This window comes from Peromyscus leucopus, chromosome X, assembly GCF_004664715.2.
Source record: "Peromyscus leucopus breed LL Stock chromosome X, UCI_PerLeu_2.1, whole genome shotgun sequence".
Lineage (NCBI taxonomy): Eukaryota > Metazoa > Chordata > Mammalia > Rodentia > Cricetidae > Peromyscus > Peromyscus leucopus.
The window spans coordinates 88,957,526-89,029,614 of record NC_051083.1 but is presented as its reverse complement, the minus strand read 5'-3'; the positions used below and the strand labels follow the sequence as shown (position 1 = coordinate 89,029,614).

The 72,089-nt window shown below is 41.7% G+C and overlaps 2 protein-coding genes, 1 long non-coding RNA gene and 1 pseudogene across 3 annotated transcripts; 2 read left to right on the top strand and 2 right to left on the bottom strand.

Annotated features, from left to right (window-relative positions):
- Positions 1-17,559: 17,559 nt before the first annotated feature.
- On the bottom strand, positions 17,560-20,256 carry Armcx5 (armadillo repeat containing X-linked 5). Its single transcript, XM_037198860.1, has 2 exons — positions 20,174-20,256; positions 17,560-19,851 (listed from the first exon to the last, which is right to left on the bottom strand). The coding sequence occupies exon 2, from the start codon at positions 19,590-19,592 to the stop codon at positions 17,886-17,888; it is 1,707 nt and encodes a 568-aa protein (XP_037054755.1). The 5' UTR covers positions 19,593-19,851; positions 20,174-20,256; the 3' UTR covers positions 17,560-17,885.
- A 13,775-nt stretch (positions 20,257-34,031) lies between these two features.
- On the bottom strand, positions 34,032-53,178 carry LOC114683862 (nuclear RNA export factor 2-like). Its single transcript, XM_037199158.1, has 21 exons — positions 53,009-53,178; positions 44,611-44,794; positions 44,262-44,394; positions 43,631-43,714; positions 43,417-43,521; positions 43,220-43,300; positions 43,027-43,096; positions 42,800-42,888; positions 42,575-42,682; positions 42,297-42,406; positions 40,746-40,782; positions 40,346-40,408; positions 40,208-40,263; positions 39,964-40,071; positions 39,782-39,840; positions 39,571-39,686; positions 39,245-39,287; positions 38,617-38,689; positions 38,060-38,203; positions 34,357-34,414; positions 34,032-34,229 (listed from the first exon to the last, which is right to left on the bottom strand). The coding sequence occupies exons 1-21, from the start codon at positions 53,010-53,012 to the stop codon at positions 34,218-34,220; spliced, it is 1,737 nt and encodes a 578-aa protein (XP_037055053.1). The 5' UTR covers positions 53,013-53,178; the 3' UTR covers positions 34,032-34,217.
- On the top strand, positions 45,321-45,841 carry LOC114683869 (annotated as a pseudogene).
- A 1,704-nt stretch (positions 53,179-54,882) lies between the features above and the next one.
- On the top strand, positions 54,883-63,778 carry LOC119086680. The gene is made up of 3 exons (XR_005090026.1): positions 54,883-55,229; positions 58,860-58,973; positions 63,351-63,778. It is a non-coding gene; the product is annotated as an uncharacterized LOC119086680 (long non-coding RNA).
- The last annotated feature ends 8,311 nt before the right edge of the window (positions 63,779-72,089 follow it).

Genomic DNA, 72,089 nt, shown 5'->3' with positions numbered 1-72,089 from the left:
TTCAAAAGGGTTTGCCTAAGCTACATAGCAAATTTGAGGCTCACCTGGGCTACATGAGATTCAGTCTCAAAAAACAAACAAAAAAAAAAAAAACCTTACTATAAAGCTATGGTAATTAAACACTCAATATTGGCATAAAAACTAACTCAATATGGATCAACAACTGAAATATAAATGATCAAACTATAAAACTCTTAAAAGAAAATATAGATGTAAACCCTTGTGACTTAGATTTGGCAATAAACTCCTAGATATGATGCCCAATCATCTACTGATTGATTAAAAACATAGGTGAATTTGAGTCAACACTGAAACCTTCAGGGGGCTGAGAAATGGCTCAGTGGATAAAGGTGCTTGCTGCTAAGCCTGATGGACCAACTTTGGGGACCCACTTTGATCCCTAGGACATACACAGTGGAAGGAGAGAATTGACCAAGGTGTCTTCTGACCTCCATCTGTGAGTGTACTGTGGTATGCAGGGCTTATATCTAGGGTATACAAAGAACTCCTACAGTGCAACAACAACAAAGACAAAAATCCACATCAATGGACAGAGAATCTAAACCAGGGGATAGTAGTTCATGTCTGTGATCTTGGCAGTTGGGAAGTGACGGCAGGAGAACCAGAAGTTCAAAGTCACCCCTAGCTTCATAGTGAATTCAAAGCCAGCCCTAAGTATAAAAGATCCCTATTTCAAAAAAAATAACCCAAAAGATCTTTATTATAAAGACATTTATATGAAAATAGCCAATATGGACACAAAGATGTTCAACATCATTAATAGTTAGAGAAATTCAAATTAGAACCACATTGAGATTCTACCACATAACTAAGGGGATGGTTATCAAAAATTAATGGATAGATGCAGAGCAAAATGGCCACTGAGATCCTCCAGTGCTCCTCCCAAGCCAATCAAATGGGACAGCTATTCATGAACAAACCTCTCACAAGAGCTAAGGAAGTCAATTTGGAGACCACAGTGTGATTTTAGTATAATAATTAGAGAAGCACTAAAGAATATAGGAAAAAACACACACACAGAGGAATATGTGTGAGGAAGGGAGGGTAAGAGAGGGAGGGAGGAGGAAGGGAAGGGAGGGAGAGAGAGAGAAAGCAACCTTATGATTTGTGATAGGAGAGGGAATTATGCCCAGGCCTTAGACTTGAATCCCAGTATCAGACTCTTCAACATGAAATCAAGAGGGCAGACAGAGACCACCAGACTTGTGATCAAGCCAGTACTTGTAGAATGAGTTTCCGAACCCTCCTTAGCCATCTGTATAAGAGAGAGCCTGGCCCCCAAAATTCGTCAGCCAACATTGGACAGCTCAATAAGAAGCAAGACTCTATCCTCTGTAGAATATGTTAGAAAAATGAGTACACATCTTTACCTTGGAGTCCAATACTGAGCCCAGACCAATGAGACCATGCACTCGGCAGATCCCAAAGGCCACCCTCCCTAGGTATACACTCACACATGGAGCCTCTAGGCAAACTTGGGCATCAGAGTCCTTTATGCTCAGGTAGAACAGACTTGGACTTCATCCTGCATTAAAGACAACCACAGCATGGACCTGGAGTGCATACCTGAGACTGTGCAGGTCTTGCAGCTGTGAGACTGGGGTATATCTCAGGTTAGCATCAGCCTAGGCAACCAAGAAAACATTTCCACCACCCTTCCTCTAACCTTGAGTGACAGCAATGGGGACTATTTCTCCCAGAAAAGCAATCCAAGTATTTTGACTTGTAATTCAGTGGTGTGTTGGGGAAACCTAACACTTGACAAATCTTTACAATTCGTATTCCTAAACCAGAGGCCCTATATACAACTTGGTGTTAGATAGAGACTTGTGGCCCACCAATTATATTTCTGCTCTAATAAACATAACCTATGGCTGATTACAGTATTCAAGGACCAGTTTGCCCCAGCAGTAAGCAACCCATACAACAGCATGGATCTGAGTCCTATTCCTATGGTGTGTAGATCTGAATGCACTGTGGGCTGTGGGTGAGACTAAGCAATGTAACACTGGTGGCCATGGGACCTCCAATTGCATTCCTTCCCTAGCCCCAGAGAGCACAACAGGGAGAAAGTAATTTTCCCATGAGGAGACAAATAGGGAGCTGAGTGCCAAGTCACTGTAGTTAGATAGGGATGGTCCTTGCAGAGTAATCATGCTCTAATCAGGGCAGAATCCCCTGGTGCTTGAACACAGGGTAATGATAGTGAACAAGCCAACTGTGTCTACCCTGGCTCCTGACAGAGCCTTGTGGGGGCAGACTGTTAATTTTAGGCAACAATCCAACAACTACATATTTAGGACAAATTTGAGCTTGGGTCACCCTTTAGTGTAAAAACACTAAAAACAGCCTGGGGCTCAGCACTATAATATGCTGAAATAGTGTAAGTGGCTACAGACTCAGAGAAAATAAACAGCCGGCTTAGGATATCTACAAAAAATTTAAATAAAGCCAAATTATGAAGACAAAAATAAACACCCAATCTTTTAATGTACAAATATCATCATAGGCTAACAAGGACGTGTTCGGCTGAACCGACTGTGATTGCATATGATTTTCTTCTGTCTTTTGTACACTTTTCTTACAACACACATGCTAACTTGCAGTGTGTTTGTGTGCGTGCGTGAGTGTGTGTGTGTGTGTGTGTGTGTGTGTGTGTGTGTGTGTGTGTACATGCACATGCGTGCCCTTTTTAAAACTTGGAAAAAAAGAACTTTCAGAAAACTGTGACCTCACTTAATGGTTAAAGACAAGATGCCAAAACCAACTATAGAGCAAACAAACACTATCTGCAGTCTCAGATGGAGAATTCAAAAGAGCTTTTTTAAGGAAACTCAATGACAGAAAGAAAAAACACAGAAACATGTGGATACTCCAGTGAAAAACTTAAGAGATAGAAGTAATCCAGAATTGGCAAAGAGAAATTCTTGAATTGCAAAATACAGTTAAAGAAATTAAAAAACAGAAAGAAGGCATCAATAGCAGCACAACTTAAACAGAAGGAAGAATTAGTGAGCTTGAAGACATGCTACTTGAAAATACACAGTTGGAATAAAAGGGTAGAGAAGAAAAATAATGAAGAGGAATGAAAGCGATGCTGGAATGATGTAAGATGTAAGACATCTTAAAAAGCTATTTATTTGGAATAATGATACAATAAATAGATATAAGTTTAATTCAAAGGAACAAGAACAGAAACTTCCCATACCTACATGGAAGAAACAACATCACTTACAGGAAAGTTAAAGGATACTATCCAGGTTTAACTCTATTAATCCTCTATTAATACATCTCAAATCAAGCTCACAAGTGAAAGATAAAGATTCTCAATGCTGAAGGCAAAATAAACAACACATAGAGGTGTACCAATTTGTCTAGCAGTACACTTTAGAAGAAACCATACATGTAAGCAGATGATGACAACACATTTTTAAAATTTTATTTATTTATTACTTATAAATACTCCGTCTGCATGTATACCTGCATGCCAGAAGAGGGCATCTATCCTCACTTTAGATAACTGTGAGCCACCAAATGGTTGCTGGGAATTGAACTCAGGGCCACTGGAAGAGCAGCCAGTGCTCTTAACTGCTGAGCTATCTCTCCAGCCCCTGGCAACAGATTTTTATAGTACTGAAAAACTGTCAACAACTGTCAACCAGAAATACTAGCCTGGCTAACCTATCCTTTGAAATAAGAGATCAAAGGTATGTCCAGACAAACAAAAGTTGAAAAAATGTATTTCCATCAGACCCACCACATAAGAAATGCTACAGAAATTTCTTCAAACTGGACAGAAAAAAACAAAAACAAAAACAAAAAAAAACAACAACTAGTTGCTATGGATATCGATCTATATAAATAAAAACACTGATTGGCCAGTAGCCAGACAGGAAGTATAGGCAGGACTAACAGAGAGGAGAATTGAGGGAACAGGAAGGCAGAGGAAGACACGGCCTGGAGCCGATGCCAGGACAAAGAAGATGTAAGGTACTAATAAGACACGAGCCATGTGGCAAAGTATAGATTAATAGAAATGGGCTAAATATAAGCGTAAGAGCTAGACAATGATAGGCCTGAGCTAATGGCCAAGCAGTTTAAATAATGTAAGAGTCTCTGTGTTTATTTTATAAGTGAGCTCCTGGACTGGTGGGACTTGATGGGAGCTGGAGAGAGATTCTCCAGCTACAACTAGTAATGAGCAAAAAGAAAAGATGGGCAGTTATAAAACACAATGCTTCCTTATGATTAGGTGTAAGGCCTACTCTATAGGAGGGAATCTATGCCTGGTATGCTAAGTCCAATTAACAACCCATACTTGAGGCAGTCACATGTCCAAGGTAGGACCTTACTACTGTTATTTAACTAAATTGATACAGAATCAAATTACCTTCTAAATATGTAGTGCTTATACCTAGAGTCAAAAATACTCTCAGCCTTAATCACAAAGGTCTCTTTGCAGAGTAAGTGACAGTTTAGAGCTCAGTCCTAAATAAAACACCTACACTATACCCTCGAAGGCTCAGGGAAGGTTTTAGAAGGTGGGTTGAACAGTAGAAAGAAACTGAAGATAAGGTAAAGGACTATGAAATGTCATCCTCCAGGCTCAAAGCAACCATTGCAATCATGAATGTAAAATAACTGTCCAAAAACAAACAAAACAACAAACCCCCCAACACACACACACACACACACACACACACACACACACACACACACACACACGAGTGTCGCTTAGTGATAGACTACTGGCCTACCAAGAGTAACACCCTGAGTTCAAGCCTAAGCACTGCGAAAAGTTTTTAGGAACTAAAATCATAAGGAGTATCTTTTCTAATCATATTTAGTAAAATTAAAAATCAATGTCAAGAAAAACTTTAGAAACTATACAAATATACAGAAATTTCAGAACACAAGGTCAAACAAGATTTCAAGAAAGAAATTAAAAATACTTCTTGAAATAAATAAAAATGAAGATAATGATGTCTATGAGATATAGAAAAGGCAGTATTAAGAGGGAGGGCTGTAGTAACCAAAGCCAATAAAATACAGAAAAATACTATAAAATATCAGAAAGAATGCAAATACGCAACTAACAACTCACTTTAACTAGATGATAAATAATAAGTCAAACTCCAAATTACCACAAGGAAGCAACAAAGCATAAATAAATGAAATAAGGATTAAAGTGAAATAGAGTTAGCGCCTGAAAAATAAAACAACAGCTGGTGTGGGGTGGCTCAGAGGTTGGGAAGACTGGCTGCTGCTCTTCCAGAGGTCCTGAGTTCAATTCCCAGCAACCACAGGGTGGCTCATAACCATCAACGAGATCTGGTGCCCTCTTCTGGCCTGCAGGCACACATGCAGGCAAAACACTGTACACATAAAAAATAAATAAACCTTTTTTTTTTTTTAAAAAAAAAAAAAGAAAGAAAACAAAACAAAATGAACCAAACCTTAGGTAGACTAAGGAAGAGAACTTTCAAATACAATCAAAAACGAAAGGAAAAGCATTATAACTCACACCACAAAAATACAATGAATCATTAAAATTATTAGGAAAAAATATATGTCAACAAATTTGATAACCTAGAATAAATGGACCAATTTGTAGACATGTACACCTTTGCAAGATGGAATCATGAAAAATAGAACAGAATGTATTAGTAGAGACTGAATTACTAACAAACAGGATCAGATGGTTGCACTGCTGCCTTCTGTGAAACAATTCAAGAACTCATATCAGTTCACCTTGTTATTTCAAAAAGCAGCAGCAGAAGAAGGGATTGTTGCAAAGACATTATTGCAACAGGCCCCCAGACCTTATCACAACTGACTCCATGATGGAAGTACCATTCAGCCTATAAAACTCAGCACAAAACAAAAGACCTAATCCATTGAATCCATAGTTCTGGGAAAGTCTCTAAATGTACTAATCTTGCTTTTTGGCTTCTGTAGTTTGACTTCTGGATAACTGTTCTTGTTAACGGAAGTATATCAACCCAGAATATTTTTTTCTGCTTAAAAGCTCACCCTGAGAAAGACTTGGTGTTACACTGGAATCCTGAACACCTAGTGTATTTGCTGGCTGGCTAATAAAGACTTTCTATTAGCTTAAAACACAGTCTTCTCTGATAGAAACTTTCCAACATTTCTGGAGGTTTCACCAGGGACAAGACCTCAAGATATCAGGGGTCTCAGAGCCTCTCAGAGTAAGCAAGAAAGTGGTGGACAAAGGGCTCCTAGGGTATGTATAACCAGGGCCCCAGGATACCCTTTGACCAATCACTACCTAACAACTTGGAGAAGTCTGACACCTTCACTCCAAAAGGAAACAAATTAGAAAGTTGACTGGTCTGCCACCTCTGGAGGTGGCCACCCAGGTTATCTTTATTGTGTCTAAGTGTGTGTGTGCATGCGTACGTGCATGTCTATGTGTTTCTGTCAGTTTTGGTCTCTTGTATTGACCAGTAGCTTCCTCTGATGTGAGATCCCCACCTTGCTTAAGGCTTGTACCTCTTGTTTGGGATCTGACTCCTTTTGGCTCTGCCAGGTCATCCAAGGAACACTCCTATACATACAAAAGAAAAAAAAAGAAGCCCAAACCTCACAACTCTGCCTGTCCACTCCTCACACCTTCACTTGTTTCATTGCCTTCACCTGTTCATGATCCTGGGTCAACCCTGGTCAGTCCCAGTCCCTGTGTGGAGTCAGAGAGAAGCTGAGCCTCTCACCCAGGGCACCCTGTCATCTAGGCAGAATGCATCATACAAGGGGGGTTAAGTAGTTCCCTGACGTGTGCATTCCCTCTACTCCCCTGCCTAAGCAGTCCCAGGGAAGGGGGAAAGAGAAAGCCCCACTTCCTCTTTCATGATTTATGTCTTCTTTTGAACCAATAATCTGTATAATTATAAAACTCAAAACCCACCATTCTCTGAAAAAAGTAGAAAAACTGCCCTCGGCTTAGCAGGGGCAATCACTGGACAATGCAGTCTGGATAGAATGGATTTTCCCTTCTGTCCAACACTAACCAAGGAGACTTTATACAATTTTGCTGCCTTATTAGAAGAATTAAATTCAGTAAGTTGCTAAAAAGATTTCCTTTGTCACCCAGTCAGTTCCAGATATTAGAAAAGAGTTATAAAAATTTAAAGGTATGAGTAGGTAGGTTGTAGTGTCTGGAGATAGCTCAAAGGGTTTTTAACAACAGAGAACTGATTGGGACCAGACCTTTTGCAAAACTGGAAGTCACCACCACCTTCTCTGGTGATGAGACACAGTTACTTTTAGATACCCGGCAAAAGTTTGGTGACTCACTTGCTTTTAGAAGAATATTTCTTAGCTGAAAGTTCTGCCTCTGATTTTAAAAAAGATAGAGTTAAACTATCTCTCAGTATACAACAAAGATTTCTGGGAGTATGAGCAGAAACCAACCTCCCAAGACTGGCCAATACCAAGTTCCTATAATTGTTCAGCTAACCAGTTCATCTACTCCCAGCCAGATTACGCAATGCCCAATGATCCTGGAAACAAAAAGAGAACTTGCAGTCCATACTGCCTGGCTTGGAGAGTCAGGCATCCTTGTGCCCTGCCAGTCACCTTGGAATACGCCTCTCCTGCTGGGACCTCTGATTCTCATGAGTATGATTCCTCCAGAGAAATGTGTACCCTGTCTTAGACCAGAAAAATGCATTCTTCAGCCTCCCATTGGCAGAGGTGAGTCAATTCATCAAGACTTTTATATGGACAGACCCTGAGGGAGGTTACACTGGGCAGTGTACCTGAACTTTGTTGCCCCAAGAATTTAAAGACATTAAATGTTGATTTCCTTCCCTTCCATCAGAGGTTTCTGGGGACCATACTCTTACAATATGTAAATGACTTCCTCCTACCCTCTAAAAGTAAAATAAATTCTAGAAGGGCCATTGAGGACTGCTGCAAGAGTTACAGACCTCGGGCTACAGAATTTTGGTTAAGAAAGCCCAACTTTGAGCCGAGCAGTGGTGGCGCACGCCTTTAATCCCAGCACTCGGGAGGCAGAGCCAGGCAGATCCCTGTGAGTTCGAGGCCAGCCTGGGCTACCAAGTGAGTTCCAGGAAAGGCGCAAAGCTACACAGAGAAACCCTATCTCGGAAAAAAAAAAAAAAAGCCCAACTTTGTCCATCAGAGACTACCTATTTTGGCTACCAGCTGAGTGGAGGCTAAAGGAGTCTGTCTCAAGAGTAGGACTGCTGCCATCCTTCAGATCCCAACTCCAAAGACTAAGAGACAAGTCTGAGAGTTCCTAGATATAGATGGGTTTTGCTGCCTTTGGATACTAGAGTTTGCAGAAATAGCAAGGCCTCTATACACCAGCATAAGCTGGCCACTGATCTCCTAATCTGGACTGAGACTAAATAAAAGGCTTTGAGTCTTTAAAAACAGCTCTGACTTCGGCTCCAGCCCTAGCACTTCCAGATGTCTCCAGACCTTTATTTTCATCTGTTTGTTCATAAAACAAAAGACATTTGCCAGGTGATGGTGGCGCACGCCTTTAATCCCACACTTGGGGATGGGAGGCAGAGCCAGGCAGATCTCTGTGAGTTTGAGGCCACCCTGGCCTACAGAGTGAGTTCCAGGACAGCCACCAAAACTACACAGAGAAACCCTGTCTTGAAAAAAACCAAAAACAAAAGACATTACACAAACACACAAAGTTTTTTTTTGAGGGGGGCATTGTTTCAAGATAGGGTTTCTCTGTGTATCCCTGGCTGTCCTAGAATTCATTCTGTAGATCAGGCTGGCCTCGAACTCAGAGATCCACCTGACTCTGCCTTCCAAGTGCTAGGATTAAAGGCATGTGCAACCAATGCCTAGAATAAAAAGGGGTTTTAACTCAAACTTTGGGGCCATGGAAATACCGTGGGACATACCTGTTCAAACAATTGAACCCTGCAGCCACAGGATGGCCTACCTATCTAAGAGTTGGGGTGGCTACTGCTAGTCTAATGAAAAAAAAAACAAACAAGTTAACTATAGATCAAATTTTATACCCACAGCACCCCAAGACAAGGTTGAAGCCCTCCTCTGAGGAACACCAATGTTGGCTGTCTAATGCCTGCGTGCCCAGTTGCAGGCCCTATTCCTGGACCATCCTCCAGTCAGATGAGATAAACTCACCGCCATCAATCCTGCTACGCTCTTGCATGATGACGACCTGCAGGTGCTCATCCATGGCCATCACAAGATGAAAGATGAAACCAGGTAGCTGGAAGCTGCACTAGTTACTTTAACTGGAACGCTTTGGGCCCACGCCAGGTTCCTCAGCTCAGAGAGCAGAACTGATCGATCTAACCCAGGCTCTGAGATGGGGAAAAGGGAAGTTCACCACCATTCACACGGACAGTCGCTGTGCCTTTACTACTGTGCATGTCCATGGTGTGACAGAGAAAGAGGGCCTCTGACCAGTGGGGAAGAGGACATTAAAAACAAATGAAACAAAAAAATCTTGACCCTTCTAAAGTCTATTTGGCTTCCCCTACAATGCTCCACTTTGAGGACATCAAAAAGGTGACTACCCTGAGGCAAGACGTAACTTGACCACTGTCCTGGCTTCCTGACAAATGGCCCTAAGACCAGTGGGGCCTGTTGTATTCTGACGACATACCCTGACCTGGTTGCCGGAGATTCCATGGTATAACCAAGAAGAAATAGAAGATGAAATGGAAAGCTTGAACCCATAGATGGAGGACACCAGAAGGAAAGATCATTCTCCCAGAAACAACTGGTAGGACTCTGGGAACTGACCTTCACCAGGATACTCATCTGGGGTCCACTATGTTCCTCAGACAAAGGTATGTTATACTTAGACTGGACAGTCTAGCACAGGATGTCTCAGCTAGATACCAGGTTTGTGTTCAAGTAAATTCAAAACAGAGAGCCTTTACCCAGGAAGGGGTCTGAATGAGAGACCAACACCCCAGCAATCTCTGGGAAAACTGACTTCACCAAGATCCAGCCTGTCAGGGGAGGATACAAGCACATGTTAGTTTTTATAGATACCTTTTCCAAATGGATACAATCATTGCCCACCTAGACTGAAACTGTTCAAATAGTAGCTTAAAAAGTTCCTCCAAGAACTTGTCCCCCAGTGGGCCTCCCCCTAGCAATGGGGTCTGACAATGGCCTGCCTTTTATAGCCAAAACCTCTCAATTAATAGCTAAAGCTTTAGGGATAGATTGAAAACTTGACTGGGCATACAGACCACAGAGTTCTAGACAACTAAAAAGGGATAAATGGGATATTAAAAGAAACTCTAATAAAACTCACATTAGAGTCCAGTGAAAGGTGGATAGGCCTCCTTCCTTTGCTTTGCTTTAGACCTGCTACACCCTGTATAGGGAGGGATTTATCCCCTAATATTAAGTTTGGAAGACCTCTCCCACTGCTTCCCAGGCTCAGAGAACAGCAGTTCTCTATACAGGATATAAATTGGACTATCTGAGAAATTGAGCTGACCTCCGAGTATACCACCACTTCCCCTTCTTTAAATCTAGTAATAACATCTGGGTCAAGCAAATAGCCAAAGGGGCACTGTAACCAACCTAGAAAGTACCCTACAAGGTAATTCTTTCCATTCCTATGACTGTGGAGGTAGCTGACAGTACATCATGGATCCACACACCCATGTCAAGAAAGTGGAAGCCAGGGATGCCTCTGCCAAGTGGATTCTCTCTCAGACTATGAAACTCTTAAAATTGAGGTTTCAATGGGTCCCAGGCCCTTCCACTTCCCCCTCCTCCTGAGTCTTACATTTGGTATGAATAAAGAGTCATAGTCCAGTGTCCACCACCCTCAGGCCTGGACCTGTGAACTAAGGAAGACAGATACATGAAAGGTATTAGCTAGTGTAACTACAGGGCAACAACCCATATTCATCTTGACTTTTGCTCACTGATACCTACTTTAAGTGTTCTTTGGTTGTATTAGAGAAAAGAAAAATGTGGGAGTTTATCCTTTGAGATAGGAATACAGAATTTAAAATTCTAGGCACACCCTGCAGCTGGGTCTCCTAGTTGCCAGGAACAGGGGAGTTTCCACAGCAAAAATTGGGGTTGTGAAACAAGCTTCCTGAAAACACACAGATGAGTATATATAAAGAAAGCTCCTCCCAAGAAATGAACAATAGGAAAATATAACCCAGTGGCCATAAATTTACAAATCTGGAAATTCTGTAAGAAAAGTTCTAGCCTTTGGAAAACCTGGGAAATCAGAATTTATGCCACAGGAAGAGACCCTAGGGATAGATTTAAACTGTCCCTACCCTGGTCCCAAAACCTTTGGGTCCTAAACACATCTTGAGCCAGAGTCCCACCTTCTGATGTCCAGGAAGCTGAGGGATCCCCACCCTACTTTCCACTCTTGATAAGGTTCACCACATAGTTAATCATTCCAGATAGAAATCAACCATGATTGCTGGATGTGCTTGGACACACACACACACCCAGGTCCCCATACTACACAGGGAACTAACCAGAATGTCATCCCATTGACAAAATTCAGTGACTTGGGGACAGTCCAAATTAACATTAGGGGACTTACAAGGGGTTGGCTGGAACTTGTCTACTATCCAAAACCTTTAACTTAGGCACTTCCCTTTATTTGAGGCCTGCTATTCTGTCTTGTGGGTTAACTCAGCTCGACAACAGCAATATTACTGGGCCCTTGAAACTACCTGGTGGGCATGTACTAATGGTTTAACTAAATATGCCTCTTCTGATGTTTTCCAACCTGAGAAACTCTTTTTATTCATCTCAGCAGACAGGTTGGTTAGGACCAAGAGGTATTAAACATTTCCATTTCTGAATTAAAACAACAGTTAGACTACCTTGCAGAAATGGTCCTATAAAATTGGAGAGGCTTAGACATCTCATGAGATAAAGGAAACTATGTACGGCTTTGGGAGAAACCTGCTGTTTCTATGCTAACTGATCAGGAGTAATAAGGAAAAATATTGCCATAGTTGGAGAAAACCTCAAAAAGAGAAAGAGACAAAGACATAAATCAAATTATTAGTACCAGTCTCCGTTTTCTTGGTCCCCCTGGCTATCTACTCTACTACCAGCACTGGCTGAACTTTTAGTACTCATTCTAATTGGATTACCAGCAGGACCCTGGATCTGAAACTATATGGTCAATTATGTATCAGTTCAGGAAAATTAATGACCCCTAGGACCAACTACACCTCTTTAAAGCAGGAGGGGGCCACAATTTGACTCATTCACTAAGACTAGTGGGGAAAGTAACATGTGGGGAAAATAACAGAGCCCCAGACCTTAGCAGGCCCCAGACTCCATGGTGAAAGTACCATTCAGGCCATAAAACTCAACATGTAGACAGCACCACCTGCCAAAACAAAAACAAAGACCTAATCCATCAACATCCAAAGTTCTTGGAAAGTCTCTAAATGTACTAACCTTGCTTTTTTGCTTCCGTAGTTCTGCTTCTGGCTAACTGTTCTTGTTAACTGAAGTATGTCAACTGAAAACATGGTTTTTGTGCTTAAAAGCTCACCCTGAGAAAGGTTCAGAGCTACACTGGGATACCGAACACCCAGTGTAGTCACCAGCTGGCTAACAAAGGCTTTCTATAGGCTTAAACCCATGTCCATGAGGTCAGCATTATCCAGATGGTAACACACAGACAAAACTACAGGCCAATATATGATTAATCAATACAGATGAAAAAATTCCTCAACAGAAGAGCAGCAAATTAAACTTTACAGCATATTTACTATGACCAAGTGGGACTCATTCCATGAATGCAAGATGGTCCAATGTATTCAAATTAATAAACTGAAAAGTCACATCAAGAAAATGAAGGACTGTAAACCATATGATCACATCAATGTGGAAAATACATTTGATAAAATTCAACACCCTATCATGATAATAGAACTGAAAAATTGGGACTAGAAGGAATATACTACAACATAATAAGACCTTTATAATACGACGACGACGATAGCTAACATTAAGGTCAAGGGAATAAACTGAAAAGACTTCTTTCTAAGTCCTAGAACAAGAGAGGGATGCTCTCTTTCACTACTTTTATTCAATACAGTGCTAGAAATACTAGCAAGAGCAATAAGGACAGAGAAACAAACATTCATTCAGGTTGAAAAAGAAGTCAAACTGTTGCTGTTTGGAGATAACATGATCTTACGTACAGAAAATCACCAAAAACAACAATAAAACTATTAGAATGAGTGAGTACATTCTGCAAAGTTGAAGAATATAAAATTAGCATACAAAAATTAGCATACAAAAATTACCTGAAATAAAAAACAAGAAAGCAATTCTGTTTACAATACCTACAAAAGTAAAATATTAAAAATAAATTAACCAAATATATAAAAGATCTGTATATTAAGATGTATGAAACACTGATGAAAGAAATTGAGAAGGATGTAAAAATATGAGAAGATGTCTGTGTTTATGGATTGGAAAAATCAACACTGTTAAAATGTACTAGCAAAAGTGATTTACAAATCTGATTCAAACCTTATAAAAATACTACAGATGCTCTATACAGAACTAGAAAAAAAGCATTAATAAAAATCACATGAAACCACAAAGGTCCCCAAGAAACCAAATATATGTTAAATAGAAATAAAAAAAAATAGGAGGGACTATAATTCCTGACTTCAAAACAACTGCAAATCTAAATTGATTTTTTAAAATATTAACATGGTCTGACATAAAAAAGTATTCACAGAACAACTTCAAATAATAAAGTCTAGAAATAAGCCTATGCATCTACAATCAACTCTTTTTCAACAAAGTTGCTAAGAACACATAATGGAGAAAGAACAGTCTTTGTAATAAATGATGCTGGGAATATTTGATAGCCACAGACAGAAGAGTCTCTTGAAAATTATAAACATCAACTATCTCTCACCAACAAAAAAGCAATTCAAAATATATTACAGGACTATGTATATGACCTAAAATGATGAAACTAGTAGAAGAAAAATTAGAAAAATGCTTTAAGACATTGGAACTGACAGGAAATTCTAGGAAGGATCATAAAAGCACAAGAAATAAAGGCAAAAATAAAATGGGGTTCCATTACACTAAAGTTTCTGCACAATACAGGAAACCACAGAGTGCAGAGACAGCCTAAGAAATAACAGAAACACTTGTAACTCACACATCGGCAAGGGTCTGATATGCAGACTATATTAAGAACTGTAAAAAACTCAGAAAATCCTCCCAATAATCACATTTAAAAATGAACAAATAGCCAGGCGGTGGTGGCGCACGCCTTTAATCCCAGCACTCGGGAGGCAGAGCCAGGCGGATCGCTGTGAGTTCGAGGCCAGCCTGGGCTACCAAGTGAGCTCCAGGAAAGGCGCAAAACTACGCAGAGAAACCCTGTCTCGAAAAAACCAAAAAAAAAAAAAAAATGAACAAATATACCTGAATAGGTATTTACCAAAAGAAGACAACCATACAAGTGGACAATAGGTACATGAAAAATATGCTCCACACCACTACCTTTTAGTAATAATTGCAAACACAATGAGCTGCCACCTTACACCAATGAGCATCGTTATTAACAAAAGGCTTAAAGACAAGATGTGCTAGTGAGACTATGGAAAAAAAAAATATTTCACTCTGTTTATGGGAAAGCAAGTTAATATACACAGTATGAAGAACAGCATGGAGGATCCTAAAAATATATCAATAGAACTACCATATGACCTAGGAATCCCACTATTAGGAATATTTACAAAGGAAATTAAATTAGCATGCTAATAAGTCATCTGTACTCACATACTCAATGCAGTACTGTAATTCACAATAGTTAAGAAATAGAAAAAAGGCCGGGCGTTGGTGGCGCACGCCTTTAATCCCAGCACTCGGGAGGCAGAGCCAGGTGGATCTCTGTGAGTTCGAGGCCAGCCTGGGCTACCAAGTGAGCTCCAGGAAAGGCGCAAAGCTACACAGAGAAACCCTGTCTCGAAAAAACCAAAAAAAAAAAAAAAAAAAAAAAAAAAAAAAGAAATAGAAAAAAAACCCTAAGTATTCAAAAATTGATGAATGGATAAAGTTGTAGTTTATGTACAGGATAAAATATTATTCAGTCATAAAAGTCATTCTGCCATTTCTAACAACAGGGCTGGAACTGGAGATCAGTGTGTTAAGTGAAATAAACCAGGCACAGAAGGACAAATGCCTTATCATCTACACATATGTGCAATCTAAAAAGGTTGCTCTCAAGGAAGTTGAGAGTAGAATTGTTATAAAAGGCTAGGGAGAGCATGGGGGACAGTAGTCACTAAATTGCACTAGGATCTAGAAGTTCTGGTATCTTCCTATAAGGGAGGGTAGCTATAAATAACAATAATGCACTATATTTCAAAGACCTGGAAGACTTTTAAAGTTTTTAGCAGAAAGAAAAGATAAATGCTTCAGATTTGAAACCTCATTTGAAATGTACAAAAGTTATACATATACTAAAATACAGCATGTTAGTCCATTAAAATAGAAATTTGTGTATTCATGTATCTACTTAAAAGAAAACTTAAAAGGCAGAGGAAAATAACAAGTATTTTAAAAGATGTAGATACATTCAAATGATCATATTGACGATAGGAATGCAAAATGGTATATCCAGTGTGGAAATCAGTTTGGCAGTTCCTCAAAACCTAAACAGAATTATCATCATGTTGCCAAGCAATTTCACGTCTAAGTGTATATGCAAAAGAAACTGGGGACTCCAACAGGTACCTGTACTCCAATGTTCATTGCATCACTGGTCATAATAGCCCAACTGTGGGAACAACTAAAGTGTACATCGATAGATGACATGTCAGAAACTTAGAGGAGATGATTTTTGACTTTCAAAACTACCACTCAGGCAGGAAGACTGATTTCTTTCTTTGGCACCAATATATACACATATCCCAAACTCACCCTTCTCCTTAGCTGATACTGGAAAATTCCAAGCCATCAACTGATGGTGTACTCCACAGGGCATTTGAGATATAGAATGTTTCCAAAGGATTTGGTCCGATTGCACTGTGAAGAGCTCCACTGAGATAAGTACTCACAGCAGGTATTATAGGCTAGGGGACATCTGTGGATTAAAAACAGTTACATAGAACTTCAAAAATCTTCTAAATTAAAGTGGCACATTGCAAGAAAAAAGCCCACTGCTTTCCCTCCTCCTAATTCACAAATATGGAAATTTATTCTTCATTTTTATTTCTAGGAATATGAAAAATAAGTTCACATATGACCTCCACAGAAATTAAATCAGGACTAGCTGTTAAAACTTAGAATACAGTCCAGCATGTTGATATTTTTTATTAAGACCTTCCCCAAATACATGCAAAGTCTGGAAAAGGTGGGTCAAAAGAAAGATCACAGCCACATTCGTGTACACACACGCGCGCGCACACACACACACACACACACACACACACACACACACACACTCCTCCAGAGATCATCATCTCCATTATTCCCAATTTGGGGCAATAAATTGAGAATAACAGTAACAAAGGATCTGGGGAGTAAGACAGGCAGACGTATCAGATCCCAATCTATACCTGTGGTTCTGAACCTATACCTGTGGTTCTGTACCACAACCCTCTGCTCTGAACCAACTTTTGTTATATAAACAGGAAGCTGAGGTAGAATAAACAACATGGCTTCAAACAGTAAACTGAAAAGAAGCAGGACAGTGAGAACAGGAAAATTAATTTCTTACTAACTACTAAAGGACTTTGACATTCTGTGGTTGTGTCACACATACAGCCATGCCAACCCTTGAGAATCAGCACAAACAAGGGGCTGCCACCAAGAATATGTAAAAATGACCAAGTCAAATGTATTGGCCAGAAAACAAAAGCAAGGATGAGAACCAACAACCACCAAAGTTGAAGAAGTGATATTAATAATCCATTTCTGTAGGTGATCCCAAGCCCTCCTCTGAGGCTCAGGACTGCAGGGATAGAAAACCTCATTGGAAGTAGTAAATCTGGTATTCCTGGATAGGGAGATGGCTAACACGGATACAATGTGGCTGTGTCCCTTTAGAACTGCACTTCCCACATTTGCCCATAATTTAACTGAACTGGCTGAGAAGCAGAAACTCTCTTCAGGATTGAAAATTTCAAGGCATCCTGGTGAGACATCAGATGTGAAAGGGTTAGTACAAGTTCTTGGACTCAGAAGAGCATGAAGGCATCTGTATTTTCCTCCTAAGTCTTGTCATCACCCACTTCCCCAAAGCTGTCAAGATAGAATATTGTTCCTCACTTATAACCCTGCCATCTACAACCTCCAGACAGCCAGAAGCATGGTCTTGTGTTCTTGGTCATGGAATGATTTATTGTATATCCTGAACATGTTGAAACTAAAAGAGGTGCTAATTTGTGAACCTGTTTGTGCCACCCCAATGGAAACTGGATAGACAGTGATCATGGCTATCTTTGTATTGTTCATCTGTGACTACATTTCAACTGAAGAATTGGGACAATGTCTTCATCAGGTTTAGCATGCAGCTTTATTAAAAACACGCAAATGGAATACGAAAATACACTCATATCAATATAATGCACAGAAATATAGCTTATTTAGGATGAATAGGTTCAGTACCGGGTTACATTACAGATACCAAAAATACCTCAATTTATATTATATATAGCACAATAAAAACCAGCAAGTGTTCAATCTCTCAAGATGACTAGCATCCATAAAATTGCTTCCCTCAACACAGAGAGCATAAGTATCAAATTTATCATTATAATATGCATTAGATTTATAGTGGAAAGACAAACAGTGCTCAAGGTTTTGTGAGAATATACAGCTATTCAGAGTTTGAGTATTAATCGGATAACTTTATCTCTCACATCAGGGTCACTATGGTCTGCTAAGTCTTGGAGTTTCTGGTCAAACTCTTTTGCCTCATGGAATATGGAAATAAGTTCAGATTTAGTGAACATGTCCTTGGTAAACAGCTTTGCCCTTTTTTTGAACTGGAAATTTATATTCTCGAATATTTCAATGATATGCAGAATATTAGCCTTTGACTCATTCTTGTGAAAGTGGGCAACCAATGACGACAACACTTCAGCACTGATCAGTTCTCTTGTATTGGCTTGATTTTTTGACAAACATAAAATAACTCTTAAAATCTGAAACTTGATTTTGACACTTCCTTTGTTTAACAATGAGATGAAATATCGAACATAACTGACAATCACGTGGTGATACTCGAATTTCGTACTCAGGCTCGCTAACAGTTTCAGCTCCTCCACTTGTACAGAGCAGTTCAAAGGACAAGAGAGTATGTCCCTACAAACTTTATTTACATGTGCCTCATCCTCTTTTGCTTCTCCAGAGGTGTCAGTGCTCACATTCACATTTGGAGTTTTAGGGTATCTTTTAGCATTTGGATTATTGACAAAATTTTCAATCATAACAGTAATACCAACATCATGAACAATATCTTGAGTAAATGGGTAAGCGGGACTGATACCCATTATCATTGTAGCTATCTCATGAATGAAAGGATCTCTAGTTAGCCTAAGGAGGGCAACAAGCTTATCAAACTCTACAGGCTCTAAACTAAAGGTACGCGATTTACAGCGGCAGGCCTTCGGGTTGGGTCCATACTTTTCTCTTTCCCGGATTTGCTCTTTTACTTCAGCTAAAGTCTGGATGTAAGGTCCTTCAAAAGGTGGAATCTTGGTCAACGGTCGAATACCCAGAGGAGTTTCAATTAAGGTCGCAACCAGAGTCCAGTTCCCTTCTGGAGGTAAAGTTTTCTCACCTTCCTCAACTGGGACCAGGACAATAAACCTGCCCCTTGCCCATGCTGCTGCTTTTTTTTTTAAAGTAAAGTCGAATGTGTCCTCTGGGGGTTCGGGTTCTTCCTCAACCTTAGGTGGGGGCTGATAAACTTGAAGAGGATTTTCTTCTTCAGGCCAGAACCAGGACCCTACACTAGGCTCTTCTCCAGTCCAAAACCAGGAGCACACATATTCTTCACCCTCATCAGTGGCGTTGATGACAATACTCGCCTTGTCCCCAGCCCCAGATCTGACACAGGTCTCTTTTTTTACCTCAGATCTGTGCTTCATACTGCCCTTATCTCTAGCCTTGGCAGAGCACTTGACAGATGCCTCAATACCAGCGTCAACCTTGACTTCAGACTTGGTTACAGTAATGACCACAGACATAGACGAGGCATCTGACTTGGTGTGAGGCACTAGGCCAGGCTCTGCCAGGAGCTCTGTCTTAGTCTGAGCATTGGCTCTAGTATTAGTCTTATCTTTCTTTTTTTTCACTTTCCATGTCACAGTCTCAGGCTCAGTGTGAGTCACTGTTTGTCTCCTGGCCACTGCTTCATCCCTAGCCTCAGCCTTGTTCCTCAATTCTTCTTTTGGTTCTGCCTCAACCACTTTCTTGGTCTGACCCTTGGCTTTTCCTTTAGCATTGGCAAGGCTTTTGTTTCCAGGTTTTAAGGTAGCCCCAGACTCTTCTCTAGCTTTCCCTTTACTTTTAGAGCCAATCATGGTTCAAGACAAAAGCAAAGTCAAACAATATGCCCCTATCTCAGCCTTGCCTGAAAGTCAGCCCCAAGTTGGTGTTTTCATATAAAGTCCAGTAGTCATTCAGCCCCCTTTCCAACTACAGTTTCGGCCAATGATATAGACAGCATGCTGAGGAAGCTCACTCAAGATAAAGGAGGATAGCTGTGCTTGGGCGCAGGCCTGTGGAGGGTGGTGGTCTTCAGCCACTCCAAGGCCACCAGATCTGTCACTGAAGTTGGACCTAGGGGTGGAGGAAGGAAATGGGGCTTTAAGTCTCTTCCAATGTTTTTTTCCTCATGCTGATTAGCACAGAGAGATATTTACATATGGAAATTCAGGGCTCTATGGGAGAGAAGTAGACAACTAGCAAACTCCTTCTTTCATTTCACCCACTGTCTACACCTCCATGTGCTACCAACTGTCTTTCCAAACAGGGAGGGAGAGAACAGGAAAGTTGGATGGACATGAGAGGCTGCAGAATCCCTAGGCTGTTTCCTGACCTGGGATGGAGCCAACAAATCTCTACTATTCTATCCTCAAGGAGTCCCCATAGTCATACTAACCTGCACTGATGTGAAGTAATTTCCTCCTCCTTTCTTTGCTTCCACTCGTGACAAGTCCTGCAGCAGATCTGGTAGACCTACAGACAGACAAAGAAGACAGAGAACCTAAGCTCTTGGGATACAGACCTTGGTTCCTGGCCTCTACTCTTGCCTTTTCAGACAGTCTGTCTAGCTTTTCCCTTCCTGGTCTTCCTCTCCTCCCATTACTCATCTTCAAAGCTGTTCCTCCTCCTCCCTTATGGCCCACCATTTTCCTCTTCAGTGATTGTTCTGGTAATGCCCTAGTTGAAAATTAGATGACGAAGTATTAGAGCAGGACAAGGAAGAGGGCACAAAAGGGAGAGATATATGCATCCTGTATCTATCTCCAAAGTATACTAAGACTCCTATGTATCTATAGGTACAGCTTGTATCTATCTCCAAAGTACACTAAGACTCCACAGACCAAGTAGGGGTCACTGATGAACTGACAAAACAGAAGGATATAATTTTCTAGTCTCAGTGGCCCTTGTGTGTCTAGCTTCACACCAACCTGTGAAGCTTCATTATTTCCTAGCTTCAAGTTGGGGTCACAACAGTCAACAGTTATACAAACCTATGACTATGTCTATCAAGGGAAATCCACAAACAGGAGAACATAGGTAATGAGTCTATTTTAGAAAACAGCACCTAAGGAATAAACACTTTTTGGATATAGATACTCGTTCGGCCAAGAGTTCTCTGATTGCCTTTCTTTTTGCCACGGCCAGATGCCACCCCCAAATCTCCACATTCCTCTGCTATGTTCTTAAAGCTTGAAATTTTCCATGAAGACAACTAAACCATCCCTGCACGGTCGTAGTGGTGTCAGTAGGGATGAACGCCTGACAATAACAGGAAGCTGGGAAAATAATGAATAGTATCATTTTCAATTTTCTTACAGGTTCTTATGAGTGTTTCTCTTCCCCACAAACCTATCGCGTTTTGTAACATAGCTGGAGTTTTTCCCACTATACAGAAACAAGGTCAATTTTGTTTATCTTCTCCCCTCCCCTTCTGATCTGATGCCCTGAAACGTCGAGAATGTAAATTGGCAACACATCTACAAATAGATGTTTGATAGCCCCAAATCAAAAGAACAAGATGTGATTAATTAATAGTCAGATAAGTAACCAGAACATGAAGCAATCTCTGATTCTGAGACTTAAATGTCCCCACATTTAAAACCTCTTGGTATACTCCCTCCCTGATTCTCAAGGCTCCCCAGACAATTGCCCTAACCAGCAATGGCAGCCCTGCCTCCTCTGATAAGTACGCCATCTCCGCATGATGCCATTACATCCATCTCCCTTCCCAAACGTAATCGGAAGTGAGGCGAGTTTATGGAAACGTAGATAGCTTTTTATCATCCCCCTAGTCTCGCTCTCTTTTTTCAACATCCGCCTCCTAAAACCAGGTCACATATCCCGCACCAATCTCAGAACCCGCATTCACGCCCCCAAGCAATGCCCTCCTTCTTACGAACCTGTTCCGCTTGAATCAGAGACTGTTTTCTTATCTGCGTGTCTCCAGAGGTGTCTTGCCTCACAGAAAGGAGGCAGGCAAACGCAATCGGCAGTCAGGTGCAGGGAGCAGAGACAATGGCGGCGACTGTATTTAGGGGCTGGCCGAGCACTTGCGACTTAGGACAAAATGCTTACTTTACCGGATAAAGGGCCATGGTTAACAAACCACCATCACCTACCGGCACTCTCCTCTCTCCCAGGTGCCTAAGGCTCCTCGGGAACCCTCTGGAAGCGACTAAACAGCATCCACCCACATCCGCCGGGACGCACTAGGCGCGGCTACGTCAAGTTACGGAAGCCCGCAGAGGGCGGGGCTAGAGTTGTTAAAGGAGATCCGGCTTAGGGAAGTGGAGTGATACACTACTGCCATTCATAGATTGCCCCGTTTCTCCCACACTGCGACACTAAGATTCTGGTGCCAAACTAGGGAAAAGAGCGCAAAACATCAGAAAGCAGATTATTACCAAATATCTGTATTAGCTTCCCTCTTAGGAGTGCCTCGCACCAAGCTCACCATGTCTTTCCTTTGTCACAGAATGCATATGGTTCATGCGGTTTTCACGCTATGGAGTCAGGGAAAAAGCTGTGGCTTCGCAGCGCGGAAGGATAGCAAAGAATTCTAGTGTTTACACGTTCGTCACAAAACTCCACAGCCCACTGAAGTGGGCTGGTTAGGAAGGGGAGGGACCCAGGTTGAAAAGTGGGGGGTGGGGTGCAGAATTCTGAATACTGAGTTAGGAATAAAAATTCCAAATTATTCCAACAAATTCTAAACTGTTCCCTATACAAGAAAAGTCCTCCAGTGACGCACTTGTAAATGTTTGTTTACATAAAATGTATGGTGTAGCAGCAGAGCCTAAGGTTAATTGCTCTGCTGCCAGATTGTTATCAATCTCCCATTTTATTTCTCCTATTGCCATCTCTTGAATCTTTTGCTCTTATGTCCTGGCGTATTTCTTGTTTTGAAATAGTTTTAATATAACATGAGATAAGGATATGGGAGAAACAGTAGTGGGAAAAAAAAAAAAAAAACAAGTAACTGTCTCTGTGCAGATGAGTCACATCCCCAGGATGACCACACCACCTAAAGATGCAGTGGCCTGGATTTGATCTGGGCACAGGGAAAACAACTACATTCTTTTTGGTTTTCTGAGACAGGGTTTCTCTGTGTAACAGCACTAGCTGTCCTGGAACTAGCTCTGTAGACCAGACTAGCCTCTAACTCACTAGAGATCTGCCTGCCTCTGCCTCCTGAGTGCTGGGATTAAAGGAGTGTACCACCACTGCCCGGCTGCAACTACATTCTTAATGAAGAGAAGTAATACCAAAATACCTTTTATCGCCGGGCAGTGGTGGCAGCCGGGCAGTGGTGGCACACACCTTTAATCCCAGCACTCGGGAGGCAGAGGCAGGCAGGCGGATCTCTGTGAGTTCGAGGCCAGCCTGGGCTACCAAGTGAGTTCCAGGAAAAGGCGCAAAGCTACACAGAGAAACCCTGTCTCGAAAAACAAAAAAAACAAAAAAAAAAAAAACAAAAAAAACTTTTATCAATGAACCAACACCAGTTCCTGTTCTATGAATTCCTTGCAGGCTTGATCCATCATATTTCTTGCCCCTCAAATCTGTGATTATATAAACTCTTGAATTTTGAATGTTGAGCCTCATGTTTGTATTATCTATTAGAAAATAAATTTAATTAAATAAGCCTTAGAATCAGAAAGTATTTCAAACATGTATACCATATATTCTTAGAAATGTTCCAGCACATCAGTCCTACACAACTCAAAGAAGAGTTGTCAACTATTGTCTGCTACATGGTGAGAGGAATTTTTCCTGTTTTAGGATTGTTTATAATTTTGAAATTGCATTAATAAAAGTAGATAGTTTTCCCTCTATGTTTGAAAGACAGATTTCTAAGATTCCTTTACTCACTCCACGACCTACATTACAAGAAAACCCAATAATGTTATTAGGCAGGAGGTTAACTTTTGTAGGTAATGACTGGCCCATAAGGAACAATAATAGGTGGTGATGGTCAGTCTAGACAGATCACATTCAGGACCCAGAAAACAAGACATGAATCTATTTGGTAGGAGGTTTAATAAAACTTGATTGTAAACATAGGTGGTAATTGTCCCTCTAGATGGGCCAGGTCAGGGCCCTAAAAATAATCTAAAAAGAAAAAAAGAGAAAGAAAAAATAGGTGGTAGTGGTCAACTCTGGACTAGTCCACTCAAACCACCTTCCAGGACTTCTTTACCATGGGAACATACATAAAGTACTGTTACCCTGTAGTGACCCTGTAGTACCCTGTAGTAACCCTTTGAGGTGTCCTTAAACGCCTAAACATATGCTTGCATCTTCAACAGCCTTTGTTGTCAGTTGTTTTCTTAAGAAATCCTGGTGAGGATATGGTGAAAGGAATGCTTATCCACTGGCTTACACTGAAAATATCAACTGATTAAGCCACTATGGAAATCAGCGTGGAGGTTTCTCAAAGAGCTAAAACTAGAAGTACCATATGACTCACCTATACCATTCCTGGGTGCATATCAAAACAACGCCATATCCCACTACAGATATACTTGCACATCCATGTTCATTGTGGCTATATTCACAATAGTTAAGAAATGGAATCAGACTAGATTAGATTAATAGATGGATAATGAAACAAGGATATATATATATATATATATATATACATACATACATATGTGTATATATAGAGAGAAATTTTATTCAGTTGTAAAGAAAAATTAAAGTAAGTATGTAATTTGCATGACAACGGATGCAACTGAAAAATATACTGAGTAAGATAACTCAGGCCTAGAAAGACAAAAATTATATGTTCTCTCTCATAGGTAGACCTTAGCTTTGGATTTGTTTATTTAAATTTGAGCATCTGAACCCACAGAATCATGGAGGCTATATATATAGAAGGGGGGACCCTAGGATGACTGTGGCTTATAGTAAGTTTTGGTTTTACTCAAAAAAAAAAGAAAGCAAAACAAAACAGAACAAGTGAATGAAAGAGGAAGAGAAAGGGAAAAAATAAATTTGAGCGTCTGTAGAGGCCAGGATGCTAGAGAAAGGCCATTATAGGGGAAGGGAGAAGAGGTCTTAAATGAAGTGTGGGGGAGAATACTGAGATCCAATGATTTTAAGTGTGGCTTGGAAGGGGTTAGGAGAGAGAGGAGGTAAGGGACAGCTAGCCAAAACTAAAGTTACATTAAAAAGCCATGTAGATCACTCATGAATCCATCCCCATCCACCCTCAGTCATGACCAGGTTGTGGGGGGAGGGGAGAGTACTGAAAGAGACTACTGGAAAAACCTAGCTCAAAGGAATCTCCCAGGAATCTACAAAGAAGACCCCAGCTTAGACTCCCAGCAATAGCAGATATGTAGCCTGATCTGGCCATCTCCTGTACCAGATTGGTACCTAAACCCAATTGTTATCAGAGAGGCTTCATCCAGCAACTGATGGAAACAGATGTAGAGACCCACAGCCAAACATTAGGCAGGGCTCAGGGAGTCCTGATGAAGAGAGGGAAGAAGGATTGTAGGAATCAGAGGGGTCAAGGACACCACAAGAAAACCCACAGAATCAACTAGCCTTGGCTCATAAGGGATCACAGAGACTGAACTGGCAACCAGGGAGCCTGTATGGGACTGACCTGGGCCCTCTGCATATATGTTACAGTTGTGTAGCTTGGTCCTGGCATGGAACTCCTAACCATGGGAACAGGGGCTGTCTCCAACTCCTTTACAGACTTTTGGAACCCTATTCTTTATACTGAGTCACCTTGCCCCAGCCTTAATACATGGAGAGGTGCTGTGGGATAATCCTCTTGTACACTGTAAAGATTTGTCACTCGAATTGGTTTAATAAAATGCCAATTGGCCAGTAGCCAGGTAGGAAGTATAGGCGGGGTGACCAAACTAGGGATGATAGGAAGGAGAGAATTGCAGTCAGGAGTCGCCAGCCAGACACAGAGGGAGCAGGAGATGATTGTGCAATGCTAGTAAAGGTACCACCACATGGCAGAGTGTAAATAAGGAATGTGGGTTAATTTAAAATGTAGGAGCTAGTTAGTAATAAGCCTGAGCTATTGGCTGAGCATTTACAATTAATATAAATCTCTGTGTGGTAATTTGGAAGTGGCTCCTGGGACAGGAAAACTCCACCTACAGGGAGGTGTTTAGTCTTACTGCAACTCAATATGCCATGTTTTGTTGATACTCATGGGAGACCTGCCCTTTCCTAAATGTAAACAAAGGAGGAGGGGATTGGGGGTTGGGAACAGAGGGTAGGGTGGGGGAGGGACTTGGAGGAGAGGAGGGAGGGGAAACTGTGACAGGGATGTAAAATAAATATTTTTTTTAAAAAAGTCACATAAAAACCTATTTTATAAGCTAATTAAAAATAAATTTTTTGAAAGTGTTTGAATACAGATAGATAACCTTCATATACAAATAAAGCTATTTCTAGAAGCCAGAGGTTATTAAATGAAAACCCCAGGGGCTGGAGAAATGGCTCAGTGGTTAAGAGTGAATACTGCTCTTGTAGAAGACCTCAGTTCAGTTCCCAGTAGCTGTATTGGGAAGGTCACAAATGCCTATAACTCCAGATCCAGAGGAATATGATGTCTCTTGCCTCAAAAGGTATCTGCACTCATTTGTGCACGTGCACGCGCGCGCGCGCGCGCGCACACACACACACACACACACACTTAAAACTAAAACAAACCATTTAAAATGAAATAAGGAACACCCCCCACACACACACACACATCTTAGTGCCAGACATCAGGTACCTTGCTGTGAGTTGTTGATCAAAGAAGTCCCAGTGGTTTCCCAAATATTGCCCTTGGTTATGCACCAGAACTAGAAATTAAACCCCTACTGCTAAAGACATCCAATACTATGATATTTTTGTCACCGAACCTCAAGGAATCAAGCTGGCAGTGAGCTGAAAGTGTCTTACCTGCTAGCTACCTTTCATAGTGCCAAAGGGTGCTATTCAGGCTACTGGAGAAAAAATGTTATTAATGGTCTTATGCAACTATGAACCCTGTAATCTACATTATTGGCATGTCACAAAATATTTACCTAAGGTTGCAATAGCAGAATGACAGCTACTTGGGTAATGAATTACTCTGATTGTCTTTTAAGCCTGTTTCACAGGAGGGACTCCATCTCTGGTACTGTTATACTGGTCAATACTCAATGGTTAGGAAATCATGAGTGCAAGGGAGGAAACCTACTGCTGTCTTGCTGAATAAACATTATCAAGCTGATTTCTAAATATTTACAGATTTTTTTTTGGTTTTGTTTTGAGACAGAGTCTTACTGTGTAGCTCTGGCTGGCCTGGAACTTGATATGTAGACCAGGCCTGACGGCAAACTCACAGACGTGTGCCTGCCTCTGCCTCTGGAGTGCTGGGTTTAAAGGCATAAACCAACCACATCTGCCCTAAATTTTTACATTTATACCTATATATTACTGCTCTTTTCATCCTTCTGTTCAGCCAGGTAGTAGTAGTACATACTTTTAATCCCAGCACTCAGGAGGCAGAGGCAGACAGATCTGTGAGTTCAAGGTCAGCCTGGTCTACAGATCGAGTTCCAGGACAGTCAGAGCTGCACAGAGAAACCTTGTCTCTAAACAAACAAACAAACAAACAAACAAATAAATAAATAAATAAATAAATAAATAAATAAATAAGAGGCTTCTATTTGCAGTGGGTGACAATGAAGAGATGTGTAACAGGACAAAGAATTGAAAATGACTGTTGACTACACATCTATAAATGGAGCATGTCTGTTTCCTTTCCAAGGTTCAGGGAACATTGCAAAATGGGGGTAGAAAGAAATAAAAGCTGGGGTGCAGGATAAGCACTGTGGAACACTGTCGTCTGTCTTCTGGATGTGATATGGCTTTTCACCTATGAACTCACAGTAGCTATAATTTCAAACTGAAGAATGGCACAAGATGAGACCACTAAACATTTCATGATGAATAGATAGAGGCATATGAAGTATCATAGCTCTCTGAGAAACTTATGGTGGTAAGTATTTGCTGAGGTTGGGGGAGTCATTATATTTGATGTTATAGCCATTGCTAATTTGCCCATAGTATGGTTAATAGCGTCCTAACTATACTCATGCAGGCAACACCAATTATATTTACTAGGTCAGAAAAAAACAAACAAACCTCCAAATAACAATAATAAAATACTTGAAAGTAGGATTGAGAACTTATTGGAAAGAAGAGGTATAGCACAAGTGAAGGGAGATGAGAGAAGGTAATGGGAGGTAAAAATCCAAATACATTATACATGTGTATGGGTTTGTCAAAGAATAAAAAAAAAGAAACTTCATTGAACTTACATTAAAAACAGACATTAATACCATTGAAATAGAATGGAGAATACAGGCCTAAAACCGCACAGACGAACTCCTAATTTTTGACAAAGCTGTCAAAAATATACAATTAAAGAAAAAGATGGCCTCTTTAACAATGGTGGGAAAACTGCATTTCCATATGTAAAAGATTAAAACTATATCATAGCACCCTGCACAAAAAAAAAATCAAAATAACTGAAAGATCTTCACGTAAGACCTGAAACTTTGACACTGCTAGAGGCATACATAAGGGAAGCCCTTAATGATACACACATAGGCAGGGCATTCCTGAACCGAGCTCTATTATCACAGAAAATACCAAAAAGTGACAAATAGGATTCTATGAAATTAAGCATGCCCTTTGCAGCAGAAGAAACTATAAGCAGAGTGAAGAGATAGCCTTCAGAAAAAAAAAAAAGAATCTGCCAGCTATATTTTAGGCAGAAGTTAATATGCAGAATACATAATAAACTGCAAAAAAAATAAATATAAAAAATCCTTAATCTTCTAATCAATAGGGCTACACATTGAACAGATAGTTCTCAAAGAAAGAAACACAAATGACCTATAAATAATTGAAAATATGTTCAACAACCTTAGCCATCAGAGAAATGGAAATTAAAGCTACTTTGAGATTCCTTTTCACCCCAGTCAGAACGGCTAATGTTTAGAAAATAAATGCTCCCCTGACACTGCCTGGAGGTCCAGGAACCAGAGACTGGATAGCCCAGAGACCTAGACCTGGAACAGCAGCAGGGGGAAAAAGTCAATGTAATGATTCCTAACCATGTTCTGCTATATTCATAGACAGGAGCCTAGCATAATTGTCTTCAGAGCCTTCATCCAGCAACTGATAGAAACAAATGCAGAGACTCACAGCCAAATTCAGGGAATCCTTCAGAAGAGGGGGAGAAAAGACTGTAGGAGCCAGAGGGGTCAAGGACACCATTAGAAAACCCATGGAATCAACAGACCTGGGCTCATAGGGGTTCACACAGACTGAACCAACAACCAGGGAGCCTGCCTGGGACTGACCTAGACACTTGGCAAAAATGTTAGGATCGTGTAGCTTGGTGTTCTTGTGGGACTACTGACAGTGGGAACAGGGGCTGTCTTTGACTGATTTGTCTGCTCTTGGGACCCTTTCCCTCCCACTGGGTCCCCTTGCCTTAATATGAGGGTTTGTGCCTAGTCTTACTGTAACTTGTTATGCCACGTTTGGTTGATATCACTGGGAGGCCCGCTCTTTTCTGGAGGGAAATGGGGGAGGAGTGGATCTGAGGCAAAGGGAAATGGGGAAGGGGAGGGAAGAAGAGGGAGGGGAAACTGCAGTTGGGATGTAATATATGAGAGAAGAATTGAAAAAATGTTAAAAATACAAAAGGGGAGGGAAGTACCCCTATCTGATGCATAAACTGCCATTTGTGCACAAAGAACTTGGTCATTTAGAACATTCTAGGGACTACAGACATCGTAAACATTTCCAAAGTGAGGATCTCCAATGCTTATGGGCATCGCACATGCTACGTAAAGCTGTACTACTGTGTGACTTATGCCACCCACTGCAAAGAATTGACCTTGGGAAGTCCCATGACCTCCACTACAGCCTATGCAAAAAGCTAATTTCTGGGGCAGGGGGGAGACCCAAATGAAAACTTTAAAAAAATATTCAAGCTAAAGGAAAAAATCTCACTCTTCATATTTTTGTGTATGTATCCATATATAATCATTTATATGATAAATGAATAAACCTAGTTTCCCACAAGTCATGTATTTTCACAGGAAATATCTGTTATGTATAACTAATTTTGAACTTTTTTAGATTTATCTTGTATGTATGAGTTTTTTGCCTGCATATATGTTTATATCTGTATGTGCACCATGTGAATGCCTAGTACCCACAGAGGTCAGAAGGCATCGGATCCCCTGGAACAGAAGTTACAGATGGTTGGGTTCTGTGAACCAAATTGGGGTCCTCTGCAAGTGCAGCCAGTGTGCTTAACTGCTGAGCCAGCTCTCCAGCCCCTCTGCAACTACTTTACAACAAGATGGCATTTCTCATCTCTTTTTTGTCTTGCTTTGTCTTTATCTTTTTACCTTTGAGTCAAGATCACAACCTGTAACAAAGGCTGGCATGAAAAAGTCAATTCTCATCTCAGCCCCTTGAGTGCCAGGATTACAGACAGATATGTGCCACAAGACCTGCCTAATTACATAGCATTTCCTGTTTTATTTTTTAATCTGCCTCTCCTATTTTTAGGTTGGTCTCAGACTTGCTATGTAGCCAAGGTTGGCCTTGACCTCCTGATCCTCCTTGCCTCTAATTTCCTAGTGCTGAGATCACAGGCATATACCATAGTACACAATGTATGTGGCATCTCACTGAAACCAAAATGAGCCCAATGAGTTCCTATGACACTTCTTTCAAAGGACTGAGCCAGTAATTAATGTAACCATTCAGAGCACAGTTAGTCCTTAAGGAATGCAAATTCAAGTCTGTTAACACCAAAGTAATATTTATGCATAATTTAACTTTCCCCTCCTGTGTGGTGCTGGATAAAGACTGGGGCCTTACACCAACTAGAATCTCAATATGCAGCCAAGGCTAGCCTGAAACTTAAGATCCTTCTGTATTCACATTGCAAGTACTGGGATTATGACTATGACTGATTTGTCTGTTTTGAGATCTCAGTATATGCTGTGGAGGCTGCTTTGAACTCATCCTGCCTCAGCCCCCTGCCAATAGCTGTGACTACAGATGAGTCACAGCTGACAGTCTCACATCTCTGCAAACTATTGGTGAAATTATTAAGGCCACTCCACGTGGTTAAAAGGAAGATTTATTTAGTGGGTAACTTACAAATGAAGGGATAGGTAGGTCGCAGGGTCTGGGGAAGGTGTATCGCAGTCCAGCAGTGTTCTCTGGAGCTCTGCTCGGTCAACCTCCACCATCAAGGGTCCCAGAACAGAGAGAGCACTTGGCCATCCAGATCTCCGTCTCCAGGCGCCTCCCTTGGCCCCACCTTGTAGGTGTGAAAGTTGCCGAAGCCTCAATGGGGGTTGGAACTTCCAGATCAAAGCTGGAATGGCTACCCACTACAGCAAACCTCCCTTCTCTGCTTCTTTTACTGCATAACACTTATCACCATTTAAAATTGACTTGTTGGTTTATTGTCTTCTGCTAGAACATAAATTTTGATCCATGCTTGTCTCTGGCTTAGAATAAAGTGTGTGGCACACTATCATGATCAATTACTATTCTAAAATGAATAAACACTGAAACTATAAATAAATACCACAGGTACTGGGAGTAGCATGGCGGGGGGGGGGGGGGGGGAAGAGCCCTATACACTGCTGGTGGTAATGTAAACTAGTAAAGCCATTTTAGAATGCAGTTACTCCAAAAACTAAAAGCAGAACCACCATATGACCCAGCTATGTCTTTCCTGGGTATAAACTCCAAAGAACTCTTCATTACTACCCCCAGAGACAACTGCATGATCATGTTCATTGCCATACTATTCACAATAGGTAGAAAATTGAGCCAGTCTAGATTTCCATTAGCACATAAATGAATAAAGGTGTAGGACATATGCACAGTAGAATTTTATTCAGCTCTAAGGAAAAATAAAATCATGGTATTTTTTTTTCAGAGAAATAAGTGGTATGATTTATTATCCACATTTTTTTCATCTCTTCTTTTTTTATTTTATTTTTTATTTTTTATTGGCTTGATCTGTTTGCGAGGCATCTAGGCAGTGGTACCAGGTCCTGGGCTCGTTGCATGAGTTAGCTGTTTGAAACCTGGGACTTATGCAGGGACGCTTGGCTCAATCTAGGAGGAGGGGACTGGACCTGCCTGAACTGAGTCTACCAGGTCGATCTCAGTCCTTGGGGGTGGCCTTGATCTGGAAGAGGTGAGACTGGGGGGTGGGCTGGGGGAAGGGGAGGGGGGCAGGAAGGGTGAGAACAAGGGAATCTGTGGCTGTTATGTAGAACTGAATAGTATTGTAAAATAAAATAAAAAAGAAAAAAGAAAAAAGAAAAAATCATGGTAATTTTAGGAAAATGGGTGGAATAGCAATTTTTGGTAATTTTATCCTGACAGTTTTATATATTTATTTAGTGGATTATAGGTATTTCACCCACTTCGCATCCCCCTCCCTCTCCCATTAAAATCCCTCTTTCTAACAAACGGTCCTTTCATGCTTTCTTTCTATGACCCACTATTCATCAGTGAATGAAATGTCAATCTCTCTTTCAACAACCATTAACTGGCAACAGTCTCTCAGGGAGGGCTGGAACCTTGTGGTCCCCTCCCCATTCCCTGATGATATGTTGATGGGGGCTAACCTTGAATGGGTCTTGTGCCTATAACCACAGCTGCAATAAGTTAATCAATTAATGGCTATGTCATGTCAAGAAGACTTCTTTCTGCTGTAAATGTCCATCTGACTCTCCCGACCTTACATATTCTTAGCACTTTGGTTGGTTATGGGTTTCTGCATTAACTTCTGCCATGACCATAAGAAGTTTCTTTGATGAAGGGTGGGCACAGAACTAAATACGAGTATTTAGAAGGCAGTTTAACAACATGAACGTTTAGTAAAAACCATAATAGTGGGGAACTTAAATTTATTATATTAAGCAAAGTAATTTAGATTCAGAGAGTGAAATACAGCATTTTCTCTTATAGGTGGATCCTAGCTCTTAATTTTTATATGTGTGTATATATGTGCATGCAAGGGTGAGCACATGTCTGCAAACTACAAAGGAGATCACCTGAGAGTAAACACGGGTCTTAGGAGAAGGGGGACTGGAAGGGGCATATAAGAGAAAACAGAAGGGGGCCTAGACCAAGGGGTTCAGGGGATGGAGAGGGAAAAGGATCAACAGATTGTGTATGAGAATTCCACTCCGAAGCTTATTTCTTCATTTTAAATTCACCACATATTCTTCAAATCTTAAAAGTGGAAAAACCAGAACTATAAGTGGCAATTGGTAGGAAATCATGCCAAGCACAACAAATTGCAGGCATACCTTGTCAACTGGTGGCACAACACCTGTGTCTTCATTTACAGGCCTCTAATTTAAAAACTTGGTGCCACTATTAGTGGAATTTCAAAAAGTATGCCAGTTTGTTGTCCAAAATACATGCATTACAGAAATAGAGGAAATCCATGTTTGGGGAAACACATTTTGCAGATTTCCCATTTAATACCTGGCTGGAATTCAGAACTACTAATTGACACTCTGTGGAAGGTCCACAGAACGGGCCAACAAGTGAGAGTGTGTACCTCTGCTGTGAACAGGTGTCTGAAGGCCCTCCCTCAAGAGGAGCCTTGGGCCTGGAGCACCCTGAGCCTCTTGGTGAGCAATACTTCCGCAGACAACCTGACCCTCCTGATCCCCAGCAGGGGCTGACTGGTGGGCCACTCCTTGCACAGCAACTTCTAGAAGACGAAAAGCCAGGAGTATTTCTGGGAGCACAGGGAGCTGTGAAAAGGCCCCCTTGCCACCCACTCATGTGCAACTCATAAAACACATGAAGGCATGAATTCAGATGATCAGAAAGAATTAAACCGCGTGCCCTCTCAACTCACCGACTCACTAGCCTGGTGGCAGCCCCTTTGAGGCCCTGATTGTCACATGTATGCTTCTTGCAAGCCTCCAGATAGATAGAGCATCTTGACAGATTTCCTGGTCTGCAAAGGCATTACTGGAAGTATCATGTGTCCTTTGCCATGAGGATTTATTCACAGGTTTCCATGGAAGCAAGCCTGCTAGACGAATGTGGTGAAAGTGGAGGTACACGGGGCCATTAAGTCCTGGCTCCTCTGTAGCAGGAAAAGTGCAATACAGGACACAACATGCAACAATGCTTTTTATTATGCAAACTAAATGGCGCACAGAGGGGGGGGGCAATAGAACAACTGGCCCCAGGGGTGGCTATTTCTTGGCCTATGTGTGTTAAGTCAGCTTCTAATTCAGGTCATGGGCGAGGGTTTAGAAAGAAACAGAAACAATAATGTAGATGTAGAGGACCTCCAAGGGCTCCTTTCAGGACTTTTGCATGAAGAATTCTTTTGAGAGCTAGTCCTTGGTCTGGAGGAAAAGAGTTGGGATATTAGAAGAGCCTGGTACCCTGAGTTCCATCTGCAGGCACTGGGACTCCATCTTGCTGAAGGCCCAGGGACATTTATCTTTCACCCCCTTGATTCTCGGGCCTCACCTGGACTGTACCAAGGACCTCATCATCTCCAATGCTGTCCCACTCGTTCTCAAGATACCTGGCAGGGGATAGTGGGGTGGGGGGAGAAGGACAGGTAACATCCATTATTAACACAAGAAAGATGCAGTGATCACAAAGTGCCACCACTTAACCTATGCTACTCATTTACTGGGACGAGTGTGCCCGACTTAGCACTATTGTAATGGTGAAAAAAGACCTGGTGGAACCCACAATGTTTGTCATCACTTAGGCCCAGAAGAAGTCAAAGCAGAAACACAGGGACATTTCTAATAGCAGACCTTAAAAAAGAAGCCCAAGAAAATAACAAGTGGAAATTGAAAATTACAAAATTTTCCATTGTTTTTAAATTGAGATTTTAGTCGGATCTTAGAATTTACTACTAGCCAGGCAGTGGTGGCGCACGCCTTTAATCCCAGCACTCGGGAGGCAGAGGCAGGTGGATCTCTGTGAGTTCGAGGCCAGCCTGGGCTACTAAGTGAGTTCCAGGAAAGGCGCAAAGCTACACAGAGAAACCCTGTCTCGAAAAACCAAAAAAAAAAAAAAATTATATAGCGGTTACAGTTATCCAATTCCAGAATGTTTTCTTCATCTTAGATAGAAAATGAAGAACAAACATAACCCCTTATCTTTTAGCAGTTACTCCTATATTTCCATTTCTAGATACTATAGTAACCACTGATCTGCTTCGGTGGATCTGGCCTTTTGTTTGAGATGGTCTCATGTAACCCAGGCTGCTGCCCTTGAACTCACTATGTAGTATACAACTATTGTGTTATGCTCCTGCCCCTCCCATCTCTACCTACCAAGTGCTGTAATTATATACATTCATTACAAAGTTCAGATTTATCTGACCTATTTATTTATTCATTTCGTTTTGTTTTTTGAGTCATGGTCTCACTTTGTAGTCCTGTCTGGTCTGTAACTCCCTATGTAGACGAGACTGACTTCAAACTCAGACTCACTGGTCTCTGCCTCCCAAGTGCTAGGATTACAAGCATGCACCACTACACCTGGCCTACATCTTCTTGATTGATGATTGATGTGAAGGTCCGTGCTCACTGTGGATGGGGCCACCCCTGAGCTGATGATCCTGGGTGCTCTGAGCAAGCCAGGAGGTGTAAGCCAGCCAGCATCACCCCTCCATGGCCTCTGCTCTAGATCCTGCCTCCAAGTTCCTGCTTTGTGTTCCTGTCCTGATGTCCCTCATTGATGGGAGTTTGACCTGAGAGTTGCAAACTGAAATAAACTCTTTCCTGTCCAAATTGCTTTTGGTCATGATGCTTTATCGCATCAATGGAAAATTTAACAAAGACAGCAGGTGAAAGGCACTGCCATCAAGTCTGACAACCTGAACTTGATTCCCTGAACTGCACTTGGTGGAAAGAGAGAATTGACTTCTGAAAGGTGTCCTCCAATCTCCACACAGTCCTCATAGCATGCATTTACAAAATATAAGTGACTGTACTGAATTATTTAAAAATGGTACGGGTCTTTTCATTATTAAATTTTAAGAATTTGTCATGTATTTTAGAGACAAGTTATCAAACATACACAAATATTTCTGATTTATTTAATTCATCTTTCATTTTTTTTAGAATTTTTAAATTTTTTAATTGAAAATTTATATAATATATTGTGATCATGGTTTCCTGCCTCCATCTCTTCCCATATCTTCTTCACCTCCCCACCCATCTGATTCCATGCCTTCTTTCTCTCTCTACTTGGAAAACAGGTACATTTAAAAAACTAACAAACCAGAATTTAAAAAAACTGAAAAAGCACAAGAAATACACACACACCATTAAAAAACAACCAGAAACCATAATATACCAGCAGCAATCCAATGAGATTAAAAAAAAAAAGCCCAAACAAAGCAATATGAGACAAAAGAAAATCTTCAAATACACCACTGAGTGTTTCATGTTGACCATTTGTTGCTGAGCATGGGGTCTATCCCTAAGGGTGGTTTATAAAGCCAATAAGACTTCATTGGAGAAAACCCATTTTTTTCTTTGGGACAGGTTATCAATTGGAAGTAGCTTCTTGATCCTTTTTTATTTCACTGATAATATTTTTGAAGCAAAATGATTTGAAAGTTGATAAAATCTACTTTATCTGATTTTACATTTTTTGTATGTTTGTTGCTATATATCAGAAACCATTGTCTAATTCAATAACACAGATCCTCTGTTTTCTTATGAGACTTTTACAGTTCTGAGCCCTGGCTTTTGAGATTTATGCACGTAGTTCTTAGACAGGGTCTCATGTAACCCAGACATATCTTGAACTTGTTATGCAGATGAAGTTGAGAATGAACTTCTATGTACTAGCACTTCAAGTGTGCACAACTCTGCTCAGTTTATGTGGTGCTGGGAATTGACCCCAGGGCTGTGTGCTCCGTAGGTAAGCTCTCTACCAATTGAGCTATATAACTGGCCTGGAACTCATTTTGAGACCGGGTTGCCTTGAACTCAGGGATCCCCCTGCCTCTGCCTCCTGAGTGCTGGGATTAAAGGTGTGTGCCACCACACTTGGCACCAGACCCACTTTTTATTTTATTTTTTGTGTTTTTGGTTTTGGTGTGTGTGTGTGTGTGTGTGTGTGTGTGTGTGTGTGTGTGTGTGTTTCCAGTTTTTTGAGACAGGGTTTCTCTGCGTAGTTGTGGTGCCTGTCCTGGAGCTCACTCTGTAGACCAGGCTGACCTCGAACTCACAGAGATCCGCCTGGCTCTGCCTCCCGAATGCTGAGATTAAAAGCGTGCAACACTGCCGCCTGGCTAGTTATTCTTATATGTGATTCTTTTGTGAGTGGGATAACTAGTTGTCCCTGCACCAGTTGCTGAAAAAGATATTTGTCCCTCTTGGTATTTTTGGTGTATTTGGTTTGAAAATCAATTTTCTATCAATTTGAAAATCCATGGTTTTATATTTTTGAACTTGCACTCTGTCAATTATTCTATGTATCTGTTCTTGGACCTATATATAGCACCTAGCATTTTTTCCTTACACTTTAGTGTAAGTTTATAGTAATTTTGCAGTGAGTTTTCCAAGTATCTTCTTATTTTTCAAGATTATTTTTCTATTATGGGTGCACTTTACCTTCATTTGAATTTTAAGGTTGACCTGCAAGTCTCTACAAAGGCGGTGGCTGAAATTTTTATATGGATTTCATGGGCACAGAACATGAACAAAAAATTGGGGAGTTTGCTCCCCTAATATTGTTAAGTGTTCTAGTTCAGGAACATAAAATACCCATCCATTTAAGTTTTATTTATTTCTGTAATACTTTTCCACATCTTTGCTAAACATCCCTGGGTATGTTTCTTTTTCATGATATTGCAAATGGAATTGGTTTCTAAACTTACTTTTTAATTGTTCATTGCTAGAATAGAGTAATACAACTGAATTTTGTATATAGATTTTTTAACCCTGAAATAAGGCTGACACATCTCATTATTTATACCTTCTAATGTTTTCCTTACAATTTGACACATAGTATATCACGTTATCTGATATAAACATTACACTGTTTTAAATTGCTTATAAAATCACTATACAATTAACACATATTTTTAAAATTTTGGTCCATGACTTGGCCTCACAACATCTGAATAGCTGTAAATTTTTATTAAATTTCTACTTCTTTTAACTCAAGGTTATTGCCAGTGATTCCCAGAACTCACTTCAAATCAGTCTGGGTGGAGGAATCCTTCATCTGCTGACGACTCTGGGCACAGAAGATTGTGGGCATGGTGGTAGAGAAGGCCTTCTTGGTCTCTGAAGGGCTGGCATTCCTCAGGATCATTTCATCATTCACAATGCAAAGCCTGGAAGAAGAGTGGCTTTTCAGAGCAAACCCCTACTCTCTTTGCGTGCTTCATTAGCTGATATCCATTTCCCCTGTCATAGGATTACCTTTTGAAAGATTTCCTATCAGCTTCATTAAATTGTAGATTTAACTCTAGCTTGCTTACCCTTTGCAAAAGAAGTGGCCACTGGCACACTGCACATTTTCAGAGAACACTGCCTCACAGAGAAGACTAATAACTTGCCCAAGGTCACACAGCTAATTAGTGAGTGTCAAGAAAAAAAAAATAAGTCCATGCTCATAATCACTTACTGAGACAACTTCTTAGAGCTACTTTTTTGCACTCTATGGTACTGGGAGTTTCCCAAGAGTATACTAATGCACCACTGGTTAAATGGGTATTTCTATAGCCACGCACAACATAGTACTCACCTGGAATATCTGCCAGTAGTTAAGATGAATGTCCGGGTAAAGGCACGAATACATCCCTCAGACTTTCCTTCCACTTCAATGGCAACAAAACAAACAAACAAACAAACAAACCCACTGGGGTTGCACATGATTTAAAAACTCACACACCATTCCCCAATGAGTGTCTGACCAGATACTCCGTCACTCAGAAGGAAGTCATACTGGGACAATTTTCACTGAGAGTCAGGAGAAGATTCAGGGAAAGAGGGAAATAATAGAAATACTCAGTTTTCCATGATAGGGCCCCCTTAATGTAGACTAGTTTCCTTGACAAATTTAATTCACTTTATCCCTATGTCCTAGCTGCCTAAGGAATGGCTATTATTAACCGCGTTGGGGAAATGAGGAAACTAAAGGGTTAATAGGTCACAGTTCAGAAGTTAAAGACTTGAAATGAGAACAATCAAACTCTATAGCCGTAATAATGCCTGTACTGTGCAGGGCAGACAGACATGGGTGGAAAACAACGTGTGGGAAGCAATGAATCAGTAAGGAAGAGAAGAGAATGAAAAGGAAACAGGAGGGTGGGGAGCTGGCAAGGTTCTGGCAGGAACCTCTGCTAAGAGAAAGGAGCCCCCAAAACACTTACTTTCTTTGAACACCCCATTGACAGAAAAGCAGATCATCTTTTCCTGAAAAGAAAGAAAATAGTAGCTGGGCAGTGCTGGTGCACTCCTTTAATCCTGGCACTCGGGAGGCAGAGGCAGGTGGATCTCTGCCAGTTCAAGGCCAGCCTGGGCTACAGAGGGAGATCCAGGACAGACACCAAAACTACACAGAGAAACCCCGTGTCAAAAAAAACCAAAAGAGAAAAAAGAAAAGAAAATGGTAAACTAAGGCTTTGACTATTCTTCCAAAACTTCTTACTTACTTGTACCTTTCTGATCATGCCTAAGGGAAGAAAGAGGTACTCACTGTCTGGGCACACATGTCCACTACACAGGAATATAAATCGTGCTGAGTTTTTGGCAGTTCATGAAGGCAGGTTACAATGTTACATTTTTTGTGCTTCAGCAGCCGCAACCGCAAATCTGTGTAAAGTAGAGAATCAAAGATGGGCGTCATTATACCCCACTGGACCGTGAACCGTTTCATTCCCTTCCTGACAACTTCACTGCATCCTTACAGGAGTCCTTGAGCTTCATCATATTCCTACTATCCTTGCAGTATTCTTCTAAACTTCTTCTAGGGGAAAAAAAGAAGAACAAGCAGGTAGGTATTTCAGTCATTATGGGTGTGTTTTCCCCCTTGTGTCTGCTAGAGGTGGAACCTGCTGTCCCAGAATAAAGCATCAGCTGTGATACTCACATGTCTGGCTTGTTGGAGTTGAAGGTAATGGTCATGGAGAAGCAGGCGTCTGCATGGTAAGCAGTGAGGAGACTGCGTCGATCACCATAGTCGTAGATCAAGTAATACCTGTGAGAAGTGCAGCCAAGGGAGCAGTCTACCTCTAGTCCATGTCCCAAGTGATACCTGAAAACTCTTAGAGCAAACTTGTGCTAAGACAGCTCAGCCTAGCCTTCTACTTTCTCACACTCCTGGGGTTACTCACTGAAGCATAAATTGCATGACCAGATTCTTCAGACTTTCAGATCCTCTATAGCTTTCCTGAAATGAAAGACACTTTTAAACTACATGGTTGACAAAAACTTCACTTGCAACTCCTTGAATCTTGATGGTCCCTTCTCACCTTACGTGGTTTTATTATTTCCAAGGTGTCTTCGTCAACTGTTGGGAATAACTTCCAGCCATCCTGCAGGAAAGAAGAAGTTAGGAACACAGAAGAGGGACATGGCATATGATGCCCTAGGAGCTAAAGACAACAAAGAACAAGGATAAGAGCCAGGTGTGATATGGACCAAGAAATAGCATGGGCTGTTAGATTACAGTGAATGTCTGAAAGATATCTCCCCCTTCCTCCTCCTTCTGTCTTTCTCTGCTTATGGGATTCCCCTCTCCTCGAAAGAAAACATCCATGTTTTTTTTTTCTTTCAAGAATCCATAGCACTTAAAAAGAATACTAGTCTGACACACACGTTTGAAGGTCTTGTATTTGAAGAAGAGGAGACAAATTGAAGCTAGGACCTTACCAAGTGTAACAACTCTGGGAAGCAGTTCAGAACAGCACTGTTGAAAAACCAAAAACCAAAAGAAGTGACTGACGGTTCAAGTCTTTGCAGCGTAGCATTTCTCCCCGTGTCCCCACCTGCCCCTGGCTCTCCCTCTTGTTCTTCTCTCTCTTCTTACCTGCCTCCCATGCCTGGGTAACTTCCACCCACATTTCACTGGCCCCCTTCTCAAGGGCCACAAGAAGCCACGTTGGGAGCCCAGGGCCCAGGGCTTCCTCTTCTCCCTGCATCCCCCCTCTTCCTCAGAGTCTTCAGAGAAGGCCTTTAAAGGAGCAGGGCATAGAACTGGATGGAGCTCGGGGCCCTGTGACCTTGCCAGGGGTCCGGGTGTCTTTGAAATGCTGGGCTCAAGAGGCAAGGAGGAGATGGCAGGGGGATAGTAGATGGTGACAGAAGTGGTAAGGGGAGAATGGCGAAGGACAAGAGGGAGACACGGGAGAGGAAAGGCAAAGGAGACAGAAGGAACAATGCAAAGGGAATGGGAGATGTTCTGTCTAGCCTGGGACAGCAGGTTTAGGGTCATATAGGACAAAAGGGCTCCCCTGCAGGGGCATTTCCTTCATACCTGCTGAGCTAGTCCAGGGACTCAAAGCAGGAATGAAAACAAGCATCCTACTGAACCTGGCAGGACACACAGTCTCTAATTTTCCTGAGTGAGCTGAGGATAAAGAGCATCCCTGGAGGCAAGAGTCATTCCCCAGAATCAGAAGTGATATGAGTGCGTTCCCAGCTCAGCATGGCATGGAAACCCTATGGCCTCCCATTATGATCACTTGGTTCTCTCCTGAATACTCTTGTGTACCTGTGCCTGTCTGAATGTGGGTCCTATCCAAGGAATCAGCTTGCCTGTCTCAGGCTACCCAAGGCTTAGATGCTAGGTAGGATGATGAGCAAGGTAGGTTGTTGGTCCATAGGTATAGGCAGGGAAGGAAGGAGGGGTGGAGGCATCACGCCAGACCTTCTGTCTCCTCAACCTCTGCAGCACTCTCCCCTTCCTGCTACAGGAGCCTTCAGCTCCCCAGTCATGGCCCAGTCCTGGATCCCTGATCCAGAGAGCCCAGGTTTTCCCCCCAAAAAAGACAGAGATCCCAGCAGTAGATCAGAGGAAGCGATGTCCACATCAGCATCACCTAGGATCTCAGCCCCAGCCTAGGGCAGGACAACCTCTAGGGCAGCCTGGGACAGAAGAGGGGACCATTCAGGAACAAGATCTGGAGGCTCCTCTCAGGACCAGGGAGGAGGCCTGGTGCTGTCGAGATGAGGAAAGGCAGGGCCTGCTGGAGGAGGCCGAAAACTCACACAAGGGAAACAGGGCCCACGATAAGTGGAGGGGGGGGATGCAGGAGACAAGGAGGCCTGTGAGCACAGCTGAGCATAGAGAGAGGGGGCAGGGGAGAGGCCCTATGGTCCTTCCCGAGGACCAGGCCTGCTTCCTCCCACAGAGAGTCTTTCAGGCTACCAGGAGGCAGTGGTGTCCATGAAAGGGAAGAGGTGTCCGCAAGCATGAAGTACCTCACATAGGCAGAATGGTCTGGGAAGGTGCTGCACAAGGGGTTCCCTTCCAGCCACAGCTCTTTCAGCTTCAGCCCTTTCATCTTCTCCAACTCCCACGCAGTCTTCAGCTGAGAAAGAATGGGGAGAACTGGTAAAGTGCCCCATGAAGAGACATATGTCTAGGACCTCGCACCTTGAGCCGCTACCCTCACACAGAGGCACCTTCCTTGCCTCTTGCAGTCACACATCACAGTGTACACTGCCTTCCACCCGCAGCCCAAATCTTATCCTCTTACCAAATTTCTTGAAAGGTCCAGAATCTTGACTTGCGGGGCCCTCTCTATTAATTCAGACAGACCATCTAGCCAGTATATTTTGTTGTTGCTCAAGTTCAAGGACAGGAGCTTTTGGGAGCAAGATTTAGCATTATCATTACTATATACTTCCTCAGAGACAAACCTCCTTGCGCTCCATCCTATCTAGCCCTCCACCAAATATCATCACTGGCTATATGGCCTCACCTCAGGATAATCCACTTGGATGACCTGAAGGGTAGCAGTCATGCAGCTTCTTCGGTTCAGAAATATGTCAATCCCGTGATCCGTTAAGTCTTCAGGAAGTGAAGAGAAAGTAATTAGTAGGTGAAGAGAGGTCTGTCTGGACCAGCACCAGTGCAGACCCCTTCTTGGGTTACCATTGTCTTCCTTCTAGAAGACCTATGACCTACAGTTATTGCTGCCTGTCTTACCTGGGTCAAAGCGAAACTTTTTGAGGTACAGAGATTTACGGGAGACATTATATCGTTTCTTCATGCTCAGCTGCAGGGACAGATATGAAGAGAGAGACTCTGAGGCTCTGGGGTCTTGGTGACAGAAACTTCACTGAGATGGGGAAATGGGGAATCTAGGAAGTGGAAGCAATGTGTCTCGAGTCTGACTTACCTTTAGAATCTGCATCTGTTCTGATGTTAACTGGTACTGCACAGATAAAGGCTCAGTAGATGAATTAACATAGATAGATATCTGTGTAAAGGGAGGGTAGGATAAGCATCAGGATGTCCAGTCCCAGAGAGAGACTCAGTCCTGGCCTGGCTTCATCTATGCAAAAAGTAGTTAAAAGGAAGTCCACCAACACCAACCTTTCTGTTTTCCTCATCACTCAGCTGGTAGTTTATATTCTTCAGTTCATGGGCGCTTCTGGGATTTTGGACAAAGAATTGAATCTGGTTTCTGTTGTACTGGAACTATAAGGAACAGAGACAACAACAATGATGCTGGAGACAGGTCATCCTGCAGTGACCCCGGCCTCTCTTTACCCCAGGTACACACACTGGGATTCAGGTTATCTCTTACATCAACTGGTGTGAAGGCCACACTGCAATGGCTCTGGAGTAAATTGATTATCCACATCTTGCTGTACTTTCTCCCATTTGGAATCTGTGGGCAAAACCAAGGAATAATAGAGAAAAGAAACACAATATTAAGAACGCAGATAAAATGTAATGTTTTATCCTGACCTACTCTTTCTAAAGACTTGTAACGTGGAGACAATTGACACAAGTTCTCTTTCCTTCCTTCCGTCCCTTCCTCTCCCTCCTTCCCAAGTTTCTTTCTTTCTCTGTGTAGCTATCTTAAATTGTCCCTTCTCTATATTTCCATGTTTATATTCCAAACCATAAAAGCCAGTTACTCAAAACTTACCTCACTTTTATAAGCTTCCAGGTGATTCTAAACTATGTAAGACTTACCTGGCTGTCTGACAAGATTTCACTGCTGTCAAAATCTCAGTTTGAACCACACTGAGATAAGCAGGGGAGAGCTTCTCCATGTTCTCTAGAGTTACCTCCATCTTCGGCTTCCTCCTGTGACCTTACCTTCTTGTACCCAGCTTGCTGGCGTTTTATTCCTTTTGCTGAAGATGTGATCCAAGTTACACCACCTGACCTGCCTCCCTTGCACATTATTCACCTATGAGTACACTCACTGTGATCTTGAACCAGCCCCCTAAGGCTTCATCCTCTACACTATCGTTCAATTCGTCCTCTGGAAAAATTATATCGTGGCATTCAGCGTAGCATGTACCATCATCTTCATTGACTTGGAAGAGAGAAGAGTTGCTGTGGAGAAATTGATAGAAAGATCTATTTATAAATACTTAGAATTGCTACAAGTCTATTGAAAAGCACCAATCTTGATTCATTGATAAACAGCTCTCTAAGCAAGACTTTCATCACTGCTCACTTTGTTTTGAAATAAGAGAAAAATTATAGAGTGGAAAAGTTGTACAATCTCGAGGGATACTACATGAAAGCCAGCTTGCCTATATTACTTACTACAGTATTTGAGGGTCACTGCAGGCATCCTTTATCTGAATGTTTCCATCACTGTCCTGGAGTTGTGGACATAGAAGATTGTCCTCATGATATTCGTCATGAGGGCTCTCCTTACTAGAACTTTCTTGGGAAGAACTCACATCCTTCTCCTTTTCTTGGAGAGGGATTGTCTCATCATTTGGGTCTGGAATTGAGAAGAAAGACACAAGTTTCAGCACACATTGATTAGCTATACTCAACACAGTTTGAAAAAAACAATAATTAAAAACAAAGCAAACTCAAAGTCAGCAGAAGCAAATTTTAAAGATTAGAGATAAATTAAAATAAAAATTTAAAAAGTAATGTAGAGGATCAATTTAAATCTACTTGTAGGACTCCTAGCGGTGGAAGCAGGGCCTGTCCCTAATGCTTGGCTGGCTTTTGGAAACCTATTCCTCATCCTGGGTTGCCTTGCCCAGCCTTGATGCAAGGAGAGGAGCTTAGTCCTACCTCAACTTGATATGCTATGCTTTGTTGACTCCCATGGGAGATCTGCCCCTTTCTGAAACAGAGGAGGAGTGGATGGAACAGGGAGTGCAGAAGGGATGGGGGGGGGGGCAAAAAGAGAAGAGGGAGGAGAAACTGTGGATGGTACGTAAAATAAATTTAAAAAAATAAAAATAAAAGGAGAAGGCGAGCCAGCCTCCGTCTCTGACCTGGCGGCCCCCACGATGTTGATGCCCAAGAAGAACCGGATTGCCATCTATGAACTAACTCCTTTTCAAGGAAGGAGTGATGGTTGCCAAGAAGGATGTCCATATGCCCAAACACCCCGAGCTGGCCGACAAGAACGTGCCCAACCTTCATGTAATGAAGGCAATGCAGTCTCTGAAATCCCGAGGCTATGTGAAGGAGCAGTTTGCCTGGAGGCACTTCTATTGGTACCTTACCAATGAGGGCATCCAGTATCTCCATGATTACCTCCACCTCCCTCCAGAGACTGTGCCTGCCACCCTACGCCGCAGCCGTCCTGAAACTGGCAGGCCTCGGCCCAAAGGTCCAGAGGGTGAGCAACCTGCAAGGTTCACCAGAGGGGAGGCAGACAGAGACACCTACAGAAGGAGTGCTGTGCCCCCTGGTGCCGACAAGAAAGCTGAGGTGGGGGCAGGCTCGGCCACCGAATTCCAGTTTAGAGGAGACTTTGGTTGTGGACATGGGCAGCCACCTCAGTGAACTTTAAGATTGTAATGCTTTGATTAAACTTTAAAGAAAAATGAAAAAAAAAGGAGAAGGCATGCATGATAAAAAAAAATCAATTTAAAAAGAGTTAGGTTTTTTGAAAGGACATAGTTAATAAATATTTAGCTAGACTAACAAAGGAAAAAGACCTAAGAACTGACAAATAACTAAATAAATGAAAAAGAAGACATTAGAAATGATATACAAATGGGTTTAAGAAAATACTATGACTGATTATATACCACAACTGGAAAGCCTGAAAGAAATGGAGAAATTTCTGAACACATATAAACTACAAAATTTGAATCAAGAAGAAACAGAAAGTATAATTAGCAGTAATCAAAAGCATTTATGTAAAAAATGTTCTGAATCTGATGGTTCACAGCTGAATTCTACAAACCAGTTAAAGAAGAACTAACCTCCAGTTTTCTGGAACCATTCCAAAAATTATAATGAAAAGAACTTTGAGAAATTTCCTTTACAAAGCCAGAATGATCCTTATGACAAAACTAAAGAGTTAAAAGTAATTTATTTTAGTATATATATATATATATATATATATATACACACACACACACACACACACACACACACACACACACACACACAAGGTTTTTGCCTGCATGTATGAATATGGACCACATGCATGCCTGATGCCCTAGAATTGGAATTACAGATGGCTGTGAACCACTATGTGGGTGTCAAGATCTGAACCCAGGTCCTCTGAAAGAGTAGCAGGTGCTCTATGCCACTAAAGACATTTTCTTTTCCTTTGAAGGGTTTTTATTCATAGATGATGTTAATCATGGCTTTGGGATACTTGTTGGTTGCAAATACAATTTTATATAATTTGATAATCATCAATTTTTCTGAAATATTGTCAGCAAGAGTAGAATTAATGAACCGCATATTCAAATACACAGCCACCTAGAAGTGTGCACATTAAATTAGAAGATTTCTTTTTTTATTATTTATTCTTCTCTCATACATTTCAAAGTTTCCCCTCCCTCTACTTCTCCCAATCTCCTCTCCATGTCCCCTCTCCTCCAGATCCACTCCTCTTCAGTTTCCCTTCAGAAAAGGAGCAGGCCTCTGTTGTGGGATGGTCTGTATGTCAAATTACTCTGATTTGTCAATAAATAAAACACTGATTGGCCAGTGGCTAGGCAGGAAGTATAGGCGGGACTAACAGAGAGGAGAAAAGAAAGAACAGGAAGGCGGGAGGAGACACTGCCAGCCACTGCCAGGACAAGCAACATGTAAAGATTCCCGTAAGCCATGAGCCACGTGGCAAGATATAGATTTATAGAAATGGATTAATTTAAGCTATAAGAACAGTTAGCAAGAAACCTGTCACAGCCATACAGTTTGTAAGCAATATAAGTCTCTGTGTTTACTTGGTTGGGTCTGAGCGGCTGTGGGACTGGTGGGTGACAAAGATTTGTCCTGACTGTGGGCAAGGCAGGAAAACTCTAGCTACAGGCCTCCCAGGGTTATCAACAAACATGGCATGACAAGTTATAATAAGACTAGGCAGCTGGGTGGTGGTGGCGCACACCTTTAGTCCCAGCACTTGGGAGGCAGAGGCAGGAGTATCTCTGTGAATTTGAGTCCAGCCTGGTATACAGAGCAAGTTCCAGGATAGTCAGAGTTACACAGAAAAACCCTGTCTTTAACAAAAACAAAAGACTAGGCACATACCCTCATATCAAGGTTGGATGAGGCATCCCCACTCCCACAAGAAGACCAAGCTACACAATCATAACCTATATGCAGAGGACCTAGATCAGACCCATACAAGCTCCTTTTAATTGTCAATTCAGTCTCTGTGAGCCCCTATGAGCCTTGCTTAACCACTCAAGATATTTTTTCAAAAGACAACTACAATACTAATGAGGTTGAGGCAGGAGAATAATAGATTTGGGGCTAATCTAGAGTACACTGGGAGACCGTGTCAAAAGAAGTATTTAAAAGCAGGCAGGGAGGAAGGAGAGGAAAAGAGAGCAGGGGAGATTGGAAGGAAAGGAGGGAGGGAGGGAAAAAGAATACAAGGATAAAGGGAAGGAGGGCGAGTGAAATCTGTAGACCCATATCCTGATGATTCAAATACTATCAAATCAAACCTGGTGGCACAGGACTGTAAATGAAGATACTGGAAAGGCTGAGGAAGAAGGACCTAAAATTCAAGGGCAGTCTACTTAACAGAATATGGCCAAGGCTAGTTTGGGCTAAAAACAGTTACGAGAACAGCTTGGTCTACATAGTTCCAGGACAGCCAGAGTTACATAGTGAAACCTTGCCTAAAAAAAAAAAAAAAACCACACACACAAGCAAGTAGTGAGGAAAGGGGAAGTAAATGGGGAAGAGGGGAAGGAGGGAGGAAGAGAGTAGAGAGATGGAGAAAAAGTAGGGGAAAGGAGGGAAGGCATGGGAAGAGGGAAAGGACAGGGAAGGGGTGGAGGGAGAAGGGGAGGAGGGAGGGAGGGCATGGCGAGAGGGAAAGGGTGGAGGGCGAAGAAGACAGAGAAGGAGGAGAAGGAGGGGCCAGAGATGGGAGATGGGGAATGAAGGACAGCAGCAAGCTGTCAGTGGTAAAGACACAGAGGGAAGCAGAAATGAATGCAGCACCTTACAGCAGGACACAATCTCTGCAGGGTCTTCTCCTCCACCAAGGATTTTCCCCTCTGGCCTTAAAGATCTTATGAGTAAAGTGAAACTTTCAGCTGGAACATTTCCTCTTCTGCCCTAAGAATTTCTAGCTCAGTCTTTTTACATTTGTCTACCAACACTTCCGCACACTCTTATTTATAACGTGGAATCAGGATAACTATCTGGAGTCTAAACACACATAGCAAAATAATCCATATTCGCAGGTCAGAGATGGAGGAAGTACTTCATGACAGTGAGTGTATATTTTCTGCATATTGGGTACATCTTTGGAAAATAACACAAGTTAGTTGGAACCACCTTAGCTTTGCCAGTTTTCAAGCATCTTCCACAAGGCCACATCTATTACTTTTTTTATGTTTTCATTTCAGGCACAATAAACCAGTAAATACTGACTTAGAATTTATGCCCCCTCTCTCCTCAAAATAAGTGTACCTCTAATCCCACCACTTCGCACCTCCTCCGTTGTAAGCCCCCAGGCCAGATCACCACTGCTTATCTCCTGGATTATACAGCCTTCCTACTGCAAGCCCCCTGCTCTCCCACTTGTTCATCACTCTCTTCTCCACAATGTAGTAGCAACGGTGACTTTTTTTTCCAAAATCACAAGTCAAATCTTACTCAGAAGCTTGAAGGCCCTTACTACATTAAGAGCTGTACAATCAAAATATACTTCAAAAAGTGACAATAGAAAAGAACTTTACTGGTGACATGTGGTGAACACAAGAAAGCCATTTTGTTTTTATGAAAAATTTAAGAGGAGAATCAAATATTTACCCTCCCTTTCTTGTACAGGCTGTATACAAAGAACGAAACACTGTTGGTAAGAGCATGCCATTATAATAATATTTTCTCAAGTTGGGTAATAACGGTGCACTCCTTTGATCCCAGCACTTGGGAGGCACAGGCAGGCAGATCTCCATAAGGCCAGCCTGGTTTAGAGAGAGAGAGAGAGAAAGAGAGAGAGAGAGAGAGAGAGAGAGAGAGAGAGAGAGAGAGAGAGAGAGAGAGAGATATATCCAGGACAGCCAGGGCTACAGAGAAACTCTGTCTCAAAAAAAAACAAAACCAACCAAACAAAAAAGAATATTTATTCTAATACATAAAGAAATTAAAATAAAATTTGATAATAATTATTTAAAAGTTAATAATTAAAGGGTATATAAAAGGATAGCAATATCTAGTAAAAACATTCACATCACAAAAAGGGAAACAACCAAATATCATGACTCTTCTTATGGGTACCATTTATGAAGTATTTGTACCCCAACATTAAACTTTAATTTGATTAAGTTTTAGCAGCAATTTGGTATTTATTTTAATCATCATGGAGTATAATGGACCAAATGCATGATAAATGATTTAGTCTTTAAAAAAAATTAATCAATCAAGAGAGAAAGAGAAGGCGGTGATATATAAATATACTAAATGCTGTATATTTGCAGTGTATTGAGTGCATTATGCATATAAATGTGTTTGCAAGATGCAATTATATGGCAAAATACCTGTGATGTGCTTTTTCATTTAACAATTTCATATCGCTAAATTTTCAGAAATAATAATTAATTGAACTTTGTCATTTACTAAATCAATATGCTATTTCTTTAAAGGCATTGTACAAAAAATTAAAGCTACCATCACTTGATTACCACAGTAAGAAGCAAGAATTGAGCTTCACTGGGCCGAAGGCTTAGTAAAGAATGAATATTCTTAATTGAAAAATATCTATTTTCAAATATTCCAAAAGGTCTAAATAAAAATTTCTATAACAAATGCTACTGAGCACAGGATTACACACAAACTCTACATACATTTTTATAGTGTATGCGATAATCCTGTGAGTGGGTTTAGGTCAAAACACAAATTTTCCACTTTAAGAGTTTTTTTAAAGTGGCATTTAACAATAAGCATTACACCTATTTGCACAGTAAAAGTGAGTATGCTGAGCAGTTTTCTTCACCAGTTAGTTCACTAACAATGTATTCAAGTATGCTGGGATGGAGAGGTGGCTCAGCAGTTAAGAGCACTAGTTGCTCATCCAGAAGACCCCGATTCTTAACAGTACCCACATGGCAGCTCACAACTGTCTGTAACTTCAGTTCCAGGGAATCCAATGCCTCTTTCTGGCTCTGCCAGGCATACATGTGCTGTGCATATATACGTGCAGGCAAAAGACTCATACACTTGAAATAAAATAAAAATATAAAATATTCATATCTTTTGAAAAAATATTCATTTTTGAAAGTTACCCTTTATAATGTTTTTACAACATTGCCTGTAATAAATACATATATTCACACAAGTCAGGAGAATGTTGAGAAGCAAGGGTTCACATTTTTTAAAAAAGTAAAGTTATCCCAAGATATCAAAGAACTCACAGTGTAGTAAGATGTTGCATGCCAAAGGCTGGAAAAAAGGGAAAACTCAAAGTGACCTTAATCCTTGGGTCTTAAAAAAAAAAATTATCAGCAGTCTCCAGGGCTGCAGTTAAGAGCATTTATTCTTGCAGAGAACCCAGGTTCAATTTCCAGGACCCACATGGCGACTCATAACGGCCTGTAATTCCATTTCCAGGGTACCTGATACCTTCTACTGGCCTTCATGATCACCAGCCATGCAGGATGCTCACAGACATACATACAGGCAACACACACACACACACACACACACACACACACACGCACACGCACACGCACACGCACACGCACACGCACACAGAGCAGTAGTCGATTTCTTGAGGAGGCATAGAAGACACTGAAGCGCTGTGAATCAATGTATGCTAAATGTCCACAGAGCCATAGTGGTAACAGGAAAAAAAGTGAATTTGTGCCTGCTAAAGAAAGCCAACTGCATAAACCACTCTGATTTAGCTCTTAATCTTTGAAGGTTGGGAGAGAGCTAGCTCCCTGGGAAAATGCTTCCTAGCATCTGGGGAAGTCATAGTGGTACCAAAATCTAAAACCCTAAACCAATTACATCAAGTGGGTACATCCTAACTGGAAATACATCGGTCCTTCAAGAGACAGACAAAATTTTCATCCGAATAACTCAAACACTCATGAGGTTTATGAGATTTGCAGGCTCTGGTTTGTTTCGCTTTGTGCGTGTTGTCCCAAACAAAAGTATTTTTTAGTGAGGCTTCCACCTGCGACATCTGAGTGCCTACTGGCCATGCTGGTCACTGGTCGTGGTAGAGCTGTGTGCATATGGTTTTAAGGGCTGGGCCTTTAGAGACCTGGCAACTCAGGGTCTCTGAAGTCCTCACCCCAGCAGTTAGGCCTAGTTCTGCGCCCTGTGGCAACTACAATGGGCCGCAGCAGACAGTTCAAGGGGTTTTTGTTTGTTTGCTTGCTTGCTAGAAAATAGCAAAATTCTCCCCTGAAGGAGACGAATTCATCCTACTATCAAAAAAAATGTACAGTATATTATATGTGGTTCCCTGAAAAAGAAATGAATTAGCAACTAAAAGTTAAGCATGAAATCCATCTAATGGTATTATTGTCAATAAAATAAAATCAAATGAAACCTTCAGCCAATAATTGTAAAATACATAAAAAGGGCAGAATTCTGAGAACTCAAAAAAAAAATGTGGTACCAGAAATTAAGAACAACCACATCAGCAACATAACAACAGACATACTAAAAAAGAAATGAAAGTGGATTTGGAAAGGATTTCAAGAAAATGTTCAGAATGAGGTACATGAAGAGATAAATTAAATCACAGATTCACGACGAGATGGGGCAAAATTAAAGGGGTAAGCAAACGAAACATATTTAAGGCCTTAAAAAAGGTAGGAGAATGGTGTCGAAACGGAATTTCAAGATCAAATAATTGAGAAATTTTAAAAAGGCGCAGTGGGACAGGAGTGAAACAAAACCCAAGCCTGCTCCAGTAAAGCTTTGAAATTCAAACAGTTATAATATTCGAAAAGATATCCTCAAGTGAACAAGTGAACATGTTCGACATTTTAGAATAGATGGCCAGCTGGGCCAAAAGGTGGCTGCGAAGATTCAAGGGCAACTGTGGGTTCCGCGTCCCTCTGCCTGCATTATGAATGTTAATTTTCAGTTTTCCGCCAGCCGTCTCCCCGCCCCTGGTGTCTGCGAGGACTCAAGGGCGACTGTGGGTTCCACATCCCTCCACTACTTGCACTATGAATGGTAATTTTCAGTTTACCACCCGCCATCTCCCCGCACCTCCCCGCACCCCACCCCCACCCCCTACGCCGCAGCCGGCAAACAATTTTCGGCTTCAAATGGCGGACCTCAGAAAACCAAATGTCTCAAAACTTTCCCTTTAAACTCTAAGAATAGCTCAGCTCAGCCATGACCCTGGCCATCCCCGTTTGGGAGGGACGTTTTCCCATGATAATCTACGCAGCTTCACCAGGTCTCTGTGAGTTGAAAACAACAGGCCTGGGTCCTCACTACGGAGGCACCCATTTTCTAAGGCATCATGGGGGTTTGAAAGCGGGAAGCAGAATCCTCTCTGCCTCAAGCTTGACCAACTCACCCATGGCTGGCTTCTGAGGGCAGTGACTCTTCAATATTGTCCTCACACAGTTTCCATAAGGAGAAACTGTGTAGTCACGATCTGGCACCTTAGAGATCCAAGAAGGTGGCAAGGAGCAATGGCGACCTCCGACCGCTTTCTAGAAGACAAAGAAAATAGGACCCTTACAGGAAATGCCTTCTCCAAAATCACATCACGAGGTCGGGGGAAGAAAATGTAACTTTCTGTTCTTACACCCCTGTGTTTGCAGGCAATGGAACGTTCAGCGAGCCTTCTGCAACCCCTGCAGATGTTGTTCGTTACATTCAGGGGGCCTGAAGGGTAATTCGTTACATTCAGCAGCCCGGCGAAGGTAGTTTTTTACAGTATGGAGGCCGGCATAGGTCATTCTTTACAGTATGGGGGTCTGCAAAAGTCGTTCTTTATATTCAGGAGACCCACAAAAGGTAGTTTTTTGCATCCAGGAGGCCTGCAAAGATGATTCCATACAGTCCGGGGGCCTGTAACTTCTGACTAGCTGTGTCGGATGACTATATACTTTCGTGGAACTCAAGCCGAACTAAAGCATCACCTGCTGCTTTTGCTCCCCCAAATTGTGATGATTTGATGAGATGCAGGAGTTTAACTGGCATGTTTCAGAAGTACCTGGTGCCCCCAGAAGTCAGAAGAGAGTGCAGGATCCCATGGAACTAGAGTTACAGATTGTTGTGTGGAGGACAGAGCCCAGGTTCTCTACAAGAGCAACAAGTGCTCTTAACTGAGGCGCCATCTCTGCAGCCTCAGCTTGTTTTTTGTTTTATTTTATTTTATTTTGTTTATTTGTTTGTTTGTTGATTTTAGTTTTTAGAGATCTGGTTTCTCTGTGTAGCCTGGCTGTCCTGGATCTCGCTCTGTAGACCAGGCTGGCCTCGAACTCACAGAGATCCGCCTTCCTCTGCCTCCCGAGTGCTGGGATTAAAGGCGTGCACTGCCGCCACCGTTGCCATTGTTGCCCGCTGCCGCCGCTTCTGCCACTGCCACCACCACCAGGCTTGCTCCTGCTGTCTTTAACTATTACTCTCTACCCTGTGTTTTTTGAGACACGGTTTCTCACAACCTGAAACTTGCTGAGCAACACTCACTTTTAACCTTTCTTTCTCTGTGTGTCTTGCATCCACCCCTCCACACACACTTTCAGAATAATAAAGATGTGGGGGGAGAACCAGAAGAAAATTGTTTATATTGTTAAGGGAATAACCATTAATATTTATTTGCTTTATAAAAATTAAAAGTTTACCTTGTATTAGTTTTATAGCATAAAATATATTTGAGAAATATTTCAATTTTACATGATTTACAGGCCTCTGAATTTGCAGAAACACTCCTGGGAATTTATCATAACAAATTTGTTAACTGAGGACTGAAGAGATTACTCATTAGTTAAGTGTTCTTGCTGTTCAAACACAGAAGTTTGAGTTTAGACCCAAGTATCCATGTAAAAAGTTGAGTGTGGCCATGCAGATTCCTGTAACACCTGTACTGCGCAATTTAAAGTGAGGGAAGACCCAAACATCACTGGGGCTTGCAGATAGCCAGCCTAGCTCCAGGTTCAGTGAAAGCTCCTGTCCCAAAGGAGTCAGGTGGAGAGTGATAGAGCAGGGCACCTAGCCTCTGTGCAAGAAGGGTATTGTAAGGATTCTGCATATGCGCAGCACAGGGGGCTTGTCCAGCGCCTTATTACGTCATCAGTGGGTGACTGCATCCCAGCCGGACATCGGACATATCTCTCTCTCTCTCTCTCTCTCTCTCTCTCTCTCTCTCTCTCTCTCTCTCTCTCTCTCTCTCTTCTCTCTCTCTCTCTCTCTCTCTCTCTCTCTCTCTCTCTCTCTCTCCCCTCTCTCTTCCTAATAAAGCTCTAAAAGGTACCACTGGGTTCTGTCTTCTGTCTTCTGTCGTGACTGTAACCAGCACCACCGCGGTAACCAGCACCAGCCACCAGCGCCAGTACACCCTTTCATTGGTGCTCTTTGGACTCAGGGGACCACCAAGGGCTTGCGACCCTGCTTGCCGCTCGTACCGCCCTCCCCGCCTCCCTCCAGCCAGCGAGATCACGAGGGGCGCGTGTCCCGTGTGCCCCCCCCCCCCCGCCGCCCTCCAGCCTCTGTTGGGCTGTGGCTTCCAGCCACTGGACCACACACCACTCCTGCTGCTGCATCCTCCACCCCACCCCACCGTGCAATTGGTGAGTCCTCCTGCGGCCGCAGCCTGACCTATACCCCAGGGGTGGTCCTTGGGCTGTGCTGGCAACGACACATTTTCTCTCCTGATGAGGAGGTCAATGCCGTCGGACCACCATGTGGTTCACGTGCCGCCATGTGGTTCACGTGCCTCTTATAATTTTTTATTTTTCTCTCGGCTGCAGCCATGGGACAAAGGGGTAAATACCACTTAAATTGGCGGATACCAGTAAATCTGGCCACATAACAGCTTCGCAGGAACTTCTGCCAGTGAACAGGCAAATAAAAAGAGTTACTTTATCCCCAAGCTTTCTGCTAAAGCTCTGAACCCTTCTCCCTCCCCACTTCTGATGTTTTCTTTTTCTCTGCCACGTGCAACCATTTGGGACTGACTTCTGCCTTCTGCTCTCGGGCAGTGGGAGGGCTCTTTACTGTTGTGTGGGCGGGCCCTGTACTGTTGGGTGGGCTGCTTCTGCTGACTCTCACCCTAACTCGCCTTAACTCCTCCCACTCGTTCTCAAGCTGCAGTGAGAGGCACAGACGGGTCTGGAAGCAGGCTAGGATCCATGCAAATAAATTTACAGTAATCAAGATGGCTCTTAATCCAGAGATCACTTTATAGTCTGCCTCCTGGCAGATCTTCCAAAAAGCTGTCCTTAAGCCAGTAATCATCAAGAAAAAAAATTCAAGACACAGAGTAAAAATCTGTCTCTTGTTCCCCAGAACTCCCTGACTAAAACTTAAGCATCTGAAGAGCAAGGCTCCTGACCCCACAGGCAAAATTGTCATCTGTGGCATTCAAGGTATGCCAGAAAGAGATTAAAAAAAAAAAAAAAAGCCCGAAAACACAATTGCCAAATGCTGACACCTGACACTCACTGATTCCTGATGCTGTTGGGTCCCTGTTCTAAATGTGGAAAAATGGGCTAGTGAGTGCCCTGCCAGGCCATCAATAGCCTTGTTGAAAGTGCCACCTAGAAAGACAACTGGTCAGCTGACTGCCCCCAGGCACCAAGATGCATGGGAACATCAAGCTAAGACCTCCAGCAGGCCTAGGCTTGGCTACAGGCTCACAGAGAACCCAGAACACAGCATGGAAGCAATCCATTTCTTTCCTTCTGGACACCAGAGTGACTGACTCAGTACTGGGAGTTTTGGGATGTCATCTCTCCTCGTTTCCCTATTGTCGGGATAGGGAGGACAGCCTTACCCACCTCACCAGAATGGGAAAAGATTTCCAGCTAAGATAGGAACTTACATGTGCCTCACTCCAGACCTACCTGCCTGTGTTTCTCAGGTGCACACAGACAGGGCCCTGATCTTTGCCTTGTCTCCAATTCCAAAAAAAAAAATAAGTTCTCGTACACCACAAACTTTTCTTTTCCCAGTTCCCTGTTCTAACTCACTGTTCAGCTAATGGTACAGGACCACCACAGAACCGGAGTCCAGAGATCCAGTAACAAGTAAGAAACTGGAGCTGGGCGGTGGTGTCGCACGCCTTTAATCCCAGCACTCAGGAGGCACAGCCAGGCAGATCTTTGTGAGTTCGAGGCCAGCCTGGTCTACAGAGCGAGATCCAGGAAAGGCACAAAGCTACACAGAGAAACCCTGTCTCAAAAAAACAAAAACAAAAACAACAACAAAAAAAAGTAAGAAACTGTAACAGCTAAAAGTTATTTACACCCCCAAGACCTAAAAGTGTCTGGGCTCTACAAAAACAGACTTTAATATAACATTCTATTACTGTTAAATGCTCTCAACAATTGAACACCTGTCTCCTGGATGCCAAAAGGTATAACACATCCACACAGGTATACACATACAATACACATTCATATACACACATGTATAACAAGAGGGAGCCTGAGATTTGTCCTGAATGCTAATACTTTGTTTTGTGTTTCTTTAAAAAAAAAATTGATGTAGTATTTCACTATGTTACTTTGGCTGTCCTGGAGTTCACCATGTAGATGAAGCTGGCCTCTGATTTTCCCAAATCTACTTTCTTATATTTCCTAAGTCCTGGAATTAATGTGGGCCATTAGGCATGGCTGGGTTTTCTTTCTTTGTTTGTTTTTGTTTTTAAGACAATATCATGAGGTCCAGACTAGTCTCAAAAGTACAATCCTCCTGCCTTATTCTATGTGCCTTCATGTCAACAATTCAAGAATTTTACCACAAACATCCCTCATTTTATTTATGTTGCTATAGTAAAATATCCTCACAAAAGGCAAATTAGAGAATAAAGGGGCTTGTTTCTGCCCCCATGGTCTTTGGTGTTTCCTTGGCCTTGGTGAGGGATGTTATAGATGTCCTGTTTAGAGGTGAGATTCAACAGTTACTTGTTCTCAACACTTTGGTTGGTACAGATCTCTATTAATCTCTGATTACTATAAAAAGCATTTTTCCTGGCAGAGGGTGAGAGCAGCATTAGTCTTTAGGTATAAACATGAATATTTAGAAGGCAGCTTGACTGTATTTCATTTTAGCAAAACAACGGTAGTAAACGCTCACCAGGGCTTGTGACCTCTCCAGTCCTTTGACCATCTTTACAGCTCATGTTAACAGGCATATATTCTCTCCTTTGGATCAGGCCTCAGATCTAATAAGAAAGCGTTGGCTGCTCATGATTTTTTTTTTAACCACTTAGAGCAGAAGAATGCCCAGCAGGCGAATCGTGGCAACATGAGTAAACCTTTTATATGTGTCTTCCCCTGCTCCTCTCTTTTGTTTTTTTTTTGAGACAGGGTTTCTCTGAGTAGTCTTGGCTGTCCTGGAACTCGATCTGTAAACCAGGCTGGCCTCAAACTTACAGAGATCCGCCTGCCTTTGCCTCCCAAGTGCTGGGATTAAAGGTGTGTGCCACCACCGCCTGGTTTATCTATGTTCTAAATATTGGTGAACAACTTCACCTGGGTTCTTATATAAATGAACAGGAAATTGTCTCCCCAACCAAATAATCACTAATCTTGTTTGCCATCTCAGGGTAAGGCATTAAATACAATATTTTATGAATTTTAGTTGTAGTTTTAATTAAAATTCATATTTTTCTCAGTCTAATTTATCACTATAAGCACACAGTTCTCCCAGCACAGAACTCCTGAGTTACTTTGCTAAACCATGTACAAATAAAAACAGTAAAAATAGTATCAGAGGTGGAGAGATAAGTCAGTGCCTAAGAGCTCTGGCTACACTTCCAGGAGACCTAGGTTTGAATCCCAGCACCCACATGATAGTACACAACCATTTGTAACTCCAGTTACATCTAGATGATTCGGGTGCCCTCTTTTGGCCTCCACAGACACCAGGCAAGCACACAGCGCATAGACACACATGCAGGCAAAGCACAAATATACATTAAGAGAAATAGTACCTAGACTACTAACCTTTAATCCTACCAGTCAGAAGGCACAGGCAGACAGATTTCAGTAAGTAACATACAGAATAAAAAGTTCCTGAAATAAAGAATCAAACTGGGATTGTCTTTCCAAAGTGGTTCAGTTGAGATAAAGAAACTGTTAGAAGTGAATAAAAAATGCCTAATGTACCACATAGTGTTCTAAATTTATATTTTATTTGTGTGTTTGTTGAGAGGACTGAGTAGACCAATAACAGGCTGCTCAATCTTGTTTCAGAGATCAGGCCTCAATTTCAGTTTCCTGAGATTGGGCAGGCAGTTTCTGAGGAGGAGCCATGAACAAAGAACAATTAATCTCCAACACCCCCAACAGCAAGAACAAGGAGACCTGGTACGTGCAGTCCAAGCCTGAGCCATAAACAGCTCAAGGTGATAACCAAATAAGGACAAGGCCTGCCCCCAAATGAAAAATTGTAGCCCTGACCAGCCCCTAACTAGACCTAGCCAATTAAAACATACTGATATGATTGCCACTTGCTTAAGCCAATCATATCTAAAATGACCTAACTGCCTTAGGACCTCCCCTTGGCTGTGCTTAAAAGGAGCTCACACATCACATCTCTCTCCATGTCTTCATTATCTTACCTTTGCATGGGATGGCAGGCCTAAGCATGCTGGAATAATAAATGCTCTTGTTGATTGCATATGTGGATGGTGGTCTTTTGTGGGACTTCTCCAGGACCCTAACATTTGTATGTATGTGTGTATGTTATATTTATGTGTATATGTGCATAAACAAGCTCATGTGGAGGTCAAAGGTCAACACCAGGTATCTTCTATGTTGTTATCAACCTTATTATTTGAGACAAAGTCTCAAAGTGACCCCAGAGATTTCTGTTCAAGCTAGCCAGCAAGTCCCTAGAATTAATGTCTCTACCTTTTTCAATGCCAGAGTTACAAATCCATGCCAACATATCTGGCTTTTACCTGGATTCTCGGTATAACCATACTTGTGCATGCATTTTACTCATTGAACGATCTCCCCAGCCACTGTAAGTGTATTAATACTCCCAGGCTACAGTTTAAGAATGTTGAGGCACATTTTCCCAAAGGTTATATCTTTATTAAACAACACAGGTGGATTTCCAAACCAGGAACCCAATACTACTTTAGTAGACTCTCTGGGACAGACTTTCTGGAGGCAGACTTTTCTGTCCCATCAGCCTGCTCCTCAATAACCACAAAGAGCCTTAATATTAATTATAAATTATCAGCCAATAGCTCAGGCTTGTTACTAGCTAACTCTTACATTTTAAATTAACCCATTTATATTAATCTACATTCTTCCATGTGGTGGTACCTCTCTTTCATCTTGCACCTCCTGTTTCCTCTCCATGTCTGACTGGTGATTCCTCTGAGCACTCTTCTTTTCTCAGTGTCCTTAGTCTTGTTTTCCCACCTAACCTTATCCTGTCCATCTGTTGTCCAGTCAGCTTCTTTATTAAAACAATCACAGCATATTTTACACAGTGTTAAAAGAATATTCCACAATTTTCCTCAGTGAAATCCACTGAGATTTGGACTCAATTATTGTGGGATGGGGATGGGATGAGCTAGAGTGTAGGTAGTGGTCTGTTGAAACCAAGTTCTATGGTTAATAAGAACTGTTTATTAAATTCTCTGGCCAGTGATTCTTTGGTATTTACCTGCCTCTATCCCCTGCAACATTGTGGTTACTGACCAGATATGGCTCTTATGTGAATGCTGGGTATCCAAATTCAGGTCCTCATTCTAGGGCATCAAGCCCTTTACCCAAGGAACCATCTCCTCAACCCTGCTTCACACTCATAACTCAACTGTAGACCAGGCTGACCTCCAACTAGTAGAGCTCCTCCTGCTTCTGCCTCCCATGTGCTGGAATTAAAAAAATGCATCACTATTGCCCAGCAAAACCTATATTTATTAAGAACTTCAAGTATATTCATTTGAGTTTTAACTACTCCCAGATAAAATGTATTTTCTGTATTGAATTCATATTCATAAAATCATACTCATTGTGTTATTTTATATAGCTATAATAGGTAGTTCCCTATGTCTAATGGTGATATGATTTTAAATCCAGGAAACAGAGACTAGACATGCCTCAACAGGTAGGAGTTCATCCTGCTCTTGCAGAGGCCCCAGGTTTGGCTCCACAAGGCAGCTCACAGTTCCAGTTCCAGGGAATCTGATGCACACTTCTGGTGTCCACAGGTTTCTGCATGCACATGGTGTACATATATACATGTAGCCAAAACATTCATACACATAATAAGTAAACAAAAATATAAATAGGAAACAATTAGGATTAAAATATATTTAATCTGGATACCTATCAACCTTGTTATCTAATTTAATGTTCTACCTTTTACCTAAATCTTTGCTCCTATCCCATTGTAGAAACCATGTTAAAATATTAGAGCTTAACAGCTCAAAGTACAGGACTGTGCAAGACTACATGTTGAATTTTACTTTTGTTCAATTGTATAGTCTTCAGTCAAGTGGCTCTAGTTGGTATGCGATGCCCTGGAATAAAATTTCAAACATAATTTTCTGGAAGATAGGTTACTTAAGAAATAAGAAAGGAATTCCTTTGAGCTGATTTCTGTAAAACAAGATTTAGTAGAATCAAATATGATGCATGTTTAATAAATTGTTATTACAAAGTTTTGATCACTCCTGGGGCATTAAGCTACTAAACTAAGCTACTAAAAATTTTGTTAATAGTCAATTTTCATTGAATTCCTCTGCTGTGGGATGTTCTGTATGTCCTGTGCGAGTCGGTTCTCGGGTTCCTTGTGGCTTTACCCAGCAGGTCTGCATAGAGGATGATTAGGACCACGGGCCCGAGTGCAGGTGTCTGAGATGGTCTGCACTTGGCTGTGCTGTGGGATGGTCTGGATGTCAAGTTGCTCTGATTGGTCAATAAATAAAACACTGATTGGCCCATGGCTAGGCAGGAAGTATAGGCGGGACTAACAGAGAGGAGAAATAAAAGAACAGGAAGGCAGAAGGAGTCACTGCCAGCCACCACACTGACAAGCAGCATGAAAAGATGCCAGTAAGCCACGAGCCGTGTGTCAGGGTATAGATTTGTGGAAATAGATTAATTTAAGCTATAAGAACAGTTAGCAAGAAGCCTGCCATGGCCATACAGTTTGTAAGCAATATAAGTCTCTGTGTTTACTTGGATGGGTCCGAGCAGCTGTGGGACTGGCAGGTGACAAAGATTTGTCCTGACTGTGGGCAAGGCAGGAAAACTCTAGCTACATTCCTCTCTCATCTAAATTCTCACACGGAAAATATTTGCCTTCTTTCTGTTGTTGGTTTTGTTGTTGGTGGTGGGTTTTTTTTGTTGTTGTTTTTTGTTTTTTTTTTTTGTTTTTTTTTGAGACAGGGTCTCAGGCTGGCTGTCCTGGAACTCACTATGTAGATCAGGCTGGACTTTCTCAGAGATCCACTTATGCCTGGTTAAAATATTTGTCTTTTTAGATGGTAATTATTTCCAACTGTTATACAAGGAGGCGGAGACTATCATAAAGACTTTGTTCTTATTATCAAATGCAGTTGTTGTGGGATATCTTTCTGTATGCTGTGAATACATGTTGCTCTGATTGGTTGATAAATAAAGCCATTTGGCCTATGGCAAGGCAGCTTAGAGGCAGGTGGGAAATCCAAGCTGAGAGACAGGAAGAAGGTGGGGAGACATGCCAGCTGCTGTCAGAGGAACAACATGCCAGGAGACTGGTAAGCCACAGAACACATGGCAACTAATAGATTAATAGAAATAGGATAATTTGAGATATAAGAGATAGCTAACAAGAAACTTGAGCCATAGGCCATATAATTTACAATTAATATTAAGCCTCTGAATTATTATTTTATAAGCAGCTGCAGGACTGCAGGTGAGAGATTTGTCTGGATTGTGTGGGGCCAGGCAGGACACAGAAAAACTTATGGCTACATTTGGCTGCCCAATGTGTTGGCTTGATTTTCCACCTAAAGCTTGAGAGAACTTAAAAAACTTAAAAAAACTACATTAAAGCTAATCTTGGAATATTGGATGGGCACTATATAAATCTTGATTTTACCTAGTTTTTTATTTTATTATAAATGTTAATTAGACATTTTTTCAAGATGCAACAGTTTAAATCTATGATTTCATCCATAAAAATAACGCAAACTGTGGTTTTGGTCTTCTATAAATAGCTATAAAATGAGGTGGAAGAGTAAGTTTAGAGCTTGTGTGTGTTTATGTTTCTCAGATTCAAAGGATCAGTTTGCTCTTCAGGATAACCGCCTCCTGGAGAAACTGAAAGCGTACTTTTAAAAGCTGAGTGGCACTTTTTGTCTTGTTAGAAAACTCAAAAATTGAACAAAATCATCTGAAAAGGTCTAACTTCTAGTTGTATAAGGATAAAACTGAAGGAAAATCTCACTTACTCCTCTTCCTAGAACACTCAGTGGAAAATAGCAATATTTTAACAATATTCTAAATCTATCACTTAAATCTAGAGAGTAGATATAGAGAATATATAGATTCTAATAAGGTCTTCAGGTGCTCTAACACACACACACCTCCATTATGAGGATAAGTAGTTAATGCCTTTGCATTCTAAATGTAAGGCATTTTTATCAGCTTTCAGTGACTTAGTAAAGCCATCTTTTAGAAAGAAAAAAAGAGAAGAAAATCCCTTCTAATGATTTTTTTTCCTATTTTTTCCCCTAGCAATCCAGCAAGAGAAGGAGTTTGTGAAAAGATCATGAAATGAGGATCTCTTTGGAAGAATAAACTCCAACATTGCCTAACAGTGTTGGTTTGGGGCTTGCTTTTTGGAAACCTATCTGTTTCTAGAGATTTATGACAATTGCTGATGGCTTCTCACCTATACCTGACAGTTAAGTGTTAATCAGTACCCAGTTACACGGTAATCAGGACTAGGCATTCCCTTTGTTTTTAAACTTCCTCATTGATGAATAAATTGCAGATGGCAAATGCTGACAGTAATCTCACCACTAATACCCATGGTGCTTTGTAGTCCTTGTGCCCTGTATAGTGAAAGCCAGTTTTAACCTAGGATGGATGACTCCATTGCTTTTTCATCATTCTGAAGTTGTAGACTTTTGCAGCTTCTCACACTTGATTTTCATTTCCAATGTAGCAATAAAAATAAATATGGTTATTATCTTGGTTCTCCTATGGTATATTCTGTCTTAATTTTTTTACATTTATTTATTTTGTGTGGGAGCTACAGTGCACATACTGAGATCAGAGGGCAAACTGAAGGAGTTGTTTTTCCCTCTACCACAGGGATTAGGATCCAGGGACCAAACTCAGGGGATCAAATTAAGATCTTTAACATTGATAGCAAACATCTTTATCTGTTGAGCCATTTTGTTGGCCCCATTTTATTTTTTTGAATTTTTAAGGTTTTTCATATATATGTTTTAGTTTTTGAGACAAGGTCTCACTGTGCAACTCAGGCTAGCTTAAAATGTACTCTTTATCTCAGATTGGCCTCAACTTGTAGCAGTCTTTCCACCTTAGCCTCTTGATGCTGGGATAAAAGGTGTGTATCTCCATCTTGGCTTTGTTGAAATTAGTGTGTGTAATAATGCAGCATATGCACATGTGTAAGGTTGACAGTGTTGTATACCTGTATACAATGGAGGACAGAGGACTGTGTTGGCTATCTTCCATTCCTCTCCTCCTTATTCATTTGAAGTAGAGTCATGCCCTGAACTTGAGCTTATGTTCTTTTGGTTAAACTGACAGCCAGCAAACACCAGAAATCCATTTGTTTCCATCCCCCATAATACATGTTACAGGCATCTGTGCAATTGTTATAGGTTGCTCACCAGAAATGACTACTCAGACACAGTACAAAGCCAATTGAAAGTCTTTATTCTAGCCAGCTGGGACCTCACCCAAGTGTTTGGGGACCTGGGTATAGCTCCAAGTTTCCAGAACACAGGGTTTTTAAAGGCAGAAACCATGTCCTGGCATCTCATTCAGCAGATGCTGCAGGGCTTTGCAGAAGCAAGCAGTTTGAAACAGGCAAGTTTAACGGAAGCTAAGATTATCAGTTAGTTGGAGGGGCTCCTGCACAGAGGCAGTTTAACAGAAGCTAAGTTAGCAAGTGGTTAGCTGGAGGAGGTTCTGCACAAACAGGCATTTTAACAGAAGCTAAGTTAGCTAGGACATCCTGATCTTTGGTTCCTAGAATAGAGTTGGGTAGTTTTTCATGAGATTCTCCATCAAGGAGACCAGATTTTAGTTAAACATGGAATGGCCTCAGCAAGAATACAAGATGGAGGAACCTCTGCACTGTCTTGCTGCATCACATTCTCGACTGACATTCTTAACTGAGTTTATTCTCTGATGTAGTTGGTCATGCAGTTGAGAATGCAGGGTCCTACCATTAGCCCAATCAGGACAAGAATTAATGGTCTGGCTAATGCTGACAGTAAGGTGGTCAGTCACGGGGACCAGGTAAACAGAGACTAATACCAATGATCTGATCTATGCCTCCTTTCCCCCCTTTCATTGAGGTTTTCCCTAACTACACCTGATTATTAAGCATAGAAATAGTAGGTTTCTCCTAAAGCCATACATAATCCTTGTTTCATCAAGAGAAGATGTAAGCCTCTTTGATTTTATAGAACTATTTCTACTACTAGTGTAGTTCTCTAATATTCCTAAGTCCTTGTCCACTTGTTTACTTAATTCACTAAAGTTCCTATCACCGACTATGAGGGCAGATGTTCTTGTGGCTGTTGCTCCAACAATACCAGCTCCAACCAGGAGCAGAATGAGGGTAGATGTGGCCCATTTTCCCACTTGCAGACCAATTCATCTGTTCCCTTTCGAATTTCCTGTTGGTCCAGTCATAATGAAAGGCCCAAGTAGATGCCATAACAGGCTGCTCAGTCTTCTCTCAGAGATCAGGCCTCAATTTCAGTTTCCTGAGACTTGAGCAAGCAGTTTCTGGGAGGCCCATGAACAAAACATAGTCCTTGCAGTAGCTCCCTTTCTGCACGTACTCTGACTGCTCAAGGTTCAGCCAGTTGTTTACTGTATGGGACTCTTCAACAGCTTAGAGCTATGTGCATGGGTCAATGTGAACGTGCAAGGCCAGCTAGCCTCCATGGCAGCTCAAGGACAGAGCCTGGGCCACTGAGTCAACCCCCACAGTCAGTACGTGCTGGGCCAGCCAGCCCCCATGGCAGCTCAAGGACAAAGCCTTGGACTTGTCCAGGACTGCCCCCCAAATGATAACCGTAACCCCCAACTAGTAAATTCAAAGGTTACATACCCTCACCCAATCATCTGATGCCAAGGCTTGTACCACCGTACTTGTGGTTTTTCCCTTTGAAAACCCCTCACCCTGGGAGCTCAGGGCCGTCCTCTTCCACCCTCTGTGTCAGATGTTGGACCTGGACCAAGCCTGGGTTTGCTTGTTATCAGTAGACCCCTGTGTGTTTAGTATCTGATATCAGCTCTGTGGTGGTCTTGCTTTGGGGTCTCACGATGCAGCCACAACATTTGGGAACTTGTCCTGGATCCTTCATGACCCCCAGACCCTGATCTGAGGGGTTCCTAACCATCTGGTAAGTTTCTATGTGTCTTTGTCTGTCCCTGTCTTTGTGTGACTCTGTATGTTCATTTTCTGAGGCACACTAAGGTCTGTGATGTGATCCGGTAATGGAAAGTGCCTGTGGCAGGGAGCCAGCGGACACATTGATGAGCCAGGATCATGGGGGTCTCAGGAGACATTTTGGGCCCTAACAGGGATGTGGAAGTCCCTGGTGTATGTTTGACTAATGGGGATGTGGAAGCCCCCGGTGTAAGTCTGTTTAATGGGAATATGGAAGCCCCTGGTGTATGTCTGTTTAATGGGGATATGGAAGCTCCCGAGGGGATGTGGAAGCGCCTGGTACATGTCTGAATTGTTCTCATTGTTGACTTGACTGTGACGGACACTATGGGACAGTCCCTTTCTTCTCCCCTAGACATTTGCCTAGCCCACTGGAAGGATGTGCGAGCCACAATAGAACTGGGTCCCCCCCACCCTCCGCTGAACTGAGATAAGCAGATAGCTCTTGCCAGGTGGGGCTTGCATACTGCCAGAGGGGCTTGCTAGCTGTGAGTGAGGCCATCATCTCAGTGCTGATGTACCGGTACCTGGATTGTCTGTGTAACTGTTATCTGTTTCTGTCTACTCACCTCCCTTATTTTCCTGGAAGAGAAAGAGAGAGAGGCACAGTGAGGGCCACCTCCCTCCCTCCCTAGCTCTCTTGCTATCAGGACTGCAGCCAGTCAGCTGCTCTCACAGAGTGGGAGTGTGTACTCCTGGTACACTCCCGGCAAAGATGGGGACTGCCTGCAACTGACAAAAACTGTGAACACTGAACAGAGAATCTGATTTCAGTCAGAGGAGTTAACAAAAACTTTTTATCAGGAACACTGGCAGCCAAGGACACTCTCTGTGTGCACCGCTCCCCCTCCCTTCCTTCCTAAGCCAAGTTCTTCACTGTGATAACTTCAAGGTCTCTTCTGCCAGCCAGCAACTTCTCCGGTTAACCCTTCTCTCTCCTGATATTGCTTGAAAAAGAAATGTTGAATTAACAGTCAAAGATACATGGATTTTGGTCATTTGAGTTCAATGGGCTACAAATACTTGCCATTATTTAAGAGAATTGGTTTCAAGTTATTGTTGGTTAAGATAAAAAAAACTGTATCAAATTCCAAGTAAAGGATAGCTCAATGAATTAAATAAAAAAAGATGTTTTAAGATGTAAAGTTTTTATAAAAATATAAAGGTCTGAGATATAAAGATAAAAGTTTAAATAAATGATTTTTTGGTTTGAGGAAGCAGTTTAAGATGTAAAAATTTAAAAGCTTAAGCATTCATGAGGGTTTGAGTATGTGATATTTGGGGTCTGAGTAAGTAGTTTGAGGTATAAAAATGTGGAACTTTAAAGTCCAACTTTAAAGTTTAAGTTGTGAGGTTTGAGTATAAGTAAAGTTTATGTAGGGTCTAAGATGTAAAGGTTTTAGGTATGGGAATATAAAAAGAATGTTTTGGGAAGAAGGAAAGTATGTAAAATGCAAGTTATTGGGATGGGTAAAAGCAAGTTATAAAGGTCTGAGGATAAAAGGGCTTAAATAATGGTTAAAAAAGTGACTTGAGGTGGATAAAAGAATGAAACATGTTTCAGATTTCTTTCTCTTGCTATTCTGCTGTTACATTGAGACTCCAAAGGGTCATAGTTTTAAAAATGTCTGTCTACCCTGCAGGTATGAATGAAAATGTGGCCACATGTATGTTTAGTTTTGAATGTCTGAATTTGCATGTCCTTTGTGTTAAGGAACACAAGTTAATACTAGTCATCCGGCTATCTAGATAATAGTTTAAAGCATACACTGTTCTATTTAAATAAAAAGAAAAAAAACAGAACCTGAGAGGTGCATTTGACTAATATATATACAGGAGAACAAATTAGCCAGGTTATTGTTACCAAACTTAGAGATGTTTTCAAGATTAGGACTAGATTTGTTTAGCTCAGATATATTTAGTAGATAATGGTCCTCAAACCCATCAAAAACCTGATGACTATGGCATTTAAATTATTTGATAAAAAGCTTACTATATACAAACAGAGACTCCCAGCTCCTAGCAATGACTTCCAAGGTCTCCAAAGAAGATATGGAACAACAACAAGACGCCACCTGAATTTCAGATGACACTGGCCACTGGGCAAGATGCTCTGACTCAACACCTGCTGCCAGGGATCAGGCCCAGAATGGACAAATGAGACACTGACAAGATAAAGTCAGTCTTTACCAAGTTGCTCCTCCACCGGGAGAATTTCATGTTATGAGCCCAGCAGCCAAGACTGATGCTGTCCTGACACCTGTCCTGCCAATGATATGAAGACTACAGGAGCCTGAGATGATGGCGGTCTGGGTAATGGATAGTTTCTGTCATTTTTTAAAATAAATTTGGAAGTCTGCACTCAGGTAAAATTTATCCTTCTCAGGTCTTTGATGACTGGACTAGCTATGGCTTTGTCAGTTTAGTACCTGAGTGTGGTGGTATTGTGTTCCCCGAAATATTGTACACCCTAATAAACTTATCTAGGGTCAGAGACAGAAAAGCCACAATATTAAACATAGAGGATAGGCAGTGGTAGCACACGCCTTTAATCCCAACACTTGGGAGGCAGAGCTAGGCAGAAATCCATGTGTTCAAAGATACAGCCAAACATGGTGACTCATGCCTTTAATCCCAGGGAGTGATGATAGAAGGCAGAAAGATATATAAGGCGTGAGGACCAGGAACAAGAAGCATTTGGCCTGGTTAAGCATTCAGGCTTTTGAGCAGCAGTTCAGCTGAGACCCATTCTGGATGAGGATTCAGAGGCATCCAGTCTGAGGAAACAAGACCAGCTGAGGATTCGGCGAGGTGAGGTAGCTGTGGCTTGTTCTGGTTCTCTGATCTTCCAGTTCACCCCAATACCTGGCTCAGGTTTGATTTTATTAATAAGAACTTTTAAGATTCCTGCTACACCTGAGTTTTCCACAAGGTTGCAGTCACCTTATTAATTGATTGATCAATGAATTAATTAATTAAAGCTAATAAGTCTCTTAAAAAAAGATAAACAGGTTCTGAATATAGACTTACAGATGCTTTTCATTGGGCCAAAGACATTTCAGTCCAATATATAGCTAGCACTCTAGATAGAAAAGGCAGTATGGATTTCAGGGCAAATTGATAATATTATAATTACTGAGACTATGGGTCTGAAAGTTCCCAATAAGTTCACAAATTTTAACTCCTGTTCCTAGTTTATATCTGTCTCAACAGGTTTCCACTTGGCTGACAGATACATCCAAGCATCATTTGCTGGCAACAACCTACTCCAATTGACTGTGAGCCCTGAACTTCCTGAAAGCTGATATGGACCAATTCAGTCTATATACATACCATCTCTAAAGCTGGTCAATAAAACGTTCCCTCCTTGTCTTTGACTAACATTTTGGCTTTCCAGGGCCCTGCCAACAATGTCCCAATGTCAGCAGGAAGTAATTACAGAAGAGAAAACATCACCCTTGTTTTCTCCCCTAGAATGTTAGCTCAAAAGGCAATTTATGTCATAGGGAACCTGAGATAAAGTAATAACTGGTCCCCATTCTCATTTCTGAGTTCGCTCAGGATAAGGAACCCTGTCAGCCATCACAGAGCTTTTGGCGCTTGTGCTTCTGCTAATTACTGTTGGCTCTTATGTCACTGATGTCTTAACTAAATGATAATTCCTGTCTGGGTACCACTAAACTGAGGATGCTAGAATCCCAATATCTACCCCTGAACCCATGACACACTAATGTGTCACTAATGCTCACTTTTCCATTGATAATGGGAAAACTCTTATGTTCTGGTCCAATTAGTCTCCAATATGATCTACTACCCTGGTGATAAAGTCTTTTACCAAAAAGAAATATCTCCAAGATTGGAGATGATAATACTACTCAAGTAGAGAATGAAAGGACCAAGTAGATGCCATAACAGGCTGCTCAGTCTTCTCTCAGAGATCAGGCCTCAATTTCAGTTTCCTGAGACTTGAGCAAGCAGTTTCTGGGAGGCTGATGAACAAAACATAGTCCTTGCGGTAGCTCCCTTTCTGCACGTACTCTGACTGCTCAAGGTTTAGCCAGTTGTTTACTGTATGGGACCCCTCACCAACTTAGAGCTATGTGCATGGGTCAATGTGAACGTGCAAGGCCAGCCAGCCTCCATGGCAGCTCAAGGACAAAGCCTTGGACTTGTCCAGGACTGCCTCCAAAATATAATTGTAACCCCCAACCAGTAAATTCAAAGGTTATATACCCTCACCCAATCATCTGATGCCAAGGCTTGTACCACCTTACTTGCGGTTTTTCCCTTTAAAAACGCCTCACCCTTGGAGCTTAGGACAGTCCTCCTGAACGCCCTGTGTCAGATGTTGGATGTGGACCAAGCCTGGGTTTGCTTATTATCAGTAAACCCCTGTGTGTTTTGTGTCTGATATCGGCTCTGTGGTGGTCTTGTTCAGGGGTCTCACGAGGCAGCCACAACAATAACATAAGTAGGCTAACTCTCCATCTCTTCAGATGGAGCAGAGAGAACCTATAGTAGTTTTGGCTTCTCTGAGTGTCCCGGCTGGACCAAGAGAACCCTGATCCCCAAAGAAAGAACACAGATTTTCAACCATGGGGGTAGATGAAGGGCAAGGGTAAACAAACAATTGACATAAAGAACTGATCAGGAAGACTAGGAGAACCTGTCACAATGTTCCAGACTGTCTGACTGCCTGGGGATTCAAAGACCCCCTCACATGGCTATCCCACCTTAAAAAGAGGGTCACTGATGTTTACAGAGTGAGACATATCCCTGGAGAGAAATGAATGCCATAATCCTCCGCATCCTAGAAGCCCTTCTGAAAATGTTTTTCTTTTTTGGTTTCTTTGAGACAGGGTTTCTCTGTGTAGTTTTGGTGCCTGTCCTGGATTTCGCTCTGTGGACCAGGCTGGCCTCGAACTCACAGAGATCCTGGCTCTGCCTCCCAAGTGCTGGTATTAAAGGCGTGTGCCACCACTGCCCGTCCTGAAAGTGTTTTAACATACACTTTAGAAGGGTTCTTGGGCAGCTTGAATTCCTTCTATCACAAGGGCAAGTGGCAGACTGACTTAAAGATACAGAGTTACTTGGTCTCTGGTTAACATTGGAGGTGGCAAGAAATGATGTAGTTTATCTTCTGAATGAAGCTTGTGCTTTCTCACTTGGTTCAGAGCACATGCCACAACTAGAAATCCATTACATAAAGGCTTTTTCTTAACACTTTGTTGTCTCAGCCACATGGATCTAATTCACTCTTATCCAGTAGTAAACATCTTGCAAGTATCTAGTTTTGTATGATTCTTAAAATAACATTGAAACAATAGTTGTCATACAGAGTCTGCTCTCAACCTCAAGTTAAGATATGTGTGTGCAAATTGCTGTAGCTCAGCTCCTCTGCTTATGTTGCCTGTCACCAGTGGTCTCTTCTGCATCTTTTCAAAGTAGCTGAGTAATCTGGCCATCAGTTTTGAATTATGTCATCAATGCACACAGAAAGATGTTACCTTAGTTACCAAGAGCAGGGGGAAAATGACAGAAAGAAATAATATGCTATAAGCCAATCTCAAAAGGAAAAACATTTATATAATATCTCATGCCTAGTGCATTTCATTTTATCATTAGATTAAAAAAATCTCATTTACTCTGATTTTAAATTATTATAAAATACCACAAGTATATTAGTTTCAAAACTAATCTAGAATTTAATGAATCAACATTTGTATCTAAATGTAAAAATAAAAACAAAGGTAGGTCTATAATACGATCCACCTATACAATTCTTAGGTGCATACCTGAAGGACTCTAAA

Excerpts from the sequence above, each read along its gene's own strand:
- Armcx5 (XM_037198860.1), bottom strand. The coding sequence starts at position 19,592 with ATGATTGGCTCTAAAAGTAAAGGGAAAGCTAGAGAAGAGTCTGGGGCT.
- LOC114683862 (XM_037199158.1), bottom strand. Across the intron at positions 40,264-40,345 it reads AAATAATAAAACCACGTAAG|GAAAGCTATAGAGGATCTGA; the intron begins GTGAGAAGGGAC and ends CTTTCATTTCAG. Across the intron at positions 38,690-39,244 it reads CAATGGGGTGTTCAAAGAAA|TGGAAGGAAAGTCTGAGGGA; the intron begins GTAAGTGTTTTG and ends TTGCCATTGAAG.